Source organism: Vitis vinifera, chromosome 16 (genome assembly GCF_030704535.1).
Source record: "Vitis vinifera cultivar Pinot Noir 40024 chromosome 16, ASM3070453v1".
Taxonomy (NCBI): domain Eukaryota; kingdom Viridiplantae; phylum Streptophyta; class Magnoliopsida; order Vitales; family Vitaceae; genus Vitis; species Vitis vinifera.
Genome location: NC_081820.1, coordinates 20,118,443 through 20,190,531, shown reverse-complemented (window position 1 = coordinate 20,190,531; position 72,089 = coordinate 20,118,443). Strand labels below are relative to the sequence as shown.

General features: G+C 37.8%; 3 protein-coding genes and 1 long non-coding RNA gene across 4 annotated transcripts; 3 read left to right on the top strand and 1 right to left on the bottom strand.

Annotated features, from left to right (window-relative positions):
- The first annotated feature begins 18,617 nt into the window (after positions 1-18,617).
- LOC100258717 (peroxidase 66-like) lies at positions 18,618-19,938 on the top strand. The gene is made up of 3 exons (XM_002268473.3): positions 18,618-18,860; positions 18,953-19,141; positions 19,233-19,938. The coding sequence occupies exons 1-3, from the start codon at positions 18,642-18,644 to the stop codon at positions 19,794-19,796; spliced, it is 972 nt and encodes a 323-aa protein (XP_002268509.1). The 5' UTR covers positions 18,618-18,641; the 3' UTR covers positions 19,797-19,938.
- Positions 19,939-25,031: 5,093 nt separating this feature from the next.
- On the top strand, positions 25,032-26,150 carry LOC104882168 (subtilisin-like protease SBT4.6). The gene is made up of 4 exons (XM_010664257.1): positions 25,032-25,273; positions 25,362-25,473; positions 25,673-25,886; positions 25,993-26,150. The coding sequence occupies exons 1-4, from the start codon at positions 25,032-25,034 to the stop codon at positions 26,148-26,150; spliced, it is 726 nt and encodes a 241-aa protein (XP_010662559.1).
- Positions 26,151-29,274: 3,124 nt separating this feature from the next.
- On the bottom strand, positions 29,275-33,313 carry LOC104882158 (uncharacterized). The gene is made up of 2 exons (XR_009464472.1): positions 33,228-33,313; positions 29,275-32,861 (listed from the first exon to the last, which is right to left on the bottom strand). It is a non-coding gene; the product is annotated as an uncharacterized LOC104882158 (long non-coding RNA).
- Positions 33,314-45,088: 11,775 nt separating this feature from the next.
- LOC100267263 (cucumisin) lies at positions 45,089-48,514 on the top strand. Its single transcript, XM_010664243.2, has 10 exons — positions 45,089-45,243; positions 45,338-45,426; positions 45,555-45,652; positions 45,733-45,870; positions 45,962-46,064; positions 46,147-46,663; positions 46,757-47,076; positions 47,175-47,286; positions 47,669-47,882; positions 47,988-48,514. Exons 1-10 carry the CDS (start codon positions 45,151-45,153, stop codon positions 48,512-48,514), a joined length of 2,211 nt encoding a protein of 736 aa, XP_010662545.1. The 5' UTR covers positions 45,089-45,150.
- The last annotated feature ends 23,575 nt before the right edge of the window (positions 48,515-72,089 follow it).

Genomic DNA, 72,089 nt, shown 5'->3' with positions numbered 1-72,089 from the left:
ATGCTATGCTGCTCAGTTCACTACGAGACCCGCAGCGTCTTATCCCCGACCCAGAGCTCAGCAGACTTCTGCTCCCTTTGCTTTGAGGGCGCAGAGGCAGTTCTCACAGATAGGCATGCCGTTGAGCCAGGCTCTTCGGAAGCTTACAGAGGCTGGGTTATTGACTACTCTCACCCCTCGATCGCCGCCTCAGCCGATTCCACCTCAGTTCAGGATGGATCTACACTGTGCATACCATCAGGGGCCTGAACATGAGACCGATCGATGCACTGCTTTGAGGCATGCCGTTCAGGATTTGATCGACCAGGTTTTGGTACACTTGGGTCAGCCGAGTGTGACCACGAACCCGTTGCCTGCTCACACCACACATGCAGTCCCTCCACCAGCCGATGACATTCATTTCTTAGAGTTTGATGAGATCGATGATCACATCCACATGCTGAGTGATGATGATTCAGACCCAGAGCCCATCATGCCAGATGTGATTTATGAGACGAGTGGGGTGACTCTGGGTCCTCGGATGCCTGCTCCCTTTCGATTAGTTCCCGAGGCGGCGCCCGTGCAGGCTGCCACCGTTGAGCCATTGATTTTGCCGCATTACAATGTCCAGACGCCTTTCATCTTGATCCCGGATGTTGAGGGGGTTCAGGCTCCGTACGTTGATGATTCTCAGACTTTGGACATTCAGTACGTTCTCCGAGGAGGTAGAGTGATGAGACAGCCACCTCCAGCTGCTGCCGCTAGACCCTTAGGGGGTACGTCATCCCAGGAGGAGGTCAGAGTAGAGGATGACGAGATTTTGAGGCAGTTGCAGAGCACTCAGGCTCGTATTTCTATCTGGAGCCTTTTAGCGTCCTCCAGTACTCATCGGGATGCACTGACTCGAGCTCTGAGCCAGATCAGAGTTGATACCACGACGACTCCTGAGGGACTCATTCATATAATGACGGCTGGCAGAGCCACTTGTATCGTCTTTTCCGATGACGACTTGCCACCAGAGGGTTCTGGCCACACGCGTCCTCTCTATATATCTGTTGGTTGTTCAGGTCGCCGAGTTCCATCTGTCCTTCTGGACAATGGCTCGGCCCTGAACGTATGTCCTCTGGCCACCGCCATCGCTCTTGGGTACGCACCATCCGACTTCGGTCCATCCACTTAGACCGTTCGAGCTTATGACAGCACCCGTAGAGAGGTCATGGGTACATTGGAGATTGAGCTCCTGATAGGTCCGGCCACATTTATCACTATCTTTCAGGTTTTGAGGATTCCTACATCCTTTAACCTGCTTTTGGGCCGACCGTGGATTCATCGAGCTGGAGCCATTCCTTCTTCACTTCATCAGAAAGTGAAGTTCATCCATGAGGGCCAGGTAGTCGTCGTACAGTCGGCAGGGGACATGTTCATTTCCGCTGAGCCCGTGCTCCAGATCAGCCACAGTGACGATGATTTACTACTGACCGGGTTCACTTTTGATGAGGTACAGACTCTTGAGCTGGGAGACTTTTTCCGGGACTTCATCGCTATGTCCTTTGACCAGCATAGGAGCACAGTGGTGCTTGATATCATGAAAGGCATGTCCTATCTACCCGGCATGGGGTTAGGTCGACGTCAGCATGGACCGAGCGAGTTCATCACCATTCCTGATCATGACGTACCATTTGGGCTTGGGTTCATTCCCACCGAGGCTGACTATCGATACATGGCGCGTTTGCGCAAGGAGAGAGCGAGGGCTCGGCTGACCCACACGCCTTTCGACTATCCTCTTCGCCCATACACCAGGAGCTTATCTGATTACTTTGTGAGGGCATCGGAGTCACATGCACTATCTGATGGGATCATCGGAGGACTCAGCACCACCCAGGAGGCCGAGCTTCAACGCCTCATCCAGCAGTTACAGTTGAGTGACGGAGCCCCTGGCCCTTCGACTTCTGTGTTGATTGCTCCTCCTTCCCCAGATCGCACGAGCCTTATGACGCTTTGCTTCCCGGATGAGATCGATGATCACGGGACTTTTGCCGAGATTGGAGACGTAGCGGATGGAGCCGTGCCGCGTGACGAGTACGTTGATGAGATGCTCGCGATGAGTTTGAGCCAGACCGAGGAGATGGCCCCGCCGGAGCTCGCTTCACCTTTTGATCTCTTTGGGGTGTCCGTCCTCGAGATCGCCGAGGAGATCCAGGTTGCCCCCACTCCAGAGGCCGTCGAGGATGTTGTAGTTGCTGTTGATTTGTTTGATGGCCCTGTTGGCCTAGTCGAGGGAGCGTCCGACCTTGTGGACCCACCTCTCCCCTTTGATGTTTTATCGGGATTTGTCTCCCGTCATGACTATGTTTCTGACTTTTCATCTATGGATTTGAGCACCTTTGAGTATTTGCTTGTCTCTCATGTTATTGATTTATCTGCACCATCTTCACCCACATCACAGATTTTTGACATTGATGATGAGATTGCGCAGCACGACTCAGACGATGATTCGTCTTCTGCTTCCGATTCAGACCCCGTTGATCAGAGAGTTTCACCTACTGTAGGGGACACCGAGATTGTTGACTTTGGCAAGGCAGATCAGCCTAGGGAGTTGAGGATCGGATCGGATTTGTCTACAGATGAGAGAGATAGCCTCATCCAGCTACTCAGATCCTACTTGGACGTTTTCGCATGGTCCTATGAGGACATGCCAGGCCTTGATCCATCTATCATCCAGCATCGTTTGCCACTTCTGCTCCGGGCCCGACCGGTTAAGCAGAAGTTGAGACGATTGCACCCTCGTTGGAGCTTGCAGGTGAAAGAGGATATCCAGAAGCAGCTCAGTGTAGGATTCTTATCAGTGGTTGAGTACCCGGAGTGGCTGGCCAATGTCGTCCCTGTTCCCAAGAAGGACGGCAAGGTGAGAGTCTGTGTTGATTTCCGAGATCTCAACAAGGCCAGTCCTAAGGATGATTTTCCTCTTCCACACATCGACATGCTAGTTGACAGTACGGTAGGTCATTCGATGTTGTCCTTTATGGACGGATTTTCCGGGTACAGTCAGATCTTGATGGCTCCAGAGGACATGGAGAAGACGTCCTTCATTACCGAGTGGGGTACTTATTGCTATAGAGTCATGCCATTCGGATTGAAGAACGCAGGAGCCACATATCAGAGAGCGGCGACCACACTCTTCCATGACATGATGCATCGGGATGTCGAGGTTTATGTAGACGACATGATAGTGAAATCCCGAGATAGATCAGATCACTTGGCAGCTCTTGAGAGGTTCTTTGAGAGGATCAGACAGTTCAGATTGAGACTGAATCCCAAGAAGTGCACTTTCGGAGTGACTTCTGGGAAACTCTTGGGATACATGGTCAGTGAGCGAGGCATAGAGGTAGATCCGGACAAGATTAGAGCCATTCTTGACATGCCTACATCGAGGACAGAGAGAGAGGTCAGAGGCTTCCTGGGCAGACTTCAGTACATCAGTAGATTCATAGCCAGATTGACAGACATCTGCGAGCCCATATTTCGACTCTTGAGGAAGAGTCAACCTACTGTTTGGGATGACCAGTGCCAGCGTGCCTTCGAGAGGATCAGAGAGTACTTGTTGTCACCTCCCGTGTTGGCGCCTCCTACACCAGGCCGTCCTCTACTCTTATACTTGTCCGTATCAGACGTGGCCTTGGGTTGCATGTTAGCTCAGCTCGATGATTCGGGCAAGGATCGAGCCATTTACTATCTGAGTAAGAGGATGCTAGACTACGAGACGAGGTATGTCATGATTGAGCGTCATTGTTTAGCATTAGTTTGGGCCACTCGCCGATTGAGACATTACATGACCGAGTATTCCGTGCACTTGATATCCCGTCTAGATCCTTTGAGATATTTGTTTGATAGGCTCGCCCTAGTCGGTCGCCTCATGAGATGGTTGGTACTTCTGACTGAGTTTGATATCCATTATGTCACTCAGAAGTCCATCAGAGGGAGCATTGTAGCAGATCATCTAGCCTCATTACCAGTTTCTGATGCCGGAGCTATTGACGATGATTTTCCAGACGAGGATGTCGCTGCTGTGACTAGTCTGTCAGGTTGGTGCATGTACTTTGATGGCGCGGCCAACCATTCTGGATATGGGATAGACGTCTTGTTGATATCCCCTCACGGTGATCACATTCCCAGATCAGTTCGTTTGGCATTCTCGGATCGACATCCTGCCACGAACAACATTGTTGAGTATGAGGCTTGTATCTTGGGATTAGAGACGGCCCTCGAGCTCGGGATTAGACAGATGGAGGTGTTTGGTGACTCCAATCTGGTATTGAGACAGATTCAGGGCGAGTGGAAGACTAGAGATGTGAAGCTTAAGCCTTATCATGCATATTTGGAGCTACTGGTTGGGAGATTTGATGATTTGAGATATACCCATCTGCCTAGAGCGCAGAACCAGTTTGCTGATGCTTTAGCTACTCTAGCTTCCATGATCGATATTCCCGTTGATGCCACTGTTCGACCTCTGTTGATCGAGTCGAGATCTGCTCCTGCTTACTGTTGCCTGATCGATGATGTAGAGCCAGATGATGGTTTGCCATGGTATCACGACATATATCACTTTTTGAGACTCGGCGTATATCCTGAGGCCGCCACGGCCAAGGATAAGAGAGCATTGAGACAGTTGGCCACTCGATTCGTGATTTGTGGCGAGACACTGTACAGGCGATCACTTGACGGGATGCTATTATTGTGTTTGGACCGCGCCTCTGCCGATCAGGTGATGAGAGAGGTTCATGCGGGAGTCTGCGGACCACATATGGGAGGACATATGTTGGCTCGTAAGATCATGAGGACAGGATACTTCTGGTTGACCATGGAGACAGATTGCTGCCAGTTTGTTCAGAGGTGTCCCGAGTGTCAGATACACGGAGATCTCATTCATGTGCCGCCCTCCGAGCTGCACGCACTGACTTCACCATGGCCATTTTCCGTCTGGGGTATTGATATCATCGGGAAGATTTCACCGAAATCTTCCAGTGGTCATGAGTTCATCCTGGTCGCCATCGATTACTTCACCAAGTGGGTGGAGGCCGCTTCGTATGCGAGATTGACATCGTCTGGAGTTGCTAGTTTCATCAGATCACACATTATCTGTCGCTATGGAGTCCCTCATGAGTTGATTTCAGACAGAGGAGTACATTTCAGAGCAGAGGTTGACACCTTAGTACAGAGATACAGCATCCGGCATCATAGATCGTCTGCGTACAGGCCGCAGAGGAATGGGGCAGTAGAGGCCGCAAATAAGAATATCAAGAGGATATTACGGAGGATGGTCGAGACTTCTCGGGATTGGTCAGAGAAGCTCCCATTTGCATTGTGGGCTTATCGGACTTCTTTTCGCACCTCTACAGGCGCCACACCCTACTCCTTGGTATATGGCATGGAGGCGATGCTACCCGTTGAGATTGAGATGGGTTCGTTGAGAGTAGCACTAGAGCAGCAGATTCCCGAGGCAGATTGGGCTCAGGCTCGATTTGATCAGCTCAATCTCCTAGATGAGAGGAGATTGAGAGCAGCAGACCATGTTCGTGCGTATCAGAGGAAGATGGCCTGCGCTTTCAAAAAGCGGGTCAAGCCCAGACCATTACAGATAGGTGACTTAGTTCTGAAAGTCATCAGGGGATTGATCAGAGATCCTAGAGGGAAGTTCAGACCCAACTGGAGCGGACCTTATTTCATCAGGGAGTTGACCCCAGAGGGCGCTGCATGGTTGATGGATTTAGATGGAAACCGATTCTCAGAGCCAACCAATGTGGATCAGCTAAAGAGGTACTATGTTTGAGACCATGGTCGCATGATGGGTGGCCATCATTTCGGTTAGCCATTACCTTGTTATTCCCTTTTGATACATAGTCCGTTGCTAGCCCATTGAGCCTCGCGTGCGCATTATAACCTTTCTTTCTTATCGCCTTGCTCACATTTTCACACCGGGATAGGGGCCCTTTAATGTATGCATGCATTGTTTGGTAGTTTCATGAGCTTTGGACCTAGGGGCATGTTTTTCTCATTATCTTTTCCTATCACTGCACCTCTACATTTTCATCTCATCTTATTGGTTATGTCATTCATCTCTTTTTCCTTATCCTATCTGCTATTTGTTTGTCTCATATTCTCTCCACCCTGAGTGGTGAGCCTCCTCAGTTCATCACATGGAGGGTAGTCACATCATTTCCACCATCTATCTCACGGACATTGGTTTAGAGATCCTTAGTTTGAGAAGGTCATCTCGTTAGAGAGAGTTTTGGGTTGCCTTAGCACTTGGGTCGGTGTTCATTTGTTATCGATATCATCTTTGGGGTTCATTTGTTCACGTTCAGGGTACGCGTATTTGTATATATGTAAAAAAAAAAAAAAAAAAAAAAAAGAAAGAAAAAAATCATTATTATTATTATTAGCACATGTGTGTATGTGCATAGTGTTCTCGATCATTGGGTATGTATATTGATGTCTGGGGGTCATTTTTATCGAGTATGTTCGTTATTGGGAGTTCGTATGTGAGCTCTCTGAGATCCCATGTTATTTGTGTTGCTTCGTCATATCCATTTGTGAGAGAGATGAGTGACCTTCTCCTTAGGACTCCGAGTCATTGTCCTTCCCATCATTACATTCATTATCGATGTGACTTCACTTCATGTTTGATCTGAGTCGATCACTACCTTTCTTCACATATCCATTGTTTCGCTGTCGTTTTTATCGTTGCTTGTGATTCATCTCATTCCCTTCACATCTTATTCTCCCCTTACAGCGACCCATCTCGGGTTCGATACTTCGCATCATCATTACACATATCACTACCAGTTCATTTTGCTTCATTTGTCTCCTTGTCGATATCATATTCACGTTAGGCATTCTCAGGTCCATGGCTCATGGGGTTCACTATACATGTTGCATTTCATATATATGAGGGCATGAGTTTTGATCATTGGGTATTTGAGCCTAGTTTCCTTTCATTTCTATCACCCTATCACCTTGGCCTACGTTACGTCCCGCGTCTTAAGACCACCCTGAGGCCATGGGATCAGATGTCGTCTTCGGCAGCCTCTACTTGGACAGGTGATTGAGATCTGGTTGATATTTAGATATTGTCATGCTTCTTCTTCTGGGAGTCGCCTCTTTGATGTGTAGGTCTGATTCAGTTGTGTTCGGATTACCAGGATCGTGAGTTTGATGATGATTGATTTGGTGTCACCTGATTTTTGACCTATCATACCTCTAGTACCACACTGGGGCATATCCCATTTCATTTAGAGGTTCATGGATCCTCACGGACTTGCGCGATCATCACTTACTGGATGCTCATCGAGACGTGGACATGATCGTTTACCTTACGGAGCCTCTGAGATCCACCCAGCCGGGTCCGCACTTCTCGACACTTGGATTCCATCATACCTCTCCACCTGGGAGGTACATTTTGGATATGTGTGCATGATTCAGTTACGGATTCGGACGACCATTGTTACATGTTCGATGACAGATGATTTCGTGTCGCTCGATTTCTGACCTGTCGTGCATCCGATGCCCATACTGGGGCATATTTTCCGTTTCGGATGAGATTTACGGACTTTCATGGAGGTCACATGTGCGATGATGGATGATTTCATGACATTTGTTCTTCGGACCTGTCGCGCACCTGATGCCATACGGGGGCATATTCCGTTTCAGAGGATCTTTATGGATCTTCGCAGAGGTCACATGTTCGAGGATAGATGATTCCATGCTATCTGATCTCCGACTTATCATACATTTCGATGCCATACAGGGGCATATTTCGGTTCGGATGAGATTTACAGATCATGAGGGAGTCGCGTGCTTAGCCTTATTTGGCGAGACGTATGCAGAGATGATGATATATTTGCTATCCTCACGATGATTCCTTAGTGGAGCCTATCAAGAGCCGTCTAGCCAGGCATGGATGACCTGAGCTCATCGGATTTTTTGACGTATTGCATTCTCGATGCCACATTGGGGCACATTCCCCATCTTGATCGAGATTTATAGATCCCCACTGGTTTACATGATCATCCACAGTTATGAGATACATGTCAGGTCGATGTTTGATATCATTTTGTCCGGCTACTCCGAGGAGCCTCTTTTGAGTCATTCAGTCAGATTCATACCCTTTGATATAGTCGTATGGAGTTGTCTCTAGTGCCTGGATTTCCCGCGTCATCATTTCAGAGGGATACGATCTGTTACGCGTCCCATTGGTGTTATTCTCGGGTCATTAGGGCAGATCGGGTACATCGGGTGTCATACGGGGACATATTTCCGTTTCGGATGAGATTTACGGATCTTCACGGAGGTCACGTGCTCGACGATAGATGATTTCTTGTCGCTTTTCTTCTGACCCGTCCCACATTCGATGCCATACTGGAGGCATATTTTCCATTTCAGATGAGATTTATGGATCTTCACTTATGTCACATGATCGAGGATAGACGATTTCATGCCACCCGATCTTCGACCTATCATACATTTGATGCCATACTGGGGCATATTTCCGTTTCGATTGAGATTTACGGATCTTCATGGAGTTGCATGCTCATCCCCACTTACGAGATACACATTGACACGATGTTTCCTCCGTGGAGCCTCTCGGGAGTTACCCAGTTAGGCCTGCACTTCGCGATGCTTCGATGTCATCATGCTTTCCTTCCGAGAGACGCCCCTTTGATCAATGGGTCTGATTCAGTTGTACACGTGGGTGACTTGGATCGCGCATTCGATGACGGGTGATTTGAGCTCATTTGGTTCTTTTGACCCATCATGCATTGTGTTGGATAGCTCTTATGTGAGCGGTACTTGGGATTGATTCGAGAGCATTCTGATTGTGATGGACCGGGAGTTATGGTATGTCCTTACACTGGGGCATACCCCCTATCCTTGAGTTTATCAGGTCTTTTGTGTACTTTCTCACTGCTCGATCTATTTCTTGATCTTTGTGAGTCATCATACCAGGGCATACCCCCTTTAGCGCTTTTCCTACTAGGTCATACACCCCTCTCTTTGGGTTTGCCATGTCTCGTGCTGATTTCATGATTGACAGACGCATTTGTCGATCTTTGCGAGTTATCACCTAGGGCATCCCCCTACCGTCAGTTTGTTTAGGGCATCCCCCTATTGTCACTTTGTTTAGGGCATCCCCCTATTGTCACCTTGTTTAGGGCATCCCCCCACTGTCATTTTCGTTTGGGGCATCCCCACACTGTCATTTATGTTTGGGGCATCCCCCCACTGTCATTTTCGTTTTGGGGCATCCCCCCACTGTCATTTCGTTTGGGGCATCCCCCCACTGTCATTTACGTTTGGGGCATCCCCCCACTGTCATTTATGTTTGGGGCATCCCCCACTGTCATTCACATTTTGGGGCATCCCCCCACTGTCATTTCGTTTGGGGCATCCCCCCACTGTCATTTTGTTTGGGGCATCCCCCCACTGTCATTTACGTTTGGGGCATCCCCCCACTGTCATTTACGTTTGGGGCATCCCCCCACTGTCATTTCGTTTGGGGCATCCCCCCACTGTCATTTCGTTTGGGGCATCCCCCCACTGTCATTTCGTTTGGGGCATCCCCCCACTGTCATTTACGTTTGGGGCATCCCCCCCACTGTCATTACGTTTGGGGCATCCCTCACTGTCATTTACGTTTGGGGCATCCCCCCACTGTCATTTACGTTTGGGGCATCCCCCCACTGTCATTTCGTTTGGGGCATCCCCACTGTCATTTCGTTTAGGGCATCCCCCTATTGTCATCTTGTTTAGGGCATCCCCCTATTGTCAGCTTGTTTAGGGCATCCCTCTATTGTCATATTGTCATATTGTTTAGGGCATCCCCCTATTGTCATATTGTTTAGGGCATCCCCCCCACTGTCATTACGTTTGGGGCATCCCCCACTGTCATTTACGTTTGGGGCATCCCCCCACTGTCATTTACGTTTGGGGCATCCTCCCACTGTCATTTCGTTTGGGGCATCCCCACTGTCATTTCGTTTAGGGCATCCCCCTATTGTCATCTTGTTTAGGGCATCCCCCTATTGTCAGCTTGTTTAGGGCATCCCTCTATTGTCATATTGTCATATTGTTTAGGGCATCCCCCTATTGTCATATTGTTTAGGGCATTCCCCTTTGTTTCAGATTCACCACCATAGATTTTCATCTATGGGCTTTGATCAGTCATATCACCACCATAGATTTTCATCTATGGGCATATCAGTTATTTCACCATCATAGATTTTCATCTATGAGCTTTGATCAGTCATGTCACCACCATAGATTTTCATCTGTGGGCATATCAGTTATTTCATCACCATAGATTTTCATCTATGAGCTTTGATCAGTCATATCACCACCATAGATTCTCATCTATGGGCATATCAGTTATTTCACCACCATGGATCTTCATCCTTGGGCTTTCGAGATTATCACCATCATAGATTTTTATTTGTGGGCGTTTGAGAGTTTCGCCACCATAGATCAGACATCTGTGGACATTTTTATTGTATCACCACCGTGGGTCTTCACCTATGGGCCTTCTAGTTTAGTGTTTAGAGTTAGTTTTTTTGGTTTGGCTTCCAGAGTTATTATTTTCTCAGTTTAGCATTTAGAGTTAGTTTTTTTGTTTGGCTTCCAGAGCCATTATTCTTCTAGTGTTTAGAGTTAGCTTTTTGGTTTGGCTTCCAGAGCTATTATTTTCTCGGTTTGACGTTCAGAGTCATCATCATCACTTTTTAGTTTTGGCGTTCAGAGCCATCACCGTGTTTTCAGTTCGGCGTTCAGAGCCGTCATCGGTTTTCAGATCGACGTTCAGAGTCGTATCCTCGGTTTGACGTTCAGGGTCATCATCATCACTTCTCAGTTTCGGCGTTCAGAGCCATCATCGGTTTTCAGATCGACGTTCAGAGTCGTATCCTCGGTTTGACGTTCAGAGTCATCATCATCACTTCTCAGTTTCGGCGTTCAAAGCCATCATCGGTTTTCAGATCGACGTTCAGAGTCGCATCCTCGGTTTGACGTTCAGAGTCATCATCATCACTTTTTAGTTTCGGCGTTCAGAGCCATCACCGTGTTTTCAGTTCGGCGTTCAGAACCGTCATCGATTTTCAGATCGACGTTCAGAGTCGCATCCTCGGTTTGACGTTCAGAGTCGCATTCTCGGTTTGACGTTCAGAGTCATCATCATCACTTCTCAGTTTCGGCGTTCAGAGCCATCATCGGTTTTCCATTCGACGTTCAGAGTCGCATCCTCGGTTTGACGTTCAGGGTCATCATCATCACTTCTCAGTTTCGGCGTTCAGAGCCATCATCGGTTTTCAGATCGACGTTCAGAGTCGCATCCTCGGTTTGACGTTCAGAGTCATCATCATCACTTCTCAGTTTCGGCATTCAGAGCCATCATCGATTTTCAGATCCACATTTAGAGTAGCATCCTCAGTTTCAGCATTCAGAGCCATCACTATTTTCAGTTTGGCGTTTAGAGCCGTTATCATTTCTCAGTATCAGCGTTCAGAGCCATCACCGTCGTCTTGTTTAGGCTTCCAGAGCCATCACTGTCGTCTCCTTCAGGCTTCCAGAGCCTTCGCTATCATCTCGTTTTGGCTTCCAGAGCCGTCACTGTCATCTTGTTTAGGCTTCCAGAGTCATTACTGTCGTCTTGCTTAGGCTTCTAGAGCCATTACCGTCATTTTTGTTTTGGCTTCCAGAGCCATTACTGTCATCTCGTTTTGGCTTCTAGATCCATCACTGTCATCTGGTTTAGGCTTCCAGAGCCATTACTATCATCTCGTCTAGGCTTCCAGAGCCATCACTATCATCTAGTTTAGGCTTCCAGAGCCATCACTATCATCTTGTTTAGGCTTCTAGAGCCATCACTATCTTGTCTTGTTTAAGTTTCTAGAGTCATCTCTGTCGTCTTGTTTAGGCTTCCAGAGCTGTTATTTTCTAGTTTAGCTTTTAGAGTTAGTTTTTGGTTTGGCTTCCAGAGCTGTTATTTCATTGTTTAGCTTTTAGGGTTAGTTTTTTGGTTTGGCTTCCAGAGCTTTTATTTTCTCAGTTTAGTGCTTAGAGTCGGTCTTGTCATCCAGAGTCACAACTCCTGGCGTTCATGTCCACTGGCATTGCGCATCTTACCTTCAGGGTTTTGCATTCGTCCTCGGCTTTCCTCACTTCGTTATCCTGTGCTTATCGCCTATTCATCTCGTAGTCCACATAGGATAGTCCCCTTTGGGCGCATTCTTGCTCGTACTCTAAGGTGGTTCGACCGTTACTCATCTTTGACATTGATCTCTTGAGTCACCTGTAGAGATGTCTTAGAGGGAGTCTGGGTCCTCAATGCAGCTTTCGAGGCGCCTTGAGCCTCTCTTAGAATTTTAGAGCCTCGAGTGAGTTTGTGTTCTACTTGTACCTTTCGGGTTCGGGGGTCTTTCTTTGTTCTTCGATAGAGTTTACTTCATTTCACTCACTTTTCACACTTCTTTGTCACTCTAGTGTTCACATTCCTTACACTCGTGAACTCTATCAAAGAGGGGCATATTTGTAGACCCCCGGAAGTAGGGACTTTTTTTTTGAAATTTTTATTTTTATTTTCCCGGGGCTCGACATGATGGGAGAGCTGTGTTTGGGGGCTCTGAGGCTGCAGGGGAGGCAGAGTTTTTGGGCGGTAGAGGGGACGGGATACGGCTGGCTTGCTGAGGAAGACTGAAAAGGGAGGAAAAGAGGAAAAGAAAAGGAGAAAGGGGGGAGATCTGCAGAAAGGAGGAGAGGGAACGGCTGAGAAAAAGGAGAACAGAGAGAGATTTTGATCTAGGGGAAAAAACAGAGGACACCATTAGGAGCCATTTTAGGGTGGACAACGAACAGGTTAGTGAATGCTATGCTTTCGAAATCAGTTTTCATGTTTTATTTCATCTCGCTATACATATTCTCATGATTCTGTTATGTTATTATTTGTCCAAGAACTGATATTTCGCATACTGGTGCATGAGATAAAATATTGGTTTCAATGTTTCAATATTGAGAGGCAAGTTAACGTGACTGTAAGATGGGATTTTCGCTACCTATTTATGCTACAAATATTCCCAATTTTTTTTTTCTTTTCTACCCCACCTGAGCAAACCAAACAATAGAAAATGAAGATGGAAGAAAAAGGAAAGGAAAAAGGTCTTACAGAGGAATGTTTGAAAAGAGTATCTGGGTGAGAGAATAAAAATATATATATAAAAACAGGAGAATGGGATTTTTTTTTTCTTCCGGGATTGGGAGGAAGCTCTCTCTAGATGAAAGTTGTGTTTAATTGATTCATCCTTGAGGAAGGTGGAAGCATCATTTTTGGATAATCTCGCGGGTGCCATTCTCGCCGTCTTCCATCAGAGCCAAGGATTTTCGCCTTTTTGGACGGGAGAAGCTGGTCAACACAGTTCTCGGCGAAGGAAAACGCGTTGATGTATTTTTGTGCGCGTTGATGTATTTTTGTGGAGGAACAAGAAGATCTCCGCCGGAGTTCTTGGCGGAGCTGTGCAGCGATGAGGGGATGCCGGCAAGACTGCACAGTGGGAACATGAAGCTTTTCTCTCTCACGAAATGTCATTAAGGCTAACTCCAATTTGTCTTTGATTTTGGGAGCAGCATTTAATGAGGGCACCAGTAGAAGCCTCCATCCCAGTTCTCATCATTAGTCAAATGTGTTTCTTTATTGTTTTATTTTTTATTTGCTTATTCATCTATTATTATTTTTTTAACCCATAAAAGCTAGCCATCACATGAAAAGCCATCTTGCACTCCATGTTCTAATTTCCATTGTCCCCACCGACACTACCAACCCACTACCAATCTCACCTTTTTTTTAATTCTTTCACATTTTGATGTCCAAATTTAATCTTCCAAATTTTTAATTTTTAAATTTAATTTCCAAAATTCCAAATTCCTTAAAAATTAATTTTCAAAACTTCATTTTCTCAATTTAATCTTCAAAACTCTAATTTCCAAACTTCACTTTCTTTTAAATTAATTTTCAAAACTCCAATTTCTCTCAAATTTAATTCCCAAAATTTAAATTTTTAATTTTAATTTTTAAAACTCCAAATTTTCAAATAATTTTCAAAACTCCATTTTTTTATTTTTACTTTTTAGAAAAACTTTTATTTTTAAACAATTCTCCAATATTCTAATTTCCAAAATTCCAGTATTCACATTTATTTACTTAATCATTATTATTTCGTTTATTTATTTATCTACTCATTTTTAAAAAAAGTCATCTCTTTAAATAACTCTTCAAATTTTCAATCTAAAAAAATTCCACTATTCACGTTCATTCGTTTAAACATTATTTTTGTTGTTATTATTATTATTCCATATTCATTTATTTATTTATTTTAAAAATTCAAATCATTATGGTTTAATTATTCAAAAATCGTACTTCCGAATTTAATTTTCAATCTCAAAATTCTCACTATTCATGTTCATCCGTTTAAACATTATTTTTGTTATTATTATTATTATTCCATATTTATTTATTTATTTTAAAAATTCAAATCATTAAAGTTCAATTCTTGAAAATCTGACTCCTGAATTTAATTTTCAACCTCAAAAATTTCACTATTCACATTCGGTTGTTTAATGATGACTCTTGTTACTATTATTATCCCGTTCATTTATTTATTCACTTATTCATATATTTAAAATCCCATCTCCAAATAATTTCTCAAAATTTCAATCTCTAAATTCAATCTTCAATCTCTAAAGTTCTATTTTTCGCAATTATTTACTTAATCTTTATTATTTCATCATTATTATTATTCCATTCCTTTATTTATCCACTTATTTGTTTATTAAAATTCTGTCTTTAAATAAATTTTTTTTCAAAAGTCCGATTCCCAAATTTAGCTCTCTGAAATTCCAATTCCTTTCAAGTTTAATTTCTAAAATTCTCATTTTTATATTTAATTTCTAAAAATCTAACTTTCAAATAATTTCTAAAACTCCAATTTTCAAATAATCCCTAAGACTCCAAATTTCAAATAAATTTCAAAAATCCAATTTTTTCTCAAATAGTTTTAATTCCACTCTGGTTTTCAAACAATCTTCTGCTCCTCTTAATTTTAATAGGCATGAATGAATTTTTTATAATTCCGGAATAATGGAATCCGTGATATTAATTCATGCAAAATAAATGGGCTTTGGTGAAGGCCCAACATATGTGTTTTTCTCATGATAGATTGATTGTTTGTTTAATTTAATTGCTATGTATGATCGATTTTATTCTGCTCTATGACATGTTCGAAATTATTCCTTAATTGTGCGTTAACCTCACTTCTTGATAGCGCTTTATGGATCACTGCCCAGGTACGCATCCACACCCGCTTGGGTCATTTTCTGTACGCATGTTTAGATTCTCACATGTGCATGATCACTCTGAGTATTCATTGATTCCCTCATCAATTGCCATGATTGCTTCATTTTATTAGTAGAGACCCGACTTTAGGGACTTAGAAAGGTGCTACGGTCCTTACCGTACCTTCCCGATAAGTAACCTGACCCTCGAACCCGACCCGGTTTTTCGCAGACCGCCTTTTTCAAAATAAGGAGTCACACTTAGGGTTTTTCTTTCTTATTTTGTTTACCCTTTAAAAATAAAACAAAAATAAGTGGCGACTCCAAGTCATTTTTTTTTCTTAATCAAATAAAATCATTTTTCTAACAAAAATCGAGTTCGCCATCGAGTGGGAAACGCATGAGCCGAAATGCGGGGTTCACACAATTTTTATTCATAAATTTCTAATATTAATTAAATCAGTTTTTAAGTTTTAAATTATTTTTAAAAATTAATATATTTTATGTATAAACTATGGTTTGATTTGAAATTTATTTGATTCTTAATTTTTTTATCAAGTTAAATAAAATTCATATACGTATAATTTAAATGAATATTATATTTAAATATTTTCAGCATTGATTTTAAATCCTCGAGAGAGAATAAAAATGATATTATGTTTAATTTTATTTATTTTTATATTTTTCTTTTATTTTTTAAAAATGATGAAAACAACTTTTACTTATTTTTTAAAAACTAATTTTCATTTCACTTTATTTTTAAAAAATGAAAATAGAAAACAAAGACCAAACAATCTTATAAAATTTTTGAAATAGCTTTCTATTATTGAAAACATAAAATTATTTTGTACTCGTTCTACCTTTTCTTGAAATTCATTAGGTGCAAAAAAATATTAAGTATAATAATACCTTACAAAGTTTAGGGCTATCTAGGTAAGTGGGCTGATTTTCTGTATTTGATGATTGTGGCAGCCTTAAAGTTGCTACATCCAAAAAAGTGTGTATCCAAAATGTGGCTTGTTTATCATCATTTTCAAAACCAGTTTTTAAAAGTGTTTTTCACAATAGTTTTTCAAAACAATTCTCTATTATTTTATAAATAAGATTTTATTTTAGAAATCAAATATGAAAATACCTTAAATTTGTTATAAAAACTAAAAAATTTTCAAAACAAAAAAATTGTTTTGAATCAAAATTTATGGAACATACTTTTAAAATTACAAAATTATTATTTTCTCATTAAAAAACACAAAAAACAATTTTCCACTTTCTTTTTCTTGTTCCTCTGTTGTTTGCACATCCAACTAACACTTTAGGTCCTTTCTTTCTTCAATAATAAAATGAAGTACACAATTTCTGTACTCCATATCTCACCAACCGTACGCCTCCTTTGACCGACCTGGTGATGGATACCAAGGAGGAAAATGTAGGGATATATCGGCGATATATCGCCGATATATCGTGTATCGGGAGGGGTCGACACGATATTTCGTGAAGAAAAATCGGAGGGGAGATATTTCCGTAAATATCGCCAAAATATCGGCGATATATCGGCGATATATCGGTTATGGGAGATATATCGGAGATATTTTGAAAAAATCGCCTCTGGTGACAAAATATCGGTGATATATCGGCGATATATCGGAGATATATCGGAGATATATCGCTGATTTTTTTATGATATTTCCCCTCCTTCATGCAACATGATCTGACGGCCCAAATCACATCCGTGTTGATCCGATGGCCTAGATGTGATTCCAATGATAATATGGCAATCCAACGGTCAGATTGCTCCCAGATTTTGATCCAACGGCCAAAATTTATTTTCAATGGTAAATTAATGTTCCAACAGCTATTTTGGCCCAAATTTCTTCTATAATAGCCCAAATTTCATCTATTTCATCTATTTTTTCTTTCATTCTTCATTTGCTCTATCATTACTCCAATTTTTATTAAGGTTGCTCAATTATTTAATCATTTTAAGGTATATTTAATTTAAATTGTAATTAATTTTGTTTGCAATTGTAATTAGCTCATGTATTTTCAATTAATTAGTATGTTTGCAATATGGATGATTTAATGCTATTTTTACATTCAATTGTAATTAATTTTTATATTTTTATTGAATTAACTTAGGTTAATTTGATTATTTAATTATAAATTGATATGTTTATTTTAGATTATTATTTGTGATTTATTTTCACATTTAGAATTAAATTAAACTAGTTAACTTAGCTAAATTATTTAATTAATTTAATTAATATGCTAAATTATTTAATTAATTTAATTAACATGAACTATTATATTTTGAATATGAAATATGTTTATTTAATGAATTTAATGTGTACAAATTATTGATATTTAATGAAATAAAGTATTTTATGTGACTTTATAATGAGAACAATTACAAAATTAACATTTTTTATAGATCAACATGATATAATTATATCTAATATCGCAAATTATATCATATATATATATATATATATATATATATATATATCAAATTTTTCAATAAAACAACTTTAAAATGTCCATTATACTTCTAATTATATTATTATGAGGTTTTCCTTGCATTTCTATGAGTTTTTAATAATTTTAAGTCTACCAATATTTTTTTCCAATATCCGCCGATATATCTCCGATATATCCGAATATATCTCCGATATATCCGATATATCCGTAAAATCGAAGTACCGATATATCCGTGATTACCGATATTTTTATCCTTGATGGATACATACAAACCAACCGCTATTCGAATCAGCCCATAGGAAATTATCCAATACAACTCCCATACAACTAAACCTTCTGTATGTAACAAAATCTACCCACAAAGACCACAACCCAAACACAACCTTGATCCTAACTCCTAAGCTTTCATTTAATAGACCAAGTACCATAAACATACCAAATAACATTGGCAGATGTGAAAGAAGTTTGGATAGTCACTATCAACATCATCAAAGACCTGGGTTCTGTTGATCACTGTTCATCCAAGGGTTGACAATGCGTCAAGCAACTTGTATAGACAGTTTTATTTGTATAATATTCACACAGAAGTTGGAACATTGTGGTTGAGAATGCTTAGTTGTAAATACTTGACCCCTAAGCACACTCCAAAAGCAGCTTCTAGCTAGTTTCCACACAATGCCAATCCCTAAGTTGAGTAACTTTAAAGTATATTAAATTATCTAACAATGTGTTGACTATTGACTATATATATCTCCATACTTCAATTTTTTATCCATCAACTTTCTACACTACATTCATTTTTCCTTTCTTCCAAACAAATGGCTCTTCTCCTTCCAAAAACCAACTTTGTCTTAGCCATTTTCCTTCTGTTGCTAATGCTTTCCACATCCAAAGGATCGCTGGACGTGCATTACTACCATCAAACATGTCCACAAGCTGAGAATATCATCTTTGAAACTGTTCGCAAAGCTTCGATCAATGACCCTAAAGTTCCAGCTCGAATCCTTCGAATGTTCTTCCATGACTGCTTTATAAGGGTATGAGTATATGATAAATATGTCTTCTTTTTTTTCTTTTCTGTGCTTGAACATATATATATTTATATAGATTCGTGCCACATTATTAATAGGGGTGTGATGCATCGGTGTTGCTGGACTCAACTCCTGGAAACCAAGCGGAGAAAGATGGTCCTCCTAATATTTCACTTGCATCATTCTATGTGATCGAAGACGCGAAAACTAAGCTGGAAATGGCATGTCCGGGGACAGTTTCTTGTGCTGATATCATTGCCATTGCAGCAAGAGATGTTGTAGCCATGGTAATCTCTTAGCCTGTTGCTTCTTATCAGATAAAAGGCCTCTTTATATGTTTATAATGATATTGTTTTCCATTTTTGTTGATATTCTCAGTCCAGAGGCCCGTATTGGAATGTACTCACAGGAAGGAAAGATGGGAGGGTGTCCAAAGCTTCTGAAACCGTTAACCTACCAGCTCCAACCTTCAATGTAACTCAACTCATTCAGAGCTTTGCTCAAAGGGGCTTAGGACTTAAGGATTTGGTTGCTCTATCTGGTGGACACAGTCTTGGCTTCTCACATTGTTCTTCTTTTGAAGCTCGGGTTCACAACTTTAGCTCGGTACATGACATTGATCCTACCATGAACACCGAGTTTGCAGAAAGGCTGAAGAAGAAATGCCCCAAGCCGAATAGCGATCGCAATGCTGGAGAGTTTTTGGACTCGACTGCTTCCACTTTTGACAATAACTATTACCTACAACTAATGGCAGGGGAGGGCTTGTTTGGATCGGATCAGGCACTGCTTACAGATTACAGGACTAGATGGATTGTTGAATCATTTGCTAAAGATCAAGGTTTGTTCTTCAGAGAATTCACGGCTTCGATGGTGAAACTTGGAAATGTAGGAGTCCTTGAAAATGGAGAAGTGAGACTCAAATGCCAAGCAGTGAACTGAGAGCTGAGCGAGAGTCATAGAGAGAGATGAATAATATGCTGTTAAATTCGGCAGTTTTATAACCCTTTGTTCTACGTTGGTGAACAATGTAAGATTGGCACACAGTGAGAAGCCGATAATAATTAATCCAAATTTGCCTTCATTCTCTGTCTTTGTGGATAACAAACTTTAGTTTCCACATGCTGTTTTTCTTTACTTTTTCCCTTTATTTTCTTTTCTTGATGGTTCCATTATATGTTTTAGAACCAAACATACATAACCTAAGACTATATTTGGTTATTGGATAGGATTAAGGTAAGGAAATAAAATAAAATAAAAACTAAAAAAATAATTCTTTTGGGAAAATACAAAAAAATAAAATTAAAAGTTTATATATTTTGAATTATTTCTTCTTTTCGTAGAAAAATAAATTAAATCAATTTGAAATAACATATAAAAATAATTATAAATTTTAAACCTATTTTTATTTTCTTTCATTTTTTTTTTCCTTCACTTCCCTTCACTATTTTCTTTCCATTGTAATCTCCCTCAACTTTTCAAAACTAAACCTAGCATAAGCGACATTTTGGAAGAAGCTACTCATTTTGATTGATTGTTGGTATAAGTGGAATATATATAAATAGTGTGATGATGGTACTTCAGATAAATCTTAGCTAAATCATTTTCCACTTACCGACTCAAAGCGACATTTTGGAAGAAGCTACTCATTTTGATTGATTGTTTTTCAACTCTTAATAATTAAGATAAAGTCATTCAATCATCCATAATTGATTATAAGGATATGAGATAGTAAATGATAAAAATACTCACTTGACTCATTTTTGTCTTTATTCTACCACTTGCCATTATTATTTCTTATTTAACAATTTTTGGATTTTTTATTATTTTTTAAAACTCTTTTATAAATAATTAAAAAATCAACATTATTTTTTATTTTTAAATTATAAATAAAAAAAAATTATATTAATGATTCAAAGACTATTTTGAAAAATACTTTCTAAAAAAAATATTAATTTAAATAAATAAAAATTATCTTTTACATTTATTTTTATTTTTTACATTTTAGAAGTAAATAATTTAATGATTAAAATACTGTTTAAAATAAATATATTCACTATTTTAATTTTTTTTATATTAAAAAGTATTTGAAAGTTTTTTTTTACTATTATAAAATAAAAAGTTTAATTTTTTTTTTTTAATCTTCTTCCTTCCTTATTTTAATAAATTTTTGAATATGACTTTTAGTAATAAGTTATATGAAATGTTACAAATTTATTTATTAAAGATTTTTTTTTAATGATTTGAATTAATTGAAAATTTTTTAAAATTAAAAAAAAAAAAAAAAAAAAAAGAAAGAAAGAAAGAGGATGGATGGAGAGTTTTTATTTTAAATACTCAATTAAAATATTTTTATATAACCTAATTTTAAAAGTGGATTATATCAATACATGGTAGAGATTGAATTTTTCTTATATAAAAGGGTTGAAAGGTATATTTACTTATTTTAGATGAAAACAAGTAATTAAAAATTATATAGATTATATTTGAGTTTGCTTTTAAAATATTTTTCTAGTTTTTATTTTATTTTTATTTTTTAAAAATAATTTTATATTTTCTATATTGTCTTTTTTAGAAAATACGTTTAATTAAAAAATGAAAATTGAAAACCTTGTTTAGTATTATTTTTTTTATATGAAAATAAAAAAAAAATTATTTATTCATTTATTGCATCACTGTACAATTGTATTACACTAACTATACAAGGGAAATATACTAAGTGTATAAAGGTGTACAAGGTTACCATTTGTGAAATATTATAATCGATTATGAGTCATTCCTTTATTTTTCTTATCACTCACAACTTGTACACATATGTCATGCACTTTATTTAATTCCCGTATGGAAATTCTAATACTTTCCCCAATAATGATATTTAGGGAGAAAAAAAATTGACCTTAAGTTATCTACCATCTTGTCAACTAAACCATTGGAAATATGGTTAAACACTCCTATGTTGACACATAACTTAGGAGAGATATGAAATTTGTGTCATTGTACAAAGGTATTATACTAACTATATAAGGGAAATGTACTAACCGTACAAATGTGTACAAGATTATCCTTTGTGAATGATTTTAATAGATTCCAAACCACTTTTTTATTTTCTTTATCACCCAAGCATTGTACACCTATGTCATGTATTTTATTTAACTCTCATATGAAAATTTCAATATTTTCCCCAATAATGATATTTGAGGAAAAAAAATTGACCCTAAGTCATCCACCATTTTGTCAACCAAACCATTGAAAATATGATTAATACAACTACATAAACATATAACTTAGGAGAGATATGAAATTTGTGTCATTGTACAAAGGTATTACACTAATTGTACAAAGGAAATGTGCTAAGCGTACAAGAGTGTACAAGACTCCTAATAGGTTTTGTACAACTTTTAAACAACTTAAATTTGACATTAAGACGATCATTGATAATTTTTTTTTTCTTTTTTTACCAAATTATGTCATTAAGACATTCCGTACAAAAATTAACACAGGAAATAAAATTAAAATCAACCATGTTTGAATTGTTTATTATAAGTAAATTAAATGAAATATATATTTTTACTATTTTGCCTTTATAAACATAATTTCATTATTATCAATAGAGATTAAAAAAATCATATTTAAATGGAATTAAAAATAAAATAACATTTTTATTTTTTTAAATCATTAATTTAAATTATGAAATTAGTTTTAAAATTTAAAAAAAATTGTTGTAATTATAGTTTTGAAGATTTCATTATTTTTATCTTATTACTTTCAAAAAAATGCTTTAATAAGAAAGTATTTATTTTAATAGTTTTAAATATTTAAATCTTTATTAAAAAATATTTAGGATTGGTGTGGAGAGCAATTAGGTAATTTTGGAATGAAGAAATTTTGAATATTTTGAAAACTTTAATTCAACCAATGACCCTATTTACACTTTCAAAATTATTGAAAAAGTGATAAATTAGTCTTAAAAATATTGTTTTTTTGATTAATATTATATATATATATGCATGTGAGTGTTTACATTATTTTCGAAATAATATGAGAAATAATAAACACCATGTGTTTAATTTGCAAGTTAGAAAAAAAAAAAAAAAATTTCATGAGGTATTTAAAAAGTATTTATTATATGTTCTATAAATTTGAAAAAATATAATATTTGATGATACATAATTTACAAATTAGAACAAACAAATAAGACTAATATTATATGAGGTGTTTAAAAATTATTTAATATATATGAGAAATAATATAAGTTTGAAATAAATAATAATATTTATTATGTATTATATAAGTTTTCAACATATTTAAAAAATATTTATTATATATTATGTAAGTTTGAAAAAAAAAATTTTGATGAGGTATTTAAAGGTTATTCACTTCAAAAATACATTTAACAATAATAATTTTTAACCATCTTTCATATTTAATTTGATGAAGAAAAATGATTCAAGTTGGTTCTCCTATTAAATAGGTAAGAGAAGGGTAAAAGAGAGAATGAGAAATGTAGAGTAATTGGTTAGTTTTTTCACTTAATAATTAAGGGTATTTTAAGGATTTTTTAAAGACAATATCCTTCATCTCAATTTTTACTCTTTCATTAGGTTTTGAATTTAATTATGAGTGATGAGAGGACCTTACCTCAATTACCCAACTTAATTGAGTTGAAAACACAATTCTCCCTCTCTTTTTTTCCATTACTTTCCTTCTCTATTTTCTTTCCATTGTAATTTCCCTCAGATTTTCAAAACTAAACCTAGCCTAAGCCACATTTTGGAAGAAGCTACCCATTTTGATTGATTGTTGGTATCAATGAAATATATAAATAGTGTAATGATGGTACTTCAGATAAATCTTAGCTAAGTGACTCAAAGCCAGCCTGGTCCAGCTGGTTTGACTCCTTCCACCTTGTAGAAACAGGTGAATGTCCCAGAGAACTGCAACAGCGGACGGCTTCACAAGGATATAAAGAAGTGTCAGAAGCAGATAAGAAACAAGGATTATCACAAAGATCAAACCAAGGATGAGGTTATGCTAACCGTCCCCTAGGACATGAAACCGAGAGCATTGGTTAACTTTCACCCGTAAGGGATGCTTGGCACAGCAAAGGATGCATGCATATAAATTACCCAAGAATGCATATCATTTAGCATAAGCAGCCTCAAACCCACAGGCTGAACACCATGGCCAAGAGTAAAGGCCCACTCTCTATTCTCTACCCTTTCCTTCTTGCAGCTTTTGTACTGAACTGCCATTGCAATGAACAGCACCGGAAAGTTTACAGCTTAAACTTTTCACTCTTCTTTCTCCATTTTAGCTTTTGATCTCGAGAAACACATTCTTATGATAATATGAACCTCTTGTGAAGTCCAATTCATGCTTGTGTAGGCTCATGTTGTGTGCATGGGAGATCTTCCAAAGGGAGGTGGATCAGTTGCATTAGCACAGCACAACATGCTGGTTGAAGCCCTTGCCAGGTCAATTACAACACCAAAATTAAGAAAGAAGGGAACATACTCATTTACTTAACACAAAGAAACCACTTAACTGCAACTCTTATGTAGAAAACAATGAAATGCCAGTTTTTAACAAACCTCCAATCCATGCATATCAATTTTATTTTTTTTTTAAAAAAGAAGACAGTATCCTTACTTTAAGTTGGGATCTCATTATCTTCAAATATTCTGAAACATTTGAATACGTTCCTGTCCCTCTCCAGTCCATCCTTGGCAAAAGAATCACTACTTCACAGTTATGGAAGGAGTTTTAATGGATTTATAGCGAGGCTATCAGATGAAGAAGTAGCAAGAATCTCAGGTAAAATAACCATTTTGTGCTAACATAATAGATTAATTTGGTCTGTGTTTACTCGTAAAATGACAATTTTTTTTAGCATACAGACATGGAGGGAATAGTTTCAGTGTTTCCCAACACCAAACTGCAACTTGACACTACAAGATCATGGGATTTCCCGAATCCCCCATGGTGCTCGGAAATGGACAAATCTTTCTTGTAAGCCTTCTTCATTCAAATTTATTCACTTGTTTATCCATCTTCTCTGAAACCATTCTTCCCTTTTTCTTCATTGTCACAAAAATACAGGGAACTTCAATCAACAATTTCCACCTAAATGGCACTACATTCCCCTTGGTGTACTCTGGCGACTCGGGAAATGTAACTATGGGTGTCAGCCCTGAAGTCGCTAGGCTCTGCCTCCCCGGAACTCTAAGCACGCTGAAAGCTAAAGGAGGAGTTGTCCTTTGCAATGTCCTATATGATGGTTCGGCTGCCATATATGCTGTGGCAGTCGGCATTATAATGGCCTCTTCATTTGATAAGGTAGCATTGGCCTTCCCTGTACCCGCAGTGGTCATCAGCAGGGATGATCGTTCAAAGCTTCTGGAATACATCAGAACGGCAGAGTAAGTAACTGCAAACCAATTTGCTTCTTCAAAGTCTTATGTAACCAGCTGATGGGAACTCTTCCAAACTTTTCATATATTTTTCCAGATATCCAACTGCGACTATCCTTTCTACTGAGACAACAACAGATGTCATGGCTCCTACAGTGGTCCCCTTCTCCTCAAGGGGTCCTAACCCTATTACACCAGACATTCTCAAGGTAATATCATCATCATCATCATCATCATCATCGTGAGGTCCAAAAGTTCTTTTTTTTCTGAGCAGCAAAAGCAAAAAATTTCATGCTGAGTTCTCATATTTATTTCACTCAAGGAAGCATAAATCCTTTTACAATGTTTCTATACTGTATAGCCTTTAAAGGGTATTCAAAGATTGAAATCTTAATGTATTGAAAACAGCCTGATATAACTGCCCCTGATGCAAATATCCTTTCAGCCTGGTCTCCCCTTGCATTCCCTTCCGTCTGGATGTTTGATGATCGGCAAGTGGACTACTACATCATCTCTGGAACATCCATGTCTTGCCCTCATGTTACTGACGCTGCAGCATATAACAAGGCTGCCCATCCAACATGGTCTCCTGCTGCAATCAAGTCTGCTCTCATGACCACAGGTGAATATATAAAAGCTCAAAACTGAACTCTTCTCTTTTCATACTTGCTCCATCTTGTTTTTCAAAAACACTATTTTCTTAAACGCCTCACAATCTACTGCTATAGATTCGATCATGGACCCAAGGAAGAACGAAGATGCAGAATTTGGCTATGGGTCTGGGCACATCAACCCAGTGAAAGCAGTGGACCCTGGGTTAGTCTTTGATGCAAGTGAAGCAGATTATGTGGATTTCCTATGCAAGGTTACAACACCACCCTACTAAGAATGATCACGGGCGACTCTAGCGTTTGTCACTATTTATGGTGTCACTTTTAAAATAATGACATCATATAGCTTAAAATCCACAAAGGTGACACATCATATAAAAGTTTTCAGTTAGGATCGATGATATTAATTTTAGGTTTATAGTGTCAGTTTTCGAAAAGTGACACCATATAAAATAATTTTAAAAAAATACTATAACTTAATGGACCCACTTTGAGAATCATGATAGTATATAAAAAGCTCATTGTTTCCACTTACCCACAATCCAAAAAAATCTCATTCCATAACCCTAACCAAAATTTTCTTCTACCTTTTCTCACACCCACAGTTAACACACAACTGCTCTTCTCTACTTCGTGGACTCTCAGGTAACCCAAAATCTCTTAGATTTATCATTTTCATTTTTTTTTTTATTAATGTCAAAATCTTTATTAGCACAATTGATTTATATTCATTGATTTGGTATATCTATAATGTGGATTGTGTAAATAGTGTTTTTTTATTGAGTTGTAGGAAAGTAAAAACTAGGTTTAACATTCCACCATATCTTTTGTTTCATTGTTAAACCCAAAAACCCCAAAATGAATGAAAATAAGAAAAATGAATTATTTTTTAATATCCTTCATACTTAGAATGAGAGATAAACATTTTACAACATGAAATTTTCTTTTGAGCTTGCAAGAAATTTCATTTGATGAGACTTTCTATTTGTTTTCTAAGAATATTATAGTATATTGTGATGAGGATATTGATCGATGATATTTGAAAATTAATTTTTTAGAAAATCATTTTCAATATTGTCATCTCCCACAAAAGGAAAAATGAAATAGTTTCCTTATCATGTTGAAGCACTCTCAAATGGAAACCAAAAGAGAAAATACTGAACCTAGGTGGTGACTAAAGCGGCCTTAAAGGCTCTCAGATGCACCCACGTGTGAGGAAGGAATCCTAATCAAAGGATCTAAGCTCATCCTACAAGGTCAAGGTGGCCCTAAAAGGAAATGGGTAGACTTTAAAAGGTCCATAGCAAAAGCAATCGTACCCTCCGGCGGTACGCAACCCTCTACACGCCTCCGAAGAAACGGGGCGCTTCCATGCAAGGTGGCCATCACCTCCACACATGCACTACCTCGCATCCTAGGGGGTTTCCTATGGCGAAGGCTCTCCTAATGGCCGGCGCATTTCACAACTCGGATCACTTATCGACGATCTAAGGTGCACAATGAGTGGTGTGGGTGCATCCAAAAATCCTATGAAACTAAAAAAAAAACACCCTGACCATACAAATATCCTGAAATCTAGATTTGGGCTATACAAGTTTTCAAAGTTTGAACTCCAATCAACATCCATGTGTCCGCCACCTCCAGAATGCTCCCAAACATAGATATAACCCATCGTTAGACCCTACTCCTAGTCACTAGCTCAATCTAAGAGAAAACAAAGCAACAAGTCTCATATCAAATACGAGATTAAGGAAAACAATGTCGACCGAGACTAAGGACTTGGAAATAAGGAGATAAGTGTGTATCCCACATAGACAAGCCACTTATGCAATCACACAGAATAAGAGGAGTCATGCACCATACAACCATGCAAAACAGGTATATATCATCCAAATCTACACACAAGCTAATCGAGATGAGTATCTGGCCAGGATAGCATGCTCAATAACAATCATGATAATATACAACCAATAATCAAACATATCAAGATGAACGAGATAAGCAACAAGAAGAATGTACATGTCAAGTTGAGCAAAGTGATCATACAACCAGGAGAGTCAATATGTGAGGATAAAATAAGAGGATCAATCAATATAATCAGTATGTACATGCCTCAAACGAATACCATAATTAATCATGCATTAAGGATGGTGATATCAAGAGCTCTCAATGTGCAATCAACAGTCAAGCAAATCGAAGCACAAAGAGAGGTAGGTACCCACTGATCAACCAATCAAATGCCACATTTGCCCCATTTTAAGTTCAACCTTGATCCTCTAGTGATCCCCAGTGGAGTCACCATTTTGTGGACCCCGCATTTCGACTGATGTGCTTCCACTTGATGGCGAGCTCGCTTTTTATTTTGAAAATGATTTTATTTTTAAGAAAATAACTTGGAGTCGTCACTTATTTTTGTTTTATTTTTAAGGGGTAAACAAAATAAGAAAGAAAACCCTAGGTGTAACTCCTTATTTCAAAAAAGGTGGTCCGTGAAAAACCGGATCGAGGTTCGGGGGTTAGGTTACTTATCGGGAAGGTATGATGAAGACCGTAGCACCCCTCTAAGTCCTTAAAAACGAGTCTCTACTAATAAAAATGAAGCAAGCATGGAGATTGATAAGTAAATCAATGAATACCAAATGAAAATCACAACAAAATACCCGAATGAATATGAGAGGCAAACAACGTACCTGAGTGATGACTTGATTTATTTCATGGGAAGCAAATGTTAGTGAACAAACACAAAATAATTGTGTGCATATCATAGGACAGAATAAATCAATCACGTAGAGCAATCAAATCAATCAATCAATCATAAAATCACATATTTCGGGCCCCACCAAAACCTGATTTCTTTTGGCATAGATTAATTCCATAAATTTCATTTTATGAAATTATAGAATTATTTAGGCTTATTAAAAATGTGAAAATCAGAAAATTATGAAAAATCAAGGAGAATTTATGAAAGATGCTTGCCGGAAAGAAATGTGGCGACTAAATTTTTTTTTTTAAATGGAAAATATTTAACATTAAGGAAAAACAAAGATAAAAATAAAAATAAAAATGAAACTGAAAATAAATAAAAATTAAAAAATAAAAAAATAGGAAAAAATAATAGTAAAAAAAATAAAATAAAATAAAATAAAAATAAAGAAAATGAAAATAATGATAATAATAAGTAAAATAAAATGAGAGATACACGCCCAATGGAAAGTAATAGGAATTGATTTATTAAAAATAGATTTATTTAAAAACAAGAAAGAAAAATGAAAGAATTAAAATCATTTGAAAACGAGAAATTTTTGAAAATCGGTTTTTGAAAGTATGCATGAAAATATAGGGTTAAGGCACATAGGTTTTAAGTGTGACCCACCAAAGGTGGCCATGCAAGGGATCTTGTGAATCTTTGGAAAACAATTTGCCCATGCTTCGATACTTACAACCGACAAGAAGTCCATTTTGTCTATAGGTAAAAGCAATGACACTCTGGTTACCAGATAACTGTATAACAACATTTCTCCACAGGGTTTTCTCTGATATCATCCGCTCACCAAAATATGCGATCAGCTTGTCACCCAAAGGTTCTAACCCTAGGCTGTCCACTGTCATCCAATTATTGGTGACTTCACTGTATGCTGCACTACTCTCTGGAAAGGCCTGGCCTGCCTCCATCCACATGTACCGCGAAAACATCTCCACATTGCCAAATTCCTGTCTTGGGTTATATGAAAAGATAAGCTCCTCTCCATTAACTGCCCACCATTACACTTAGGACAAATCAAGTGATAGTATCGTCCTGGCACACAAGAATCATCCAAGGTAATCCCAGAAACCTCAATTTTCTGTCTCAACACCCTCAACTTGTCCAAATCACTGCTTCCATCTTCTGGTTGATTCAAATGAACTGGGATGGTGGAGAGCCTCCTGGTGGCAGCATATAAGTTGAATCGAACCCAGAAGAAGTTGATTGAAAAAGAAAGACGGGTTTGGGAGGAGAGGCGAAAGAGAGGAAATGTTGGAGCCAAAATGTGGATTTGAGCCATTGTTTGGAGGGCAGGAGTGCTGCCTACAGTTGAGGCATTTTTTTTTTTATTTCAACTCCCAAACACCAATGGGTATGGGTTGAGGCGTGTCATGTAACAGAGCTCAGAGGAGCGGTGATGGTGGAAATTCTGGACAGTGGCATCCCATTCTGGTCCTCATTGTTGTACTGATCCGGGTCTGTCAATTCAATCCCATGGCTCTTGCACCATTGTGATATCATTTCCCGGATCAAGTGATTGGGAATAAGCATAGTGTGAGAGATGACCTGTTGGGTTAGAGGGCATGTCGGGTTCCCTACTTTCAGCCATTTATGAACGATGTTCTGTAGTCTCTTTTAGCAAATGTTCCTTTAGAGCATTAAGGTCATGGCGTCTGCCTGAGAGAACGTCTGTGTTATCCATAGATAGGCAAGAGGATGGCCTCATTCTTCTGATCAATCTGAATCATGCAGTCTCCTGGAGGGCAGTCTTTGCAGCTGGTGATAAGCAGGTTTGTCCTCAATCGCGTGATCATCGGAAGGTGAGGAATCAACCCCCACCTTGTCTATGTTGTATGAGAGAAGATTTAACGCCTCTGATGCCTGGTAACTCTCAAGGTCTTGATGGGCATCCAAGGGATTTGAAGCACCATCAGAATCACCTAGTGAGTTGTGATGATCGACGTGTGGCTTTTCTGTGTAAGGTTAACTGCAGCAGCCCGTACATCCTTTTCCTTTGGAGCCCCGACCTTTGTATCTGTTTCTATCTGCACAGACTTGTCACCTGATTCTGGAACCCCATTTTCAACTCGGCCGCTTGATTCACTTCATCGACCTTGGTTTCTGTTTGTTTTTCTCATATTTTTTTCACATCCGAATCAAGTTGGGCTTCCAGATCTAGCTTTGCAGTGCTATTAGCTGGAGGCTCTTGAAGTGAATTACTAACAAAAGGGTTGTCTTCCATCGAAGAAGTACCTTGTCGATGAACATGATCTGTATGATTATTTTCCATGGAATTATGCCTTTTCTTGTGTTTTTTTTTTTTTGGGGGCATAGAGACTCGAGCTTACATCACGGGATGCCACTTCCAAATCCATCTCTAAACAAATACTGACTAAAAGCTGTAGATATGAATCAGTTTCTGGGGCAGGATTCTCAACTGAATTAGTTTAGTTTCTCCAAGACGTTTTAGGATTTCTGCTCAGAAATTACCACACTTCCATTCTTATTAGATCAATCCCCACACAATTTATTTGCTCCTTGTAGCAGCTATCAGATCCTTTTCAGCTTGGCATGTATTACCTCTGATTCAGATGACTTCCGAAGAACAGAACCAAACCCATAATCCAAACCTTGGAAAGCAAGAGCCTAAACTGTGTAATTTCAACTAACATCTTTGACAACCAATGACAAACAAGCAGGCCACTAGAACCATGAAGTAAGCACCAGGCGCAACCAAACACTATCCCCAAGAAATCATGAAACTAAGAAATGATTTGAGAACCGGGTACAGAGAGCTAAGAGGTCCCAAAAACAGAGCATACATAATCACAATCCAATTAACATCCTTGCTTTAGTCTCCTTACATTTGCACCTTAGTAGTTCCTTGCTCTCTCAGGCAGGGATGAGAGAACTGGTGCGCACCATGGACGAGTACCAGGAACAGGGGAAAATGGCAAAACTGAGTACAAATAATAGGAACAAAGTGAACCCATACAAGCCTCATGTCATGCATCAATCAATGGGCTTACATAAAGGTGAGTGAAATCAAATGAGTATCAAACAAAAATCAAAGCATGGTAACAGATATATCATGGGGAAACTGAAACAAGGACAAACTGCTCAGCAAGAACCATAAAAAAAAGATATATAAACATACTACCAATCCCCAAACATCACCCAAGAATGAGCAGAAAAAGAGAAGAAAAGCATACCTGAGAATGATTCTCTCCAACAAGATCGACAAGAACTCAGAAAACCATCTTTCTTCTTTCTTGCTTAGCTCACCCCCTCCAGCCTCTCCGTCCCCCCTTTTCCCTCAAGCTTGCTCCCCAAGCTCAAAAATGTCTCCTCTAACGGCCAGAATATTCCCATGCAACGTGTCACTCTCCGGTTGCTTACCTAAAAAAACACCCATCCCATGCCACTCTCTCATACCAGCTGCCAAAAGCTCCCCAAAGTGATCTAAAATTTACTCCGAAAATGAATAAAAAAAACTAGGCCAAAATAAGGGTGTACAAACAGGTATATCATAACAAAACAGTTTCCAATGATGGCGACTATCACGATTGAATCCAAAAGAAAACTTGATTTGCATGTTATAGAAATATTTCAAAACAGAACCATTTATCCATTCATAGGACAGTTTCTGAAGAAGTCTTATCATCTTGCAACATACATGCAAAACAAATCAGCCTAGAAAAAAGTGAATAGGTTGCTGAAAGATTAAAGCACTGGAAAATATGAAAAACCCATTAAATAAAACACATCAGAGTTGAATATCGAAAGTAACAGAAGCAAAGCAAGTAAAATCTAAAAGCAATTACCCAAAAAACCATATAAGCAGAGACAAAAATAATTTAATGGATTTTAGGTCTCATATGCAAGAAACCAAGGGGAAATGAGAACCTTGTCCTTGACACCAACTATGCGATTAAACACAATGGCCTGATGACCTCCCTGAACATTGTACAGACTATTAATAGCTCCATACAAACCAAGCCCACCAACAACTCCCAGCTTAATCAAAGCAGAAGCTGCACCACCATCTGGCACCTTGGGAGCTTTGACATTGTTGAAATTCATGTTCCCGAATGCGAAGAATTAGTAGCAGAAAAGAAATAAACCAAAGGTACTTGACCACTTTTCCCTGCATCTAAACTAAAATTATTTTTGCACAAGAAAACATTCCCCGATAGCAAAGACCAACAATAGCTGTAATCCAAATTTGCAACTGTTCCAACGGCTGTTCAAAGAGAAACCATAGAATTCAAAATCTCCAGCAGTAGCATTCCAAAGTTATAAAGTACTCGAGAGTAAAGCCCACCCTCTATTTGGTTACCAGGAAAATGAAGAAAAACAAAAGAAAACCACATTTTGACTCCTATGTTATACCGCTATCACTTTCTTTTACCAAAAATCCAAAACAAACGAAAAATAAAATCTAAAACTCAAATGAACTAAGCCAAAGAGTCACATGGGTTTTCTGTATCCACGAGCTCTAGATGGTGAAATTTCACGATTCAAAATTCTCTTACATTTTTCTCATCAAACGATTGTATCTTACATATAAGCCGATTGATTGAATAGGGATTAGATATTGGAGCGGTACCTTGAACTCGGAGATCGAGCAGACGAAATGGTTGAATGCTTGTGTAAACAGAGATCGCGGCTTCTTGTGTTACAAGGAAAAACCCCAAAACACGGGTTTAGCATCGGTCAGGCTATAATGGGCTGAGACTGGGCCGGCCCAAATTTGGAACTTGTAGACCCCAAACCACTACACACATGGCCCGTCACCTTGGTCATTTTCATCTCATCCCATCTTGGCCCAATTTAGACCCATACACTCTAGGCCCAATACAATTTAGTCCGTCTTACTTTTAGCCCATACACTTTTATTTTTATTTTTATTCATTTTATTTTATTCTAGTTTCAATCTTTTATTTTTATGTTTACTTTGACCCTTATTTATTTTATTTTGAACTTTCAATTTGTATATCAAGTTAATAGTGTCATTATTAATTATAAATATTAAAACATCATAAAATAAAAACATTTTTTAAATTATAAATATCAAATAGTTAAAATAATTAAATAATTGTCTAAGTTAAATTTTATATATTTTATTATAAAGACTACAAATATTTTATAATTAAATATTAAATAAAATTATAAACAAGTGTAAAATTAAAATTTTAATTCATTTTTATATTATGATTAAAATTTAATAATTAAATTAATTAATATTTTAAAATTTTAAAACTTAAATTTTAAAATAACTAAAAATTATTTTAAAATAATACATTTATAAATTTAAAATTCAGGTTAAATAAATTAGAATCGAGTTAGTACATGTCATTCATTTCGTGCAATTCCTCTTTAAATGGATACATTTGCAAAAAAAATCCGAAATTACAATCTTATCCTTCAACATGAGAAAGACATCATTTTATTGAAATTCCCCAAATCTTATATCCAAATCACAACTTGTGGCGTTTGTTTTTTTACTTTTGGCTAAAAGCAATTTATTTTCAGAATTTAGGTTGTTTGTTTTTCTACTTTTTCATGATTTATTATAAACTTTTTACTAAATAGAAAAAACCAAAATATATAACTTTTTCTAAATAGAAAAAAAAAAACATATTGGTTTTTCTTTACTTTTTAATACTTAATAAAAATAAAATACTATAAAAAATAACAACCTAATATCTAACACTATTAAGCATTAAATTTGTATTTAGAACTAAGCAAAAGAACATACACCACATATAACAGACACCTCAAAAAAATAAAAACAAAAATAAAAATAAAGATATGTTATGTGCATCCTAAACAACACTTACATGTTGGTGTGAATAGGGTAATATTCTAAACCAAGTACCATATTTCCACAATGACATTTATAGTTCTATGCTATACATACATCCTAGGTAATGTTTATTTTTTTTTATTTAATTTTAAATAGAACCTTAATACTTAATAGTGTTAAATATTAAGTTATTTGTTTTTATAATATTTTATTTATATTAAGTATTAAAAAGTAAAGAAAAATCAGTATGTTATTTTTTTTATTTAGAAAAATCTACATATTTTAATTTTTCTATTTAGTAAAAAGTTTATAATAAGTCATGAAAAAGTAGAAAAATAAAGAACTTAAATTCTGAAAACAAATCGCTTTTCACAAAAAGCAAAAAAAATAAACACCACCATAGTTCAACCCCTTTGAGGCAAAATGGTTTCATAGGTACCGATAACCATGTCTAGACTTGACTAGTTCAGATGACACTCAAGATGTGAGATGCCCTCTAAAAAAACAATTAACCAACTCAAGATCTTAATTATTTTGCCACACGTAAAGTTAATATTCCGTTGTTAAAATAGTACAAATTTAAAATTTCCATGCATGTGTGATGATTGCCAAGAGAAAGAGTGGAGTCGCCATGTGAACCGTGGAGAACTGGACGTATATTCGCCCAGGGCTCATTCTATCAGCGCCGTCCAATGTAAAATTTGACTATGTCTGTCCTATGTGGTGTACAACTCCTCATATACCGAGTTTTGGGTCAAAATGACCCATTTATTAAAAAATAAAATATAATATATAGTCACTTTTAAAACTTAGGTTTAAAATGACCCATTTAATTTTTTTTCTAAGTAACACTCAATAATCGGAAAAAAAATAGAATGAATTTTTTAATTAAGAAGATAAATATTTCTTATGTGTCTGTTTTCTTTTGTAAAAAAAAATGTGTTTGTTTTATACTTTTTTTTTTATAGAGTTTTCTTTATATTGTCTCAATGCTCATGATGTTTAGTGTCTTTTGTTTTTTTGTTTTAAATAGGGTTGCTAGGGTTTAGAAGGTATTAGAATCAAATCAAACTCTAAAGCTGTGTTTGATTTCAGAAAAATTTGAGAAAAAATGTGAGGGAAAAATATGGAGAAGAAAAGTGGAAGAAAATGATAAGCCCAGAAGATCCTATCGGACCCCGAGGCCCAACTCACGCTATATGGACTGATGTCCATGTTCAGAAGCCAAGCCCATTTTTCCTACTTCAACATCATTTCCTTTTATTGTATTTGCTGGTTTAATATTTGTTGGTTTACTTTTGTTTTAGGGCAGTTATTAGCACGATTGCAAGTCATGGGTAGTGGGTGAATGAGTCTTCTACAGACTCGGACACCATTAGCTTCATTTCAGTTGTTTATTTGATGTATAACTTTGGAAAGAAGAGAATGGAAAAGGGGATCAGAAGTTAATGAATTTGTGGTTCATTCTCACCCAAAGAGAATACTTTCTTTGTGTTTGTTGTGCTTGTACTGATTGGGAACTATCATTGGTATCAGAACAGGTTCATGACGACAAACAAGGAACGGATCAAGCTTCTAGAGGAGAAGCTTGGAGGAGTTCAAGAAGGAATGCAGCGAATGGAGGTGGGAATCACCGACAAGGTCCAACGACTAGAAGAAACTATTGCAAAATTATCTGAAGCATTCCTCTCAAGCAGAGGATCACCTAGCCATAATAATTATCAGCAAGAAGGATCCCACCGAACCAACCGGGATACCGGCAAAAACATCCGGCCATTTTCTTCCAAGATTGCAAAGTTGGAATTTCCAAGATTTTCTGGAGATGACCTGACGGAATGGCTCAATCGTGTGGACCAGTTCTCCGAGTTTCAAGAGATAGCCGCTGATCAAAAGGTGCGTCTAGCTTCGTTCCACCTCGAAGGCGAGGCAAATCAATGGTGGCAGTGGTTTCGAAAAGCATTCGTTGAAGGACAGGGGAGTATCTCGTGGGAAGCCTTCGAAGATGAAGTAAGGGCTCGTTTTGGACCCCCTGATTTTGAAGACTTCGATGAAGCGCTATCCCGAGTGAGACAGACGGGAACATTGCAAGACTATCAACGGGAATTTGAACGGCTTGGGAATCGAGTTTATGGATGGACCCAAAAGGCTCTTGTGGGTACGTTCATGAGAGGCTTGAAACCAGAGGTAGCTGATGGAATAAGAATGTTCAAGCCTCAATCTGTGAAAGAGGCAATTAGCTTGGCGAAAATAAGGGATGATCAGCTTGCGAGATAGAGGTGATTCACACGGCCAAGTGTCGTACGAGCTTTTGTTCTTGTAAGTAACCCCAATCTTCCCAAGGGTTCCACACAAGTGGCAATCAAAAGGCTGTCATGGGATGAGATGCAGAAACGTAGAGCTCAAGGATTATGTTTCAACTGCAATGAAAGGTTCACCCCTGGACACAAGTGTCAAGCACCACAGTTGATGCTCCTAGAGGGCTGTATACAGGAAGATGAAACACCAGAGGAAATGGGAGGGGTAAACACGACAAGGGAAATATCCGAGATTGAGGAAGATGACAACGGAAAGGAGCCTGAGATCACTCTACATGCACTAACTGGATGGATTGTATTGAGAACAATGCAAATTAAGGCAATTATTGGAGCACATGAGGTGGTTGCCTTAATCGATAGTGGATCCACTCATAATTTCATCAGTGACTGAGTAGCCGAAACGCTTCGTTTGCCCGTGAAGCCCATAACACCGTTTACTGTCCGAGTTACCAATGGGGAAAGATTATCTTGTAAAGGGAAATATGAGAAGCTCACGGTTAATTTACAAGGTAATGAGTTCCACCTCGACTTCTTTTCTGTGCCCTTAAATGGTTTGGATATGGTGCTAGACATTCAGTGGTTAGAGACGTTGGGTTCAGTAGTTTGTGATTGGAAAAAGCGAACCATGGACTTCATTTGGGAGCAACAGCCTAAGAAACTCCAGGGAATTGAAATTCCACCGATCCAAGACACCACATTGCAGGGCTTCACTAAGGACTTTCGACAACGACAAGCTGTGTTTGCTTTATATGTTCAGCTCGAAGGACAGCAGAACAATGAGGAACTCTCATCAGATATGCAGGCAATGCTGGAGGAATATTCAGATGTCTTTGTTGCGTCTACCAGCTTACCACCAGCACGCGAAATTGATCACAAAATACCACTCAAAGACGGAACCGAAGCTATTAATGTGAGGCCATATAGGTACGCATATTTCCAAAAAACTGAGATTGAAAATCAGGTTCAAGACATGCTCAATGCAGGGTTGATTCGACCAAGCACTAGCCCCTTTTCTTCTCCAGTACTGCTAGTGAAGAAAAAAGATGGCACATGGCGATTCTGCACAGACTACCGAGCATTAAATGCTGCCACCGTAAAGGATCGTTTCCGAATTCCAACAGTAGATGATATGCTTGATGAGTTACACGGAGCTGCATTTTTTACTAAGTTGGATCTCAAGGCAGGATATCACCAAATACGAGTTAGCACCCCTGATATTCCTAAAACTGCTTTCCGCACTCACAATGGCCACTATGAGTACTTGGTTATGCCATTTGGGCTATGCAACGCACCATCTACATTCCAAGCAATAATGAACTCGATTTTTCGACCGTATTTGCGGAAGTTCATCTTGGTGTTTTTTGATGACATTTTAATTTATAGTCCGACATGGGAGCAGCACTTGGAGCATGTCCAACTTACATTAGCCATCCTTCGGCAACACCAATTCTACGTCAAGATGAGCAAATGTGCATTCGACAAACAAGAGCTAGAGTATTTGGGCCACATAATTACACATCGTGGAGTCAAAGTTGATGAAAAGAAAATTGAAGCAATGGTTGCTTGGCCAAGACCCTCCAACATTACCGAGCTCCGTGGATTCTTAGGCCTCACCGGCTACTACTGCAAGTTTGTTCAAGGGTATGGATTAATAGCTCGACCATTAACTAACCTCCTCAAAAAAGGGAAGTTTCAATGGAATGACGAAGCGGAAGCGACTTTCTTAGCTTTGAAACAAGCCATGACATCCACCCCCACACTAGCCATGCCAAACTTTACCGAATCTTTCACCATTGAAACGGATGCATCGGGAAACGGAATTGGCGCTATTCTAACTCAACAAAATAGACTAATTGCCTATATGAGTCGAGCCTTGGGAATCACTAAACAAACTTGGTCAATCTATGCAAAGGAAATGCTAGCCATTGTGGAAGCAATACGATTGTGGAGACCATATTTACTTGGCCGCAAATTCTACATCAAAACCGATCAACGAAGCCTCAAATTTTTCTTAGATCAGCATGTTGCAACTCCGGAGCAGCAAAAATGGGTGGCCAAATTACTGGGATATGATTATGAAATCATATTTCGACCGGGTGGTGAAAACTCTACTGCAGATGCTTTATCTAGGTGGCAAGAAAGCCCATTATTGGCTGCTCTTCATTTTTCAGAAGTGGATATTTGGAAGCAGATCCGCGAGGCCTCTAAATCAGATTCCTATGTGCAACTTTTGGGAAAAAAGGCAGGTGATCCTCCTCATGGCAACTTGACTTGGCGTGATGGTTTGCTGCTTTACAAAGGGAAGGTTGTGGTGCCTGCTGATCACTCCTTAAGGGCTAAATTGTTGTATGAAGTTCATGATTCTAAAGTTGGAGGGCACTCGGGGATCCTTCGAACTTATAGAAGATTGCAGCAACAATTTTATTGGCCAAAGATGCATAAAGTTGTTCAAGAGTATGTCCAGAAATGTGAGGTATGTCAACGCATTAAACCAGAGACCAAGGCACCGGCAAGATTATTACAGCCCTTACCAATTCCTGCACAGGTTTGGGAGGACATCACTCTTGACTTCATTGAAGGGTTGCCCACTTCTCATGGCAAAAACACAATTCTGGTGGTCGTCGATAGGCTTAGTAAGTTTGCCCACTTTATTCCCTTAACTCACCCATTTACGGCCAAAGTTGTTGCAGAAAACTTTATTGAGGGAGTTGTCAAACTCCATGGAATGCCATGTTCCATCATTAGTGATTGCGACCCAATCTTCATCAGCAAATTCTGGCAAGAATTCTTCAAGCTCTCCGGCTCCAAACTCATGCTCAGTTCAGCTTACCATCCACAAACAGACAGCCAAACTGAAGTTTTTTAACCGCTGTGTTGAACAATATTTGCGCTGCTTCGTTCACCAATGGCCGCGAAAATGGAGTACTTATCTCGCTTGGGCAAAGTATTGGTACAATACCACCTACCACGCCTCAACAAAAATGACACCTTACCAAGCTCTTTATGGCCGCCTTCCACCACTTATCCTAGCCTATCCGGAGGGCCTTTCCCCAGTTCATGAAGTGGATCAAACACTCCTGCATCGTGATGAGCTGCTCCACCAACTCAAGACAAATTTAGAGATTTCCATGAACCGAATGAAGCAACAAGCCGACTCCAAGCGAAGAGATATCCAGTTCGTAGTTGGTGATCAAGTCCTATTAAAGCTCCGTCCATATCGTCAGCAAACAGTCTTCAAACGAGCTCATCAAAAATTATCCAGCCGCTACTATGGACCCTATCCTATTTTGGAGAAAATCGGAGCAGTAGCATACCGCCTGCAATTGCCACCTACAGCTCGAATTCACCCGTGTTCCATGTCTCTTTGCTTAAACCATACAATGGCATTCCAGCTGTCACTCCACTTGACTTACCTCCACTTGCAGATAATGGCGTCATAACCCTTGAACCTCAACAAATACTTGATACACGATGGATTAAGCGAGGCGACACCTTCATGGAAGAAAGCTTGGTGCATTGGAAGCATCTACCCCATGAAGAAGCCACCTAGGAGTCCATGGATACTCTTTGCCACCAGTTTCCTCATCTGATGCTTGAGGACAAGCATCCTCTTCATGGGGTGGGCAATGATAAGCCCAGAAGATCCTGTCGGACCCCGAGGCCCAACTCACGCTATATGGACTGATGTCCATGTTTAGAAGCCAAGGCTATTTTTCCTACTTCAGCATCATTTCCTTTTATTGTATTTGCTGGTTTAATATTTGCTGGTTTACTTTTGTTTTAGGGCAGTTATTAGCACGACTGCAAGTCATGGGTAGTGGGTGAATGAGTCTCCTACAGACTCGGACACCATTAGCTTCATTTCAGTTGTTTCTTTGATGTATAACTTTGGAAAGAAAAGAATGGAAAAGGGGGATCAAAAGTTAATGAATTTGTGGTTCATTCTCACCCAAAGAGAATACTTTCTTTGTGTTTGTTGTGCTTGTACTGATTGGGACCTATCAGAAAAGAAAAAACTAAGGAAAATAAAAAGTGAATTTAAAGTTAAAAAATTCTTTTAGTATACTCCTTTAAATTCATTTAACTTATTTTCTTTTAAATTAAATAATTTTAAAATACATGAATTTCTAACTAGTTTGAATTATATTTGAATTCCTTCTTGAATTAATTTTTTTAATAAAAAAATAAAGATATTGGATCAACTCAAAGGTTAAAAAAAAAAAAACTATCCTCAAGTCTATCATCATATCGTACCATTTAATATTTAACAATCCAAATTATCATTTATCATTATAATTTAAAATAATAATTTCTCGTTAAAAGAATACAGTATCTAACAAAAATAAGCCCTAACCATCACTCACGTGCTTTTAATCGATTATGAAATTATTTTATAAATTGTTTGGTAGAGAAGAATACTTGGCATGGATCATGACACCGTTACATGTTGTGTGATGGAGCATGCCAAGGACAATGGCACACGTCATGACATACATTACATGCCTTAACTTGTGTTAGGGTGTGTCATGACACATATTGTGACACACGGACTATACCATGCATGGTATAAGCCACGACATACATCAAGGGAGAATTTTTCTCAATAGTATAATATGTTCAATCGGAATAAGTCCATATATTTTCATTTTTTAATTTTATTTTATTTTTAAAATAATTAATAAATTTGAAAACTAATAGTTAAAAACCATTTTGTCAAGCACAAATATACCTCTTCAATGTAAAGTTTACATAGAAATGAAAATGAGAATGGGTGAGAGGTATGGAATAATTGGGAAACTTTACTAATTAAATTTCCAAATACCTCTTTTTCAATCATTACTTTTTGAATTTCAAACTTATAGACGTTGTTGGTAGAAAAAGGAAGGTTATTTTTTCCTGAAATTCTTAAAATTCAAATGAAAAAAAGGTTCTCTTTCTACTAGATTTATTTAAAATAATTTAAATATAAATAGATATTATTATCTATTTAATAGAAAATAAAAATAGAAATAAAAGTAATTATAATTTGGGATTGTATTTATAAAGATCTATATTAAGATTTGAGATAACTTAAGAAAGATTTGAAATATATTGCGACATCTACAAAAGAACAAATATACACAAAATTGAAAAAAATAAAAAAAAGGTGCTTGAACTTTCAATCATAATTATGGTGGCATGCATATATTAATTAATTGTGTGGGTTGAAATAATGGTTAGCTTCCCCTAATTGAGGTGGCAACTTGAGTAGGTCATCTCATATATTTATTTATTTTTGTAAAAAAACTTTAAAAATAAATAAATTTATTTAACGTAAAATGTCTCTTTTTTTGGTTTTTTGTTTTTTTGACAAAAATAATAAGCAGGTTTGATGTTCAAGGACTATTTATGAATTTTTGTACAATTTTACACCTAAACCCTCATAGGTTGAAATTAAAAGTTGGTGGTTGTGTGGTTCAATTTTATGAAGAATTCATGCCCCGATTTAAAAATAAATACATATTGTTTGGTAAGACCATGTGATAAAGAATGTTGATTGTCGAAATCATGTCTACATATATTATTTGGTAAGACTTGTAATAAATCATGTCTACATGTAATAAAGTATGTTAGGGGTCAAAATCATGTATTTTTGAGGTTTCAACAAACTTGAACAAAAAGAAAATAAAAATATGCTACCGTGATTAACTATGAGATATAGGATTTGTGAATAATAATAATAAAAAAAATTATTTAATAGATGAATAATTTAGTGAATAATTAATTTAAGTTTCTTTATTAAAAAAAGAAGAAGAAGAATATACATTAAAAACTATGGACAATAAGGCTTTGAAAATAGAAAATCAAGTAAATAAATAATTTTTTTCTAAAAAAGAATAATATTTATGAAAGAATAAAGATATATGGAAAGCATGTTTACAAAGTAAATTATTTATTTATTTATTTTATAAAAAGAAATAATATATAATAAAGAAATATGAAAATAGATGATTTAGAGAAATATGAAAATTAAAGAAAAAGTAAATAAATAAATTATATAAAATTTGTTATATATATGAAAAATAAATAAATATGGGAAAGAAGATGGACTGAAATATGAAAATAGAAGGTTTAAAATTTAGAGTAATGGGTTTAAAATTTAGAATAATGGATAAGACATTAACAATATACGAAAACAAAAGGATAAAAGTATGAAGAAAAAAAGATTGAAAATAATATTTTATAATTCCACGTATTAAAGAAAATTTAAATATATGAGTATTTAACGGGGAAACAAATCTCCAAACAAAGTTTTAAAATTTAGGGAAACTTGTGTTCTTATGACAGTTGTGGTAATTTGTGACTAGAAAATATAGCATTTTGCTGAGCATTCTGTTGTACAAGGTTTAATACTAATTGTTCCCACTTCATTCTTCTATATGTCCTACCATTAACTTTACTGATTGCATTTAGAGACTTTATAAAGGCAAACTAAAATTGAAAATTGAAAATTTAATACTAATCGACTCTTTTAATAGTTGATATTAATCGACCGAAAATTGAAAATTAGAGCAAACTAAACTCATATGGTGACTGGTTTTTGGCCGTTGGATGAGTCAAAAGTAGCCTCAATAATCAACCTGCAATAAGCCACCTTCCATATAAGCCTAAACAAATAGGCTGCAAGCCAAAAGTAGTCGCCTGTCACAAAACAGTTAGTTACACCAATATATCTATGCTAAAATAACTCATTGTTTGGGTTGCAGTGGATTCGGAAGAGACGAATGTAAAAAGTGAAAACCATGGTGAAGAAGAAACCCCGAAATTCAAATGCTCCAATCGATTTCACCTCTGCAGACTTTGGTAAATTCAATTCTCAACTGTGCCATCATTCTCCTTTTCTTTTCTCTCCACTTCTTTTTGTTCTGTTTGCATTTTCTTGGGTGAGGGTGTTCGTTTTTTGTTTTTTGTTTTTTTTTTTGTTCATTTCCCTCTATTTGGTTGTTGAGAAAATGGACGAAACGAAATGAACGTTCCATTTTTTTCTTCAAACTAGTGAGAGAGGGAGGCAGAAGCACAGTTTGAATTTACTGTATAGTTTTATGAGGTTGGTTTTAGTGGAACTTTTACTATGATAGAAAATGCAAAAATTCGACTTTTAAGTTTGCGTTGTTATCTCACATTTTCTTGGGAGCCAAACAGTGGGTGAAGTGTGGATTGTAACCTTAAGCTTCAAGAGGTTCATTTTGGCCCTGAATTAGGGTTTGGCTATGCTAGTATTGTTTGGGTTTGATGTGCAATTAATTGCGTTATGACAGAAAGCTATTTAGATTATTCAAAACATCGCTCATGTTGGCGACACATGGTGGCACATCTACATGCTCAGAAAAAGAGGATGACTAAACATGAGATTGAAGAGATAAAGAAGATCTCTGAATTTACTACGCCATGTTTTGCATCTTTATCTCTTCAATCTCATGTTTAGTCATCCTCTTTTTCTGAGCATGTAGATGTGCCACCATGTGTCGCCAACATGAGTATACATTGCCAATATAGTGGAGTTGTGAGTAGATTTATGTTAAATTTAGGTTGGAAGTAGTATTGGGAAGTAATGAAATGAACGCTTAGGTACTTGCGGGATATTACAAAAAGTGATTCTACTTCAAAAGGAGCAAGTTGAAATTACTTGGATATATAAAATTATAATCCAAGTATATTTAATTATTCTAAATAAAGAATGTTATATATTTATTAATGACTTGAATGAAATAAAATATCATTTTAGTAAAAATTGTTATCAATTCTCACAATTGGTGGGTTCCAACTAGAAATTAATCAATACATGTAGTTGAACATCAAGGCTAAACTATTACCCAACATATGACTTTATCTGCATATATGATCCAATACCGCATGGCAACTGACAACACACTTTTACTTCTGTTCTTGCTTCTAGTTTCTGAACCACAATGATATTAATTTGTCCAAAATACTACTGATTGACTTTGTTACATTGCTGGTGATAGGGAAAATATATAGTTTGATCAAGGTACTTCAGATAAATCTTAGCCAAGTTAATTTCCACTCACTGACTCAAATCCGGCCTGGTCCACCTGGTTGGTCTCCTCTTCCACCTTGTAGAAACAGGTGAAGTCTCCAAAGCAATGTAACAGCAGACAGCTTCACAAGGAGGAAACAGAGAAAAACGAGCCGATTATTACGACAACCACACCCAAACCCATTCAAGGGGTTGTGCTAGGCATGTTTCCCAACAGAGAAAATCCAAGGACGAGGTAATTATGATAGCCGGCTTAGGCCAACTCTCATCCATAAGAAATACATAGGCCAGATCGGTATTCATGCATATAAATGACCTTAGAGTTCCTATCATTTGGCATAACCTGCCTGCAACTTACAAACTAAACACCATGGCCAAGGGTAGACAGCTGATCTCTCTTCTCTACCCTTTCTTTCTTGCAGCGTTGGTGCTGAACTGCCATGGTTATGAACAGCAGAGAAAGGTCAAATGCTTACACCTCTTCATAACTCTTCATATTCGATCCCTTTTAGCTTTTAGTTTCAAGAATTACAATACTATCACTGTATTTGTTTCAGGCTCATGTTGTGTACATGGGAGATCTTCCAAAGGGAGATGCATCAGTTGCTTCGACACACCACAACATGCTAGTAGAGGTCCTTGGCAGGTCAGTCATAATAGTTATAAGAAAGAAAGAATGGGTTCATCTTAAACCAAGAACACAGTGTCTTTACATTACTATAGATTATATGCATATTCTGCAATTAGTAAAACATTTGAATTTCTTGAGTCCAGTTCATCTTTGGCAAAGGAATCGCTCCTTCACAGTTATGGACGGAGCTTTAACGGATTTGTGGCCAGACTATCAGACGAAGAAGTGGCAAGAATTGCTGGTATAATGGCCATTGATCTCGAGCTAACATAATAAATCTAGTCTATGTTTTTCACTAATTTGACTGCTTTTGAGTTCTAGATATGGAGGGAGTAGTTTCAGTGTTTCCCAACACCAAAGTGCAACTTCACACTACAAGATCATGGGATTTTATGAGCTTTCCAGAACCCCCTATGGGGTCTTATGAAGGAGATGTTATCATTGGAATGCTAGACACAGGTGAACTTGAAAATAAGACTTGAGTTAATCCTACAAACTGATGACATGATCTTCAGAAAAGAAATCATAATCCATTTATGCAATTATGCAGGAATTTGGCCGGAGAGCGTGAGTTTCAGGGATGAAGGATTTGGTCCCCCACCTGCAAAATGGAAAGGGATATGCCAGACAGAAAATAACTTCACCTGCAACAAGTGACCTCTCTCTCTTGTTCTCTCAAGTTTTTTATTTCTCATCAACCTACTGGTTCAAAGCTGATGAAGATATAATTCACAGCAAGATCATAGGAGCGCGCTTCTATGATACTGACAATTTGGCCGACCCTCTCCGTGATACCAAATCACCAAGGGACACATTGGGACATGGGAGTCACACTGCCTCAACTGCAGCAGGGAGAGCAGTGGAAAACGCAAGCTACTACGGGATAGCCAGCGGTATTGCAAGAGGCGGAGTTCCAAATGCAAGGCTGGCCGTGTATAAAGTATGCTGGGGAGGAGGTTGCAGCCCTGCAGACATTCTAGCTGCTTTTGATGATGCAATAGCCGATGGAGTCGACATTTTATCAATTTCCCTGGGTTCTGAAATGCCAGCCGCATACAACAAGGAACCAGTGGCTATTGGGTCTTTCCATGCCATGAAAAATGGAATTTTGACCTCTTGTTCTGCAGGAAATAAGGGGCCATATCGGAGACAAATTTCAAACTATGCCCCTTGGGCTTTAACAGTGGCTGCTAGCACCATTGACAGGAGTTTTGTTACCAAAGTGGTGCTTGGCAATGGACAAACAATTCTTGTAAGCCCTTCTTCATTCAAATCCATTCACTAGTTTATCAATCTTATCTGAAACAAATCATTTTTCTTTCTCTTCATGTCTGGGAAAATAAAGGGAACTTCGCTCAATAATTTCCATCTGGATGGCACTTCATTCCCCTTGGTGTACTCGGGAGATGCAGCAAATATAACCTCAGCTATGAGCCCAAACATCGCAGGCATCTGCTTCCCAGGAACTCTAAGCACACTCAAAACCAGAGGAGCAGTTGTCCTCTGCAATATCCTCTCTGATAGTTCGGGTGCCTTTTCTGCTGAGGCTGTAGGCCTCATAATGGCCTCACCATTTGATGAAATAGCCTTTGCGTTCCCTGTACCAGCAGTGGTGATCAGCTATGATGACCGATTGAAGCTAATTGACTACATCAGAACGACAGAGTAAATAACTGCAGACCAATTTGGTTCTTCAAAGGTATAAATTCTCAGAAACCTCTTCCAGAGTAGTTCTAATGAGGGTTTTGAATTTTTTTTTCCAGATATCCTACTGCAACTATTCTTTCTACTGAGACAACGACAGATGTCATGGCTCCAACAGTTGTCTCCTTCTCCTCAAGAGGTCCTAACCCTATTAGTCCAGATATTCTCAAGGTATGCAGCAATATTGTGATATCTCATTTGAAAAAGTTTTTGACAATATATATGCACAGACTCCTCTTAAGGATGCAAATGTGTTTTGAAACTATGAGGGTCCATTGGGCACAAAGCAGAAAATATTCACAAGAGCTATTGGAAGTGGGCCATTACAAATGCTATCATGAAATGATTGTAATATCCCACCTATATAAGAGGACAAGTTTCTAACACTATATATAGAAGCTCCTCTTAATCAAGTAAATGCTTTTTAATACCGTATGGATGGCTAGGAGCAGGTCGTTACCACTGAGGGGAATACATCTTTCAACATAGTTTCTATGCTTCATTGTCCTTAGAGGATGATATAAGACTGACATCTTTGAATGTATAAAAACAGCCTGATGTAACTGCCCCTGGTTCAAACATTCTTGCGGCCTGGTCTCCCCGTGGACTCTCTTCAGTCTGGGTGTTCGATGATAGGCAAGTTGACTACTACATCATCTCCGGCACATCCATGTCTTGCCCTCATGTCACTGGTGCTGCAGCATATATCAAGGCCGCCCACCCAACATGGTCTCCTGCTGCTATCAAGTCTGCCCTCATGACTACAGGTGACTAAAAGTTCTATCTGATCTTCTCTTTTCTTTTCATTCTTGCTCTCCAGCTTTTTCCAAAACACCATATGTTGAGAAATTGTTCACAATCTACGGCTACAGCTACAATCATGGACCCAAGGAAGAATGAAGACGCTGAATTTGCCTATGGGTCTGGGCACATCAACCCAGTGAAGGCAGTGGACCCTGGGTTAGTCTTTGATGCAAGTGAAGCAGATTATGTGGATTTCCTATGCAAACAGGGTTACAACACAACCCATCTAAGAATGATCACTGGGGACTCTAGCGTTTGTCCAAGTAATGAACCAGGGAAAGCATGGGATCTCAACTATCCATCATTTGGTCTCTCATTGCTAGATGGAGAGCCAGTCCAGGCCAGCTACCTCAGGACTGTAACCAATGTTGGGTCACCCAACTCCACTTACCATTCACACATAACAATGCCACCTTCTTTTGCTGTCCTTGTGGAACCACCAGTTCTAACATTTTCAGATGTTGGGGAGAAGAAATCATTCAAAGTGATTATAACTGGATCGCCAATAGTTCAGGTGCCTATCATCTCAGGAGCTATTGAATGGACAGATGGTAATCATGTAGTAAGAACTCCCATAGCAGTCTTTCAACAATAAACCTTACGTGTTTGCACCTTTGGATGACTACCCGGAAAAGAAGAACTCCCATCCATTCCAAGGTTCCACTATCTACCACCAGAATGGAATTTTTGATGCCATTAAATTCTAGTCTAGAAGTTTAGTGTTCCTTTTATTCAATCATTGTATAAATAATAAATATTGTTTAAATAACTTGTGATGCGACCACTAATTCCATCACTTAATAATCCATTACGGAGCACAATTTAGAAGAAGATATAGTATCAAAGTACTATTTAATAAAATATTAAATACAAAATTAAAAAAATACTTTTATTCAAAAATAAAAATTTTATTGTTTTAAAAATAAATCAAGATAACGTCAGCATGAAAACAAAAAGTGATAAAGATGGATAAAATGAAAAAAAAAAAAAAACAAGGATATTAGATAGATTTTATATAATATTTTTTTAAATAATTTTATTAAGGACATTTAAAAGTAATTATTTTTTATTTTTCAAAAATTCCAAATTAAATTCATATTTTTCCGGTTATTTTAATTTTTTTCAAATCTCTAATTATTATAAGATTTTTTTATTTTTTATTTTTGGAAATTTGATAGGGCATCACACAGAGAATTTCTTGTTTGGAAATTCAAGTGGCAAAAGCACATTAATTACAAAGTTATGGGCCTTATGGCAGCGAATTCAGAAAATTCTCAGTATCATTAAGGACTCATTCCCAGGATCCTTTGGCAATAGCAGCACACTGAATTCAGCTCGACTAATCCTTAATTAGCTCATCCTTCAAGTCTAATACATGAATGTCTTCCTACTCTTCTGGTTAGATTTACACCAGATGTCCACCGAAGCAGTGAATTTATGACCTTGACTTGAAAACTGAGACTAATAAATGGTTTGATTAATGCTACCAAGTGAAACTCCCCTGTTTCGAAACAGTGTTCAAACTAGAGCATGGGACCTTCTGAACGCATAATTGGCTTTTTTAGACCAAGGTAGGAATGTAATCCTTATATTGTATATCTTAACAACATTTCGTTGTAATTACATTTAGTATCGTTTGTTATATGGGTTTATCTTTTACCACCTTTTGTTGTTGTTACTTCATTTTTGCTAATGACTAATGTCACATCTAGGAAGTAGGAAACTTTGGGAAGGACGTAGAAACATTTACACATTTCCATAATGGGATAGGAGTCTTAGGGGTTGTGTAGAGAATTCTAATGAGTTCTTGTAAACTCTAAATATAAATTATACCTAGCTTGTATATAGAATATTCTGGACTTCGTAACAAATCATCAAGAATCAAAGACTTCCATGGTGCCTATAAATAGTAGGTCTCATTTGATGGTGAAGCACCTCCTCCACACGAGGATTGAGCATTCTTTCATGAATTGAGATGTTAAAAATTAATGTGGATTAGTCCAAGCCAAAGTGATTGTAGACCCTCCATTTTGTCCATTTAGCACATGTTTTTAAGTTCACTTCTAGTGTTTCATAGTAGTTTCTTGGTAACCCATTGTTATTCATATTATTTATTTTTTTTTCACCACCTTGGAGACTTTGGTTGAGGGATTTATCTAATCCCATTATAACTCTTAGCAGCCCTAATTTAGACTTCAAATAACTTTTAGGTGCACTTTTAGGATAGCACACTTAGGCATGTTTAGGTCACTTAGATAATGTCCTGATCACTTTAGGTCACTTAGACACTGTCCTAAACCACCTAAGCCCATTAAGACATATTAGACTTACCTAGGTTACTTAAGCACACTTGGCCCATTAAATACCACCTTAGACCCATTTGGACACCCCTAGGTCCTTTAAGACTCATTAGGCCCATTTAGGCACACTTGACCCATTAGACATTTTTAGCGTGACTTGTATGACTTGCATGGTTGTATGGCTTGTGTGGCTCAGTTTTTATTTATTTATTTAGTTTTATTTTTATTTTTATTTCTATTTTTATTATTATCAATCACATGTTTATTTTTATTTGTTATCTTCCTTTTTATATTATTTTTCTTATTTTTTTAATTAACTTATTTATTTATTGTTGTTTTATAGTTTTCTAATTTATTTACTTATTTATTTATTCATTCAATTATTTAATTTAATAAATTTCATGCTTTTGCAATGAAACTTACCATTAGATAAGGAAAGTGAGAATCTCCTTGGAAGGCGTTTTTGGGAAGTTTGAAGTTCTGAGGATTTGTTTTGGTAAGGAAGATATGAATATTGGGAGAAGGAAGGAAAAACGGGAGACTATTATTGGAGATTGGATTCACGGATGGGGGGAATTCTTTTGGAGATCATGTCATTAGTGGAATTTTCAAGGCTTAAGCCATGGATAAGAAAAGTTAAGCATTTTTTTGGAATAAGGGAACATGAAGCATTTTTAGAGAGAATAAATAAGGTTACGTTTTAAAGGAAAAAAAAAAAGGGCAACAACACCAGAAATCTAGAGGACAACTTTTCCATTGGGCTTTGGGGGAGAAGTATGTATTCTCTTTAAGAACAATAGCCAAAGGCGACTCAGGAAGAAAAAGCCTACGCATAATCCACTACTGGAGGGACTGCATGACTCCTCATATAGACACCATTCTCCATGGAGAAGCATCGACATGCAATAGCCTGAAAAAGAAGAGAGTCCATCTTGGAAGGAAGCATAGTTCGCCCATGAGACTTCTTAAGGGAGTCAATCACGCAATATAAGAGGGACCTTCTCTTACACGTGATTACGAGTTTCTTCACAGCCACCCTCAGGACCACACAATCTGCATCACACACCAAGGAAAAGGACCATCAATTCGAAAGCATCACAACACACCATTGGAGAAGTTGGACTCCACCAATCATGGTTGCAAGAGGCAACCATGCACCACAATTTGGGCAGGATCTCTCACAACAAGTTGTCACATGGGACTATCCTTGAAACGACAGCATTTATTAGGCAGTCTTCAACACGCTCCGAGGTAGGCTACAAAAGGACGATCAAAATTTAAAGAGAAGATGATCATTTTTTTTTTCAAAGAAAGGATGATCAGAATTTTTCAGGGGAAGATGGTCAGAATTTTTTTTTTTTTTTTTAGTGGACGACGGTAAGAATTTTTTGAGAGGAGGACAATTACAACTGTTTTAGAGTGGAAAATGATTAGAATTTTTCAGAGGGACTATAATCAGAATTTTTCTGGAGTGTATGCACTATCAGAATTGGAGGAACCAACACGCCATCGACAACCTCTCTCCATCTTCACGCACTACCAAATTTTTATTGCCATGCACACATGGCCACACAATCTCACATGCACCTTTTCCTCACACGCACCTAGATTTCCATCACATTCATCATCTCACTCACACCCACATGCACCACCATCATACATCACACACACTACCACCCAAACCTCCACAATCTGCTCGCATTTCCAATGTCGGTGAGGATCAAATGCGAGATTCAAAATTGACCAGTTTAAAACTGGAACTCTTACACATGAGGAACACCACCTTAAGCCATGCAAAGGAATATTCATGCATTGTCTAACTATTAGGCATTCGATGAAACGCGTTTTTGAGAGGGAGGAAGCCTCCAAAAGGGAATCTTTTAGTTGCGGGAAAATAGGAACAAACGAAAAAGAGTTCTGGAGAGAGACTAAGAAGGTTGAGAAAAGAGAGAGATTATCGAATAGAAAAAATTTCTTAGCGTTCTTGGAGAAATGGACTTCATCTCCGGCAACACTAGATCGACATTTGATTACCACATTCAGCGTTAGAGCAGGGGACCAGCTTCACCAACATAGATCCGTTATGCCAGAGGATTCATCAACAGTGCGTCATTTTGGAAAATATCAGCAGATCATTTATTAATCTCGAGACCTTTGTTCAAGGATTCTAGGAGCTTCAAGAGAACCACAAGAGCATTACACGTTGATTAAGAGGTTTCTTTCACTACTTCTTCGTTCATGATTCTGGAGCATTGCACCTATACAACACCTTTGTTTTCAGCGCATTTTCATCTGAATGGAAGGTTCAAATTTTCATTTGTATCTTCATCACCGCTAATGTATTCGCCTCTGAAAGAGATTCTCTTCACCATCAGACGTCTTCATCGAAGGGAATCACCATCATCACGAAGGATCGATTATGAATAACCATCAAAGGCCATCAAGATCATGAGGCATTGCTTCCAGTTGGATCATTCTTCCATTCTTGCATCCGAATCCTCACCCTGACTCTGGTTTTTGTAAATCAAATTTGTACAAAACAACCTATTGTGCTTACCATTGATTTCGGGTCATCTAACTTTGTTTCAAAGTGATAATTGATATTTGGAACAAAGGTGAGAAGGTGAGTGAAGATATTTTGAAGTTGTTTTATGGATATTGGATCATGGAGGATGCTTCATGGAGGCAAGCATTTGCATGAAGAAGCAATGGATATTAAAATTGGTGAATGAATATTAAAAAAAAAAAAAAAAAAGACTTAGAACTTTTAATGGTGGAAAATGGCCCATGCATTATTGAAAAAGGTAAGTTAAAGCTTTTTATTTAATTTTTGATGCGTGAATATTAATTTCGAAGTGGTTTTAGAATTTTAGTTAATTTACTTTGATTGATCCCATGTTATTATCTCCATACGTTAAGTTTGGTTTTAATCCTTGATTGGTTTTTATCTTAGTTCATGTGCTTCTTGAATTCTAGATTTTAGTTTTGGTTAATATTTTTGTTAGTTTGTTTGATTTGGAAGTCATTAGTTTGTTGCTTTAGTGATTGTTGGTCAAATCATTTTTTTTTAAGGCCATTGGAAACCCATGAAGTTTGGCCCTACTCTCACCACTTTAGTCGGCTTGGTTGTCTAAAATTTTATTTTGTGATTTTGTTTTCCTTTGGGTTGCCTATGTTTGATCCTTGAGTATTGTCATTTGTAAATGATTTCTTTCATTTTAAGAAGAAACCTTTTCTCAAAATGTTCCTCATTAAAATGCATTTCAAAAGTTCATATAGAGTTCTTAGAATCGAAATCTCATTATATATATATATATATAAATAACATGCAACCATGTTTTGACCGGTTTGCATTTTTCTCAGTTTTTAATAAAAACTATGGTTTTGAGTAAAATATGAATCCAAGCTTGTGGTCCCAAATAAAATGGATAATTTTAGGCTAGATTTGTATATATCAATTGGGGAATTGATGAAACCCCCACATAAAATCATTTTTTCAAAACTCATCTTTGCTACCACCTTTACTACTTGTTGTAATCATATCTATCTATTTTTTTAGGAATTATATACAAGATATATGTGATAATTGATTATTTCGTATACTTTGATAATTTTTGTCATGCTAATTAGATAATAAGCATGCTATGATTTATTTATTTTATTATTTATTATCTAACCCCTCATGTCTTGTGGAAGCACGTTACAAGTTACCTATAATATTCAGGTCTGCTTCTTACCTTCATATTTTAATTCCATAAATTATGTATTGCTTTATACATGATCATTATGTATTGCTTCATATGCGATTCTCAACCTATTCAACATATCTCTTTGATTGTTTGTTTAGCTTGCCAAGTTTGATTAAGAGATTAGGGTAAAATACATGTTATGTGTCTTATTTTCCAAACTAACCATTGATGCCTTGTAATAGCACTTAAGAAGCAGTCCAGGTACACACCCTAAATCTTCTTTATGATTTGTGATTGGTTTTATTGTTTGGCATGCTATTTTTTAAAATCACCTAGCCTACCTAGGTATCTAAAATCAACCAATTAATTGTCTTATTTCCCTCAACTTAGTCAGTAGAGACCTTTGTAGGGCTTAGAGGGGTGCTATCTTTTAGAGGTACCTTTTTAATAGGTAACCTGATACCCGGACTTAGACTCGGGTTTTTCGAAGACAAATGTTTCCAAAAACTATGGAGTCACTTCTTTAGGGTTTTCTTTCTTGTTTTATTTTCCCTTTTAAAATAAAATAAAATAAGTGGTGACTCCGACTTTTCCAAAACTAATTTTTCACCATATAAAAGCGAGTCTCGCCGACAAGTGGGAATGCATGTTAAAAATATGGGTCCACAAATTGATGACTCCATTGGGAATTTTGAGGATCAAGCTTGAACACTAGTTAAGGAAAATGTGACATTTAATTAGTCGATTAGATGGTACCTTTTTTTTTAGGCAAGGTGATCCGATCTACTTGCTTGTTTTGTTTGCTATCTTAACATGTTGGATTGCCTTGAATGATCACTCTATTGCTTGCTCACTTTAGCAAGATTCACTCTCACATATGTTAGATAGGACTTTGTTTGTATGATACCTATCTACTTGGTATGATTGCTTATTGTATGACAACTCTTACTCCTACATGATTATATGATTGCTTGTCTATGTTTACTATCTCACTGTTAGACCTTAAGTTTTTTGGATGCACCCACATCCTTTACCGTGCACTTTAGATTATCCCTGAGTGTTGAGATATGAGAGAGCCTTCACTGTTAGGAAAACCCCCTAGGAAAGCGAGAAAGTGCATGTGTGGAGGTGATGACCACCTTGCATGGAAGCACCCCGTCTCCTTGGAAGCATGCAGAGGATTGCGTATTGCTAGATGGTACGATCGCTTCTACTAGGGATCCTTTAACCCACCCATTTTATCTTATAGAGCCACCTCAACCTTGAAGGTTAGCTTAGACCCAATTAAGATTTCATTCCTACATGTAGGTGTATCTGTGGACCTTCAGAGCTGCCTTGGTCACAATTGGGTTCAATTATCCTCCTCATGGTCTCATTTTGGTGTGCTAAGAGATTGGTACATGTTTGAGTTTCAGTTGGACCACCTTTTTGCATTGTGATTAGTATGTTTCCACCTATTCTGAGCTTCCTTCATGTCATTTCTCTTTTAGTGCCTTTGTACCTTATAGGAGTGTTATTTTTTTGCTTCGAATTCGACTTCTTATATTAGAGTTGGAGATAGATTGATTAGGGTTTCAAAGTAGTCAGGTATGGATCCTCAGCATGATACAGTTGATCGACTTACAGTCACCATGACTCTATTCAGGAAGCATTAGTAGGTTTGAGCTAGAGGATTGATGGACAGTGAGATAAATAGCATCCAATTTAAGATGAGATGTCGTGTGATTCACTGCCTCCCACCCCCACCACCTAGTTAGCCAATGACATTGTTGAGGGTGACATCATACATATGATGAGTTTAGTGGATTCTGAGTCAAAGTTTACCATATGAGAGTTCTTATAAAGGATGTTAGTTTTTCTAAGATGGGAGATTTGATTGACATGGTTTTCTTCATGATGAGTTATAGATGGACGTATTGGATGATAGTGGGATGGTTAGCACATATTAACCAAAGATAGTTCACTCTCTTAATATGCTTGAGATCTTCATCGTTGAGAGTTCAAAAGAGATTCAGTTTATTTATGTTGGGGCATCCTGCTTATGTTGATGATATGTTTGAGGATGATGTTAGCCCAGTTATGGTCATGGAGATTCATCTATTCCAGGAGACCCTAGCGACTTACTTGAAATACACCACATGTCATTAGAAAGTTGACCCTAGAGAGGAAATATGATTGACATATCTGGATAGAGATCAGTTCTCAGACCCTACTAATGTGGATCAATTGAAGAAGTATTACATTTAAGACAATGGTCGTAGGATGGGTGGCCATAATTTCGGTTAGCCTTACACTTTATCACATTTATCCATATATTAGACTGTTGCTAGCCCATTGAGCCTCACGTGTGTAGACCCTCAATTTTGTCCCTTTAGCACATGTCTTTAAATTTGTTTTCAGTGCACCACAGTAACTCCTTAGTGACCCATTATTACTCGTATAACTTACCCTTTTCTGAGTCACCTCGGAGACTTTGGTTGAGGGATTATCTGACTCCTCATTGTGACCCTTGGCAGCCCTATTCTAGACTTAGGTTTTTCATTCATTTTTAGGATAGCTTTTAAGGTAGTCTACTTTGGCCCATTAGGCATTGCTCTAGGCCCATTTAGACACACTTGGCCCAGTAGGCACTTTTAGACTCACTTTTTGTATGACTTGCATGGCCCGCATAGGATTGACTATTTTATTCAATTATTTTGTTTTACTTTATTTATTTTTATTTTATTTTAATCTTTGATAGGTTGTAAGATTGCTAACTCTTTTTGTTTTTATTCTCTCTATTTTCATTTTTTCATTGTTTGATAAAAGAATAGGGGCTGCTATTCAACTCTCACTAAGGTATGTGCACTCAAAAAGGTAAGAGAAATATTTTGCGAGAAAAAAGGAATTAATGTGGCTGCATACATATGGAAAGAGAAGATACTGCATGAGAAGAGAGGAGCATTCTGATTTTTTTAAAAATGAAGGAAAATAGAAGAAAGGAAAGTGGATTCTCTTGAGCAGATTGAGTTTGAGAGGCTGATATGAATATAAGGATTTTTTTTAGGGAGAATTCAAGGAGGACACGCATAGAGGGGGGCGCGCATGAGAGGATCGTCTGGAAGAGAGGCATAGAAGAGAGGGACTTGGAACATGTATAGAGAGAGAGAAGATTGGTAGACGGAAAAAGGTTTGGGGAGCAGATTTCTCAGTCGGGAAAAGGTGCAACAGCCTGGAACCAAGCAATTGGAGAGGAGAACGTGCAGGTATGTTTCCAGATTTTTGCTATATCACCATTTAGTTTCAATCTTTCCTGACTTCTTAGTTTTCTGAAGATTCATTCTTGTCGTTTGGTGTGGATGCAAGGGCCACAATTTGATTAGTTGAGACTGGTTTGCTTGCATGTTTATGCTATTTTAATATTCCTTTTAATGTCTTTGATTCCATCTGAAAGCAATCTGAATATAGGTTTACCTTTGAATTTGATGTTATGGGTTTTGCCCCCATTTATGTCCCAATATGGCTTCAAAATACCCACCGACTGTTTTCTTTTCCCCTGTTTTATTTTCTTTTCTTTCTTGGTTTTTTTGTGTGTTTCTGTATCTACGTTTCTTCCCTTTCTTTACCTTGGTATTCTCGGATATGAAGACCATGAGCATTTCGAGAAAGGTGGGAACTTGATAAAGGCTGTGTAAAACGGGTTTTCTTGGGGTTAAATATATGCAGAGGTTACCATAGTTCTTGAGGGTTTTTAGTTTGTGGCATCACTCATTCCACCCGGACGGAAATTCTCACTAATTCCACTCGGATGTCTCACATCCGGAATTCTGCCTGGCCAACGTTCTACCTTATCCGGATGTCTCACAGTCGCAATTCTATCCGGCCAACATCCCACTTTCTCTGGATATTTCACAGCCGCAATTCTATCCGGCTGACATCCCACTTTCTCCGGATATCTCACAACCGCAATTCTATCCGACCGACATCCCACTTTCTCCGGATATTTCACAACCGCAATTCTATCCGGCCGACGTTCCACCTTCTCCGGATATTTTACATCCGGCGCTTGTCGCCAGATGGGAGAGGAGGACGATTCAACTTCCCCGGGCAGACATGTCCGGATCCTTCGATAACGCTTATCCGGATAGCATCTGTGGCCAACGATTCACACTCCACTCGGATAGCTTGGCTCGTCAGATACTCGCGATTCGCCGGATCCATTTCCGCCCACAATCAAAAAGCAAACTCCGACAATACTGCTGAACCAAGTCTCGGTGGTGGGAAATAACACAAAATGCAGGAAATACAACAATGCAGAAAATTGGAAATTCTAAACCTTCAATTCAGTATTTGACTTTTGTTGAGGAGAATCCAATTGAGCTTATAAATCAAGATGTCTTTTAAGTTGAAGCATTTGACAGTTGAACACTCTTGCAGTGAATTGGTCCCTTCTATCCAGAATTTCCCGGTTTCACTTCATGGCAACCTTGCTATACACACCTTCTCCTCTATTTACTTCTTTGATTGGGAACTTATTGTTTTAAATTGAATTTTTGAACCATTGTTCAACTAAACATTCCTGGCTTTGAAAAATTCATCTTAGATCCTTTCTAGGTATAAAATCCATATTCTAACATCCTATTGCTGCCATTTTCCTTCCAGCATGCATTTTCACTATTTTATTTGATTTTCAACCGATTTTCTTGATTTTTCTCAATTTTCTCAAGCATGAACAAACTCCATAATTCCAAGTCATGGAATTAATGGAATCAACTCATGCGAAATTATTTAGGGCTTTGGTGGGGGCCCGACATTCATGATACCTTCTTCAATATTGTTTGCTTGATATGTTGATTTTTTATTCTTCTTGATGATATACATGAATTTGTTTCGTATTTATTGTTGAGATGCTCTTGATTCCCATAGAGGAGTACTAGCTTGCTATCCAGGTACGCTATCTTCTCATCTATTTTTTAGAACTCTATGGACTTGTATGCCATTGATGACCATATCCATATTTGACGTGATTCTTGGATGTCTTGATATATGTCTGATTTGCTTGAATAAAACAAATGTTGTGTGCTACATTTCTACACTAACTTTTATGTTTTATGATAGCGCTTGAAGAGCGGTTCAGGTACGCACCCTAACTCTCCTTTATTGCAATTTGATTGTGTTTGGCATGCCACTCTTCAAAATCACCTAGCCTATTTAGGTATCTATAATTAGCTGATTAATTGCCACACTTCCCTTAACTTTGTCAGTAGAGACCTTTGTAGGGCTTAGAGGGGTGCTACTTTTTAAAGGTACCTTCCCAATAAGTAACCTGATCCTTGGACTTAGACTCGAGTTTTTTTCAAAGACACGTTTTTCCAAAACTTATGGAGTCATTTTTTAGGGTTTTATTTCTTGTTTTATTTTCCCTTTAAAATAAAAATAAAATAAGTGGCGGCTCCAACTTTTTTCCAAAAATTAATTTTTCACAAATAAAAAGCGAGTCTCGCCGATCGAGTGAGGGCGCACGTGAAAAATGCGGGTCCACAACGTGGTATGGTACAACCTTTTCTTTCCTATAGCCTTGATTACCATTTCTACACTTGGGTTGGGGCCCTTTGATGTATATGCACGCTTTGCTAGGAAAGTCTCATGAGCTTTAGACTTATAAGCCTATCTTCCCATTCTTGTTACCATCTCCTTATCACCCCGTTGGTTCTATTTTACTATCATCACATTTTCATTCTCTTTCTTGATTTATCATTTTTTCTTCACCTTATATCTTCTCTTTCTTGGGTTGATGATTCTTCACATCTTGGTAAAAAAAGTGATAGTCATATCACTCCATTCATCCCATCATTTGGCATTGATTCAGAGATTTTAGTTTGAGAGATTGTCTCATGGGATGGGGTTCATGTATTCATCAGTGATTTGATAAAGTTTGTTCATTCCTTATATCTTTCCCATTGGAGTTCAATTTATTGATGATCAGAACATGCACATTCAAAAAAAAAAAAAAAAAAAAAAAAAAAAAAAACAACGCAATGGTATGTTTGTGTATGGTATCTTACTTCATTGAGTACTTATGTCACCCTTCGAGGTCTATTTATTGGGTATATTTGTCATCGAGGAATCTTGTGAGATTTTTATATGAGTTTTCACTCCTTGAGCCACTCTTGTTATGCATTTGGAGTGTCAAGGGTTCATGTGAGAGTTCCATGAGATCCTATGCTTCTTGGATCATGGTTGATATGTATTAGGTATGAGAGATGAGTAACCTTATTACTAGGGTTTCCGGATCATTGTCTCATCTACCATTCCATTATTAGTGATATGACTTTCCTTTATTGTCTTAATATGGGTTGATCATCATTCATTCCACTTTCTCATTATCTTCTTTCATATCTCATCACCTCTTTCCAAATCTTCATTCCACATTTTATTCATTTCCTACATATTGATACACATTTCTAATTCGATTGATTCTTCACATCATTCACATGTTTCATTGGCGGTTTGACCACTTATCATTTCTCTTGTTTCGCCATCGACATTTCCTTTGGTTGCCTTAAGGTCCATGGCTCATGAGATTTTTTCTATGCATTACATCTTGTACATGAAGGTATGGGTTTGATCATTGGGTACGTATTTGAGCCTAGTTTCCCTTCATTTCTTTCACCCTATCACCCTAGCCTACATTACGTCCCATGTCTTAAGCCCACCTTGAGGCCATGAGATCAGATGCTATATTTGACAGCCTCCACTTAGGTTGGTGTTTGGGATTTGGTTGATATATAGACGTCGTCCTATTTCTTCTTCTAGGAGATGCTTCTTTGATGTTTGGAGGTGATTTAGTGATAGGTGTAAACGATTACTTCATTTTATGGATGATATTTGATGTCATTTGGCTTCCCCTTTTACTGTGCATCAGCTATCATACTGGGGTACATTCCTCTATTGAGATTACCAGTTTTTCATGGTTTATGATGATAGATGATTATTTGGTAGTATACCTTTGTCGCGATGCCTCTAGTGGAGTTTCCCCCAAGCCATTGTGTCACGCTCATACTTTTTGATACCCTCACTATTCTCGATTGTTTTACTCTAGTGAGACATGTTTTCGTCCATATTCTTAATAGAGTAGATCAGCATGATGATTTTTTTATTCCTAGCAAGGTTCGCTTTTGAGCTAGCATGATGGGTCATTGCATATGTACTGTTTGAGTTGTTAATTGTCTCATCCTTGGATACAGAGATGATGGGCTAGTGTCATTAGAGGTACCTTATGACTTTGCATCAATTGCTATGCTAGGACATATTCCTCTTTCATTTGGTTGAGATGAGCCCCTAGTGGAGCACTTTCTTTAAGCCTGGGCATTTTCACCAATCAGAGATCTCTAGTGGAGTATGTTGAGATGATATCAGTTCTAGTGCAACATTATTGAGCTTATTGACGGTTTTCATGATTCTAGGTTCTGTTTGTGGAGTATTTCTAAGATAAACTAGTGGATTATTACTAAGTTGGAGACAATTTTCAGTACAGTGTATAGATCCTGTATACTAGGGCATATTTCCCGATTTTTTTAGGTTACTGGATTCATATCAGATTTAGTTAAGGATTCATCGGAGACATGCTTCTACTCTTGAGATTATCACATCCCTCATTATTTTGGTTATTCATTTGTTATTAGATTTGGAGTGTCTCCCTTGAGGCATTGGCTGATACTTCATTCTAACTTCTTAGCGGATTATTGTTGAGTCGGAGATAGTTGATTAGTGATGTTGGATTCATCCTTTTGTTGTGCATTAGATATCCACACTAGGGCATATTTCTCCATTTTCTCTGAGGTTCCTTCTTATTGTTGGGTGGTATGGCTACCACTATTCATGGTCATAAAGATGTTTGATGGATTTTGACAAATTCTTTATTGTACATTAGATATCCATACTAAGGCCTATTCTCTTTTCCTCGATGAGACTATTTTTGGGTAGTGGTATGAGGATATATGATTAGTGTTGGTTGTTTACGTCATGACTTCGACATTAGATATTATATTGGAGCATACTCTCCTCTCCTTGATGAGATTTTGTTTGTGCAGTAATACGAGGATGGATAATAGGTGTTGGTTATTTACCTCGTGACTTTGACATCAAATCTTATACTAGGGCATATTTCCCCATTTTCTTTGAGTATCCTTGAGATTGAGACAATGCTAGCTTGGTTTTAGATTATGCACTAATCTATGACTTCTAACGATTGACTATATCAGGACCTTCATACATGGTTTTTTTGAGATAGAGATGGATCACATCAAGTTTCACTCAAGGAGTGTTGATGGATCCTTTAGCCAGATGCTCATGAGATAGGTTGTTTTCGTCATTGTTACCTTGCAGATTGGGTTATCCAGATGAGCAGTATTTTTGTGCACTTCGAGATTTGCTTTTAGATGAGTCGCGATGTATCAACAAAGTAGTTTTTGAGATATAGAAAAAAAATTTAATTCAGATTTTTCAGAGGTTTTTCATGATGCATTGGATTCTGACCCATTGATTTTAGCGGGTGATTGATTTACTGGTTGTTTCAACAATGCGAACACCCTGGATACTAGGGCATATTTCCCTTCTTAAGTTCAGTAGTCCGACCCTTGGCATTTTGAGTATATGGTTTTGAGCCCATTTACTTCTTATCCACTTTCAAGTTGGTCTTCTTTATCTGTTCCTTTTAGGCCTTAAGTTTCCTAGCCCTTAGTTATCCCTCTCTTCTTAGGCCCTAAGCCTCGCAGCCTTAAGCTATCCGTTTCTTCTAGACCTTGAGCCTCGTAGCCCTAAGTTATCCATTCCTTCTAGGCCCTGAGCTATTATTTCCTTAAGACCTAAAGTCTTTCTAGCCCTAATCTGAGCCTTCATCATTTGGTCGCCCATAAGTGGTTTGACCTGGAGTTTGCTTATCGCACTCTCCTTCTAGCCTATCAGTCATAGAGCTCGGAGCTCATAGCCCTGAGCTGTTCACATAGCCTTGAGTTATTCATCATAACCCTGAGTTACTCATTGCATCATGACCCAGAGTCATTCATGGCATTCTAAGCCCTAAGCTCACGACCCAAAGTTGTTCATATTCTTCACATCCTTGAGATGTTTCGTTTTCATCATTCTAGCCACTTGCAAGTGGCCTCAACCCAACACCATGAGCAAAAAAGCATCCTGATCAGCTATCCATTTAGAGCTCTAAGCTCACAACCCAGAGTCGTTCTTTTTATTTATGACCCAGAGTCATTCTTAGCATTTAGAGCCCTAAGCTCACGACCCAGAGTCATTTTTCTTGTTTATGACCCAGAGTCATTCTTAGCATTTAGAGCCCTAAGCTCACGACCTAGAGTCGTTCTTTTTATTTTTGACCTAAACTCATCCATAACATTTAAAGCCTAGAGCTTCTGACCCAGAGTCATTCATATCATTTAAAGCCCTAAGCTTTTGAGCTAGAGTCATTCATAGCATCTAAAGCCCTGAGTTCCTAACCTAGAGTCCTTTATTTCATCTATGACCTAAAGTCCTTTATATTTAGGGTCTCGTGCTCTTAACCTAGATTCGTTTATCCTATTTTTGACCTAGAGTCATTCATCTTGTCCATGACCTAGAGTCATTCATCTCATCCATGACCTTGAGTCATTCTTTTCATCCATTACCATTTTTATGCTACTCATCATACATTTTTCTCCTTTTATTGTCATCCTTTCACATAGATTCATCCCACCCATGTCATTGCAACCCCATCTTTTGACCTTACCATTTCATGTGTTAGGACAAAATTTCTGGTATTTTCCTTTTAGTTCTTCGGTACAGTTCACTTCATTCCACTCATTATCCGTATTTCAACTCACATTCTCTACACTCGTGATCTCTTCTGAAGAGGGGCATATTTGTAGACCCTCCATTTTGTTCATTTAGCACATGTCTTTAAGTTCACTTCCAATGCTCCACAGTAGTTCCTTGGGGGCCCATTGTTATTCATACTACTTACATTTTTTTAGTCACCTTGGAGACTTTGGTTGAGGAATTTATCTAGCCCCATTGTGACTCTTAGCAGCCCTAATTTAGACTTCGGTTTTTCCTTCCTTTTTAGGATAGCTTTTAGGTGCACTTTTAGGATAGCACACTTAGGCATGTTTAGGTCACAAAGACAATGTCCTGATCACTTTAGGTCACTTAGACACCTAGGCCCATTAAGACACATTAAGCCTACCTAGGTTACTTCGGCACACTTGGCCCATTAAATACCACCTTAGACCTATTTGGACACCCCTAGTGTAGACCCTCAATTTTGTCCCTTTAGCACATGTCTCTAAGTTCATTTTCAGTGCTCCACAGTAGTTCCTTGGTGGCCCAGTACTACTCACCACTTACTTTTTTCTGAGTCACCTTGGAGACTTTGGTTGAGGGATTATTTGATCCCTTATTGTGACCCTTGGCAGCCCTAATTTAGACTTAGGCTTTTCTTGTTTTTTTAGGATAGCCTTTAGATACACTTGGCCCATTAGGCACCACCCTAGGCCCGCTTAGTCTCACCTTAAGCCCGTTTAGGCACACTAGGCCTACGAAGACTTTTATTTTATTTTATTTATTTATTTATTTATTTTGTTTTTAGTTTTAATTTTATGATTATCATTCACTTTTTATTGGTTATCTTCCTCTTTATATTATTTTCCTTAACTTATTTATTTATTTATTATTTTTACCATTTTTTAATTTATTTACTTATTTATCTATTCATGCAATTATTTAACTTAAAAAATTTCATGTTTTTTTGCAAGGAAACTTACCATTGGAGTTTAAGGAAGGCGGGACTCTCCTTGGAAGGTTTTGGAGGGGAATTTGAAATTGGGAAGATTGCTTTTGATTGGAAGATTTAAAAAAAGAGAAGAGAAGAAGAAAGGAAATAGGAGAATTCTCCTTTTTGGAAACAAATTTAAGTCTTGAAGGGTGATATATATAGGTGAGAAAAAGAAAAAGAATAGAAGGAGGAGATTCTTTTTTTTGAAGGGACGCATTGGAGAAGTAGGCGTTGGAGGATTGGGAGCAGATTTTAGGATTTTTCTTGGGGGCAGAGCACGCATTGGAGTTGGAGGTAAGGGAGAAGAAGAAAGGTAGCAAAAAGGAAATTTTTTTTTAAAGAAGACTTTTAGCACGTTGAGGAGATGGAAGGAGAAAGGTGATTCATCAACCTGCAGCTGCCTAGAGGTAAGTCCTTCATTGCAAAATATCTACTCCTTTCCAGATTTCTTTTGTTTGATATTACTAAGATTCGTTGGATGCTTTTGGTTTAGTCATCAGAGACGTATTTGCTAGTTTTAGGTTTGTTTGGGCAAGGCCATAGCGTGTTCATGTTTCACTTTTATTGATCTTTGTCAAATTAGTTTGATACTGCTTTAGTCTTTCCGTGGGATGTCTTCGGTTATGTTTTGATTTCTATTTGAGATATGTTTGATTCTTATTCGAAATACGTTCGATTTCACCCACCTATTTAAACTTGTTGATTCAAAACATGAAACATCGCTTTTATTGGTTTCTTTCGTTTATTTTCTATGTGCCTTGTTTTTTGGATACCTTCCCCTGTTTCTGGTGTTGTTTATATGTGGTGACTCTACTGGACATCGCTGGAGCATGGTTTTTCTGGACCTGGCCCGTGTGCAGAACCACCGATACATAACACATTGGGACCTTCCCACTGAGTGCTTGCAACAAGAGATCAGTTCACGGCTCTTGCTCTTAGTAGGATCTGGAGGTTCTCGTATTTGGTGATCAGATATTTACAGTGTTGTGGATGCTCGCACAGGAACCAATTTCTTTAAGGAATATTTGTTGTGTCTTTTGGGTTCGAAAGCAGTAATTTATGTTACACCTCAAGTAGAGTTCTTACCTGTTGCTGATTTCATGCTGGTCATAAAAGATGTAATCTCTTGTTCAGAGCAAGAACCCATGTCATCCATGCTTTCTTCCTCACAGAATTTATACCCTGGTCAGATGGATAAGTTGCTGCCAACATCAATATCTCCTAATACTTTGAGCACAACGTCTACTCTAACATTTCAAGCACCATCTGTTGCCATTGTCAACCTCTACTCAACAGTCTCTGAAGTCTACTATGCAGTTCACTGAAGAATTCAGTTTCATAGCGAATGAATGAAGGAAACGAGTCAACGGGTGGACCCAAATTTTCGACCTCATGTCTTTTATAGTGATGACAGAGTTACACAGATTCAGGGAGAAGTGGTGAAATCATTTGTGAAGTATCTGAATTTGAGTGTGGGTACAGTCACTGGTAGGTCTGATTTGGTTGAACATGGTGGGAGGCCAAGGTTGGATGATAATTGCAGGGATGATGATCAGCATGGTTCAGTTAGATCGATTGGTGTAGGGATCAGCAGTGATGCTGCTGATATTGGCAGTGAAGTATCAGAAAATTTGGTTGGAGGTAGTTGTGAAGAGGATTTGAAGTATTTTCATGATTATGATATTGGATTAAGACATTCTCAACAGGAATCTGATAAGAAATATAATGATAGATCAAATAGGGTTAAAAAGAGAACAAGTACCTATGATTCTGATAAATGAGTAATGAGAAATGATAAGGGTGTGTGTACCCAGGTGAAAAATCACCCAGATAGAGAATTTTCATTCCCTCTCTTTTGAGAAATGGGCAGTTGGTACAGGCAAGCTCTAGTAAATCTTTATGGTCAAATAATTGCAATGCTCCTGCCAGTGATGAAACTGAGGATTGCTTGAATGCTTTGATGAGGAATTTTGATATGCTTGCTTCGTGGAGGCGGAAAAGCAATGATTCTTCACCTGTCAAGAGTTCTAAATATGAAAATAATGCTAATGTTGTTAGATCAGAGAACTCTTCTCCCTCAACTCTTTCTTATTATAGTTACAGTGAGCTAAAGTATTACGTGAATTCGGAAGAAAAGTGGAAAAGATGGAAAAATTGAGCCAACAGGATTTGCTCTCAGGAATGCGTGAAGCAGTATCCAATGGGAACCTTAGAGCAATAGATTCTAATATGCAGGCAGAAAAACTGAACTCGGAAGATGCGGCTAGTTTTAGGAGTTAGCGGATAAATTTTCAAACCTAAACTGGATCAAGAGCCGAATCTGTGGAATTTAGTTGTTGTTGATGTGATGCACAAGGCTAACTATGCAAGCTGAATTTGTCACTTATGCTGACCTAATTGTGAAGCCAAGGTTACTGCAGTGGAAGGTCAGTATCAGATTGGAATCTACACTGTACGTCAAATTCAATATGGCAAGGAGATCACCTTTGATTATAATCCAGTCACAAGAGAATAAGGAAGAATACGAGGTTTCTGTTGGTTTGTGTGGCAGCCAAGTTTGTCTAATAAGTTATTTGAATCTAACAAGTGGAGTGGCATTTCAAAAGGTATTGAAAGGGTGTCATGGAATTCTGGATCGGTATCAATTGATGTTTAAAGCTCGTGAATTAAATATGGTATCTGAAGAAGTCTACATAGACTTGAGAATAACGAGAGAGGGCAGTGGTACAGACTAAAAAAATGGATCAATAATTAGAAAATCCCCAGTTTATATAGTGGTTCTGTTCAAAAGCATGTTGTTGCCGCAAAACAGGGGAGAAATCTATGGATTTGACGAAGGTCAGTCGAGTGAGGATTCAATGATGTATTGACACAATAACATGAAGGTGTTGCGACAATTTACCATTCAAGTGCAGACCAGAAGCCAAGCGCCTAAGAGTGTATAGTCTCAGAAATGGTTCAGGCCTCATCTTGCTGCAATCCTGATGAGAAAGTTGGTTCATGTTCTTCAATGGAAATGAGTTGCTGATCCAATGGTAATACCGATGATATCCTGTAATCTTGTAGTATTAGGAGAGACTTTGAATCAGAACAGGGGTGGCTTTGGATGTGCCCTTCCTCTGTTTGTTGATGGACAGATGCACATCAATGAACAAGGGCAAATGTGTGGTCCTTACATTCAGCAGCAATTATACGAGAGTTTATCTATTGGTTATTACCAGATGAGTTTCCTGTGTATCTTGTAATGAATGAGAATTTAATCAATCCTTCACCATTAAAATACTTCCAGCAGCTCTCAGACCATGTTGCTACAGGTTCTGCATATTTCGCGCCGACATCTCAGCCGCAATAAGACCCTCAAATTTGACCACGCACCAACAGAAACACGCCACTCCGGGAAGTCTTCACAGCCGCATGAAGAAGTCCACGCATAGTTTTGATTTTTCAGAGAACACACGTGCGTGCATAGTCCATTTTCTAGAGGAACCCCCAGAATTTTTTAAGAAGTTGTGAGCACCAAAGGACTCCGTGCACAGGTTTCTTCATGGGCTGCATCCACTTACACCACGCACCATCCCAAATTCGAAGACAGCCGCAACATTCAGAACCTGGAGGCTGCCACCTTTCAATACCACACATGGATGTATTGGAGATGTAATTTACGCACTAAGAGATCCTTCTACAGCTGTATACACTGCCTGCAATGCTAAGGAAGTTTATAGAGAATCACACTAGACTTTCCTTGGGGAGAACTGTGCTTAGGGAAGGGATTGATGAATGCCATACCGAAAATGCTGATACATCTAACGATGAACCAAGAGCCATAGATGCACCAGATACCAAGGATCTAGATGTGGTGGTTTTGAAGAAAGAACTGGAGGAGGCTTTGGGTGATCTGACCGAAGCAAAGGGGAGAGAGATGGGTATATGGAGAAGATGCAATCTTTGCTATGTGAAGTTGAAGCATTGGATCAGAAAAGGGAGGAGATGCAAGTTCCACTTGATCAGGAGGAGCAGAAGTCAGCTTCTTCGAGAAAGAAGTTAAATGTTGCAGTTAGAAAAGGGAAGTCCTTGGTGCAATAACGGGATAGTTTGAAACAGGCTGCTAACAGATGAATATGAAGGTACAGAAAGGCTTGAGGAAACAGAAATTGATTTCATTTTTTTACCATGACCGATGGTCACCCTCCAAAGCTAAAACCAATTGGATATGATTCCCTAACTTTCAGTGCTCTAGTTATCAGAAATGGCAGTCCAGAAAGACCAAATTTCTCAGCAAATTTCAGAGATTCATATGGGGAATTAATGCCAAAGCTCTTGGAAGTAAGTCCGCATATAGGGAATTTCAAGGAATCGGAAAAGGCCCGGGAATGCAGCGATGTATGGTGCTTGAATGCATGCAACCAGAGTAGAGAGGAAAAATTTAGAGAGAATAACAGCAACACCTGCAATCACCAGCAATGCGGTCACAGCCAAACCTCCCAACTCCCCTCCATCATACCTACCTTGCTACACACACCTCCTCCTTTTGTTTCTTTGATTAGGAATTCACTATTTTAAATTGAATCTTTGAATCTTTTTCTCAATTAAACATTTCCAGTTTTGAAAAATCAATCTTTAGAGCCCTTCTAGTCACTAAAATCCAGATTTTTAACATACTATTTGCTGCCATTTTCCCTTTCGGCATGCATTTTCACCGTTTTCAACTATTTTTCATGATTTTCTTGATTTTTCTCGATTTTCTCAAGCATGAACAAACTTCATAATTCCAAATCATGGAATTTATGGAATCAACTCATGCGAAATTAATTAGGGCTTTGGTGGGGGCCCGACATTCATGATACCTTCTTTAATATTGTTTGCTTGATATGTTGATTTTTGATTCTTCTTGATGATATACATGAATTCGTTTCGTATTTATTGTTGAGATGCTTTTGATTCCCATAGAGGAGTACTAGCTTGCTATCCAGGTACGCTCTCTTCTCATCTATCTTTTTTAGAACTCTATGGACTTGTATGTCATTGATGACCATATCCATATTTGACGTGATTCTAGAATGTTTAGATGTATGCTAGATTCGCTATGATTAAATACATGTTGTGTGCTATACTTCTATACTATCTCTCATGTTTTATGATAGCGTTTGGGAAGCCGTCCAGGTACGCATCCTTAACTTTCCTTCATTGTTATTTGATATTGTTAGGCATGCAATATTCGAAATCATCTAGTCTACTTAGGTATCCATAATTAACTGATTAATGGTCACACTTCCCTTAACTTTGTCAGTAGAGACCTTTATAGGGCTTAGAGGGGTGCTACCTTTCAAAGGTACCTTCCCAATAGGTAACCTGATCCCCGGACTTAGACTCGGGTTTTTCAAAGACACGCTTTTCCAAAAATTATGGAGTCATTTTTTTAGGGTTTTATTTCTTGTTTTATTTTCCCTTTTTTTAAAAAAAATAAAATAAGTGGCGACTCCAACTTTTTTTAAAAATTAATTTTTCACAATAAAAAGCGAGTCTCGCCGATCGAGTGGGGGCGCACGTGAAAAATGCGGGTCCACACCTAGGTCCCTTAAGACTCATTAGGCCCATTTAGGTCACTTAGGCCCAATTAGGCACACTAGGACCATTAGACATTTTTAGCGTGACTTATATGACTTACATGGTTGCATGGCTTGTGTGGCTCAATTTTTATTTATTTATTTATTTTTATTTTTATTATTATCAATCACTTGTTTATTTTTATTTGTTATCTTCCTTTTTATATTATTTTTCTTATTTTTTAATTAACTTATTTATTTATTATTGTTTTACTGTTTTCTAATTTATTTACTTATTTATTCATTCATTCAATTATTTAATTTAATAAATTTCATGCTTTTGCAAGGAAACTTACCATTGGATAAGAAAAGTGAGACTCTCCTTGGAAGGCGTTTTTGGGAAGTTTGAAGTTCTAAGGATTTGTTTTGGTAAGGAATATATGGATATTGGGAGAAAAAAGGAAAAATGGGAAACTATTATTGGAGATTGGATTCATGGATGAGGGGAATTTTTTTGGAGATCATGTCATTAGTGGAATTTTCGAGGCTTAAGCCATGAGTAAGAAATGTTAAGCATTTTTTGGAAAGAGGGATCATGAAGCATTTTTAGAGAAAAGAAATAAGGCTATGTTTTGGAGGAAAAAAGAGGGGCAATGACACCAGAAATCTAGAGGACAACTTTTCCATTGGGCTTTGGGGAAAAAGTATGTATTCTCTTTAAGAACAATAGTCAAGGCGACTTAGAAAGAAAAAACCTACGCACAGTCCACTACTTAAGGGATTGCATAAGTCCTCATATAGACACCATTCTCCATGGAGAAGCATCGACACGCAACAGCCTGAAAATGAAAAGAGTCCATCTTGGAAGGATGCATAGTCCGCCCATGAGACTTCTTGAGGGAGTCAACCACGCACTATAAGAGGGGCCTTCTCTTACACGTGATCATGAGTTTCTTCACAGCCACCCTCAGGACCACACAATTTGCATCACACACCAAGGAAAGGGACCATCAATTAGAAAGAATCACAGCACACCATCAGAGAAGTTGGAGTCCACCAATCATAGCTGCAAGAGGCAACCATGCACCATAGTTTAAGCGGCATCTCTCATAACAAGCAGTCACATGGAACTCTCCTTAAAGTGGCACCATTTATAAGGCAATCTTCAACACGCTCTAAGGTAGGCCACAAGAGGCCGATCAGAATTTTCTCGAAGATAAGATGATCATTTTTTTTTTCTCAAATAGAAGATGATTAGAATTTTTCAAGGGAAGATGGTCAGAATATATTTTTTTTTTTTAAAGTGGATGATGATAAGAATTTTTAGAGAGAAAGACAATTACAATTTTTTTTGGAGTGGAAAATGATCATAATTTTTCAGAAGGGTCATAATCATAATTTTTTTGGAGTGGACACACTACCAGAATTGATGGAACCAACACGCCATCGACAACCTCTCTCCATCTTCGCGCACTGCCAGATTTTTATAGCCACTCACACACGGCCACACGATCTCACATGCACCTTTTCTTCACATGCACCCATATTTCTATCACCTTCATCATCTCACCCACACCCACATGCACCACCGTCATACCACACACACACCACCACCCAAACCTCCACAATCCGCTCACCTTTCCAATGTCGATAAGGATCAAATGCGAGATTCGAAACTAATTGGTTTAAAACCGAAACTCTTGCACGTGAGAAACACCACCTTAGGCCATGCAAAGAAGTAGTCATGTATTCTCTAATTGCCAGGCATTCGATGAAACGTGTTTTTGAGAAGAAGTCTCTAGAAGGGAATCTTTCAGTTGTGGTAAAATAGGAACAT

Bases quoted from the DNA above. Each gene is read 5' to 3' on its own strand.
- LOC100258717 (XM_002268473.3), top strand. From the start codon at position 18,642: ATGGCTCTTCTCCTTCCAAAAACCAACTTTGTCTTAGCCATTTTCCTT. The intron at 18,861-18,952 runs GTATGAGTATAT...CATTATTAATAG, and splicing joins TCCATGACTGCTTTATAAGG to GGGTGTGATGCATCGGTGTT. The intron at 19,142-19,232 runs GTAATCTCTTAG...TGATATTCTCAG, and splicing joins CAAGAGATGTTGTAGCCATG to TCCAGAGGCCCGTATTGGAA.
- LOC104882168 (XM_010664257.1), top strand. From the start codon at position 25,032: ATGGGTGTCAGCCCTGAAGTCGCTAGGCTCTGCCTCCCCGGAACTCTA. The intron at 25,274-25,361 runs GTAAGTAACTGC...ATATTTTTCCAG, and splicing joins GAATACATCAGAACGGCAGA to ATATCCAACTGCGACTATCC. The intron at 25,887-25,992 runs GTGAATATATAA...CTACTGCTATAG, and splicing joins GTCTGCTCTCATGACCACAG to ATTCGATCATGGACCCAAGG.
- LOC100267263 (XM_010664243.2), top strand. From the start codon at position 45,151: ATGGCCAAGGGTAGACAGCTGATCTCTCTTCTCTACCCTTTCTTTCTT. The intron at 45,653-45,732 runs GTATAATGGCCA...TTTGAGTTCTAG, and splicing joins AGAAGTGGCAAGAATTGCTG to ATATGGAGGGAGTAGTTTCA. The intron at 46,065-46,146 runs GTGACCTCTCTC...TATAATTCACAG, and splicing joins AATAACTTCACCTGCAACAA to CAAGATCATAGGAGCGCGCT.